The sequence below is a fragment of the Lycium barbarum genome, chromosome 2, assembly GCF_019175385.1.
Source record: "Lycium barbarum isolate Lr01 chromosome 2, ASM1917538v2, whole genome shotgun sequence".
In the NCBI taxonomy this organism is placed as follows: domain Eukaryota; kingdom Viridiplantae; phylum Streptophyta; class Magnoliopsida; order Solanales; family Solanaceae; genus Lycium; species Lycium barbarum.
In genome coordinates this window covers 47,655,297-47,727,385 of record NC_083338.1, presented here as the reverse complement: position 1 = coordinate 47,727,385, position 72,089 = coordinate 47,655,297, and the positions used below count along the sequence as shown (strand labels likewise).

General features: G+C 38.9%; 4 protein-coding genes across 5 annotated transcripts; 2 read left to right on the top strand and 2 right to left on the bottom strand.

The window, feature by feature from the left end:
* Window positions 1-8,564: 8,564 nt before the first annotated feature.
* On the bottom strand, window positions 8,565-10,983 carry LOC132628548 (uncharacterized). Its single transcript, XM_060344324.1, has 4 exons — window positions 10,262-10,983; window positions 10,118-10,197; window positions 9,501-10,021; window positions 8,565-9,164 (listed from the first exon to the last, which is right to left on the bottom strand). The coding sequence occupies exons 1-4, from the start codon at window positions 10,981-10,983 to the stop codon at window positions 8,565-8,567; spliced, it is 1,923 nt and encodes a 640-aa protein (XP_060200307.1).
* Window positions 10,984-18,151: 7,168 nt separating this feature from the next.
* On the bottom strand, window positions 18,152-18,535 carry LOC132628547 (uncharacterized). Its single transcript, XM_060344323.1, has one exon. It carries the CDS (start codon window positions 18,533-18,535, stop codon window positions 18,152-18,154), a length of 384 nt encoding a protein of 127 aa, XP_060200306.1.
* Window positions 18,536-51,538: 33,003 nt separating this feature from the next.
* LOC132626466 (homeobox-leucine zipper protein ANTHOCYANINLESS 2-like) lies at window positions 51,539-63,998 on the top strand. 2 transcript variants are annotated; one of them, XM_060341346.1, is made up of 9 exons: window positions 51,539-51,650; window positions 58,057-58,276; window positions 58,365-58,481; window positions 59,893-60,576; window positions 60,869-60,970; window positions 61,063-61,275; window positions 62,726-62,900; window positions 62,976-63,334; window positions 63,432-63,998. In XM_060341346.1, the coding sequence occupies exons 3-9, from the start codon at window positions 58,428-58,430 to the stop codon at window positions 63,747-63,749; spliced, it is 1,905 nt and encodes a 634-aa protein (XP_060197329.1). In that variant the 5' UTR covers window positions 51,539-51,650; window positions 58,057-58,276; window positions 58,365-58,427; the 3' UTR covers window positions 63,750-63,998. The 2 variants fall into 2 exon arrangements, with proteins under 2 accessions (XP_060197329.1, XP_060197330.1); XM_060341347.1 differs by lacking the exon at window positions 51,539-51,650 and adding an exon at window positions 51,709-51,989.
* On the top strand, window positions 54,631-55,740 carry LOC132628546 (uncharacterized). Its single transcript, XM_060344322.1, has one exon. It carries the CDS (start codon window positions 54,631-54,633, stop codon window positions 55,738-55,740), a length of 1,110 nt encoding a protein of 369 aa, XP_060200305.1.
* Window positions 63,999-72,089: the final 8,091 nt, after the last annotated feature.

Sequence of the window (72,089 nt, the reverse complement as noted above, 5' to 3'; positions counted from 1 at the left end):
TGCAGTTTTGGAGTTGGGGCGTGTCAGTCCTCATTCTAAATATTTTTATACATTATGTTTGGTTGGCAACATGGAAATCGAGCCTTCCTAACCTTTGGAGAAGTGTATAGATGAGGAACAAGACCCTTATATCCTAAAATTTGCCACACCGAAGAGACAAAACGATATTCCTCACTTACAGGCCAAGAAGTGCAAGATGCGACACCTGTTGCTTGATTCTTTTATTTTCATACAACCACCCTAGAAGCGTGATAGAAAATTTGATGCAAAATTGGGGGCACAATTCATATCCTCAAAGTGGAAGGAAAAATGGTGAAAGTGATGGCATCGTGCTGCGACGTTAAATCAAGCGCTTATTGGGAGACAACCCAATGTGTAATAGTTTTTTATTTTTATTTTTATAGTGTTACGTTTTAGTTTGTTTTTGTTTTGCAGATTAGGGGAAGTCTGAGTACCCGAAATTGAAGCTGAGGAGCATGTTTAGGCTTAAGTGTGGGGTCGTCCGGAACCATGATGTTGAGGATTATGTTGCTAGCTAGGCCCTAGAGGGTCTCAAGGAATATTTCTCACTCTTGTTTTAATTTTTTCTCTGCTACACATGCATTGAGGACAACTCATATCTTTAAGTGTGGGTTGCCTACTTCCATGAGGTCAAGGATGATTATGCCATAGGATTTTTTTTTTAAATTTCTTAGCCTTATATATTTTAAAAAAATGGAAAAAACAGAAAAAAATGAAAATTCAAAAAGATTTTATTTCGGTCTTTCTTTTATTTTTCGTTTATAGTTTTTTCTCATTAGTAGCATAGATCATCCACCCCTTGGGTTTTCTTTTCGCCTCAGTTCTTTCTTGAGGGGGGGGGGGGGGGCGCTTTGAACCTGGTAATTTTTAATTGTTTAGGAGTAGTAAAGGAGAGAGAACAAAGACCCTTTCTGACTTGTTTGATACTTGCATATTTGGGCCTAAGCTTGAGTAGTACTTTCCTGTGAGTGCTTGAGTAATGAAAAAGATAGCAGACTTTCTGACACCTAGCTCAAGGTTGTGACTCTATGTATAGCTTATTCTTATTTTGTAGTTCGTCATGATCCTATCTGTCTAGGAGTAGAATTGATCAATCTTGATTGAGACTTGTGCCATGTGTGGTGAGGATTTTTTGCATATACTCCATGTTTTGCATCTTAGTCTAGAACTTGCCCTGCATGTTATTGAAGCGAAATAAAAAATGTTGCTTTGTTTAGAAGATGATGATAGGCTTTCTTTGACATGTCTTATACATTTTTTAGCCTTTTCAGAAATTATACCACTAGTTAGCCCTTTGAGCCTGTAGCCTTTCGTTTGTTAGTTGCATTTTTGCCTTGATCCTTTTGTTTGAATCCCTAGTTTTTGCACCTTGCTTCCTTGATCACTGTAGCTTAGACTGTGATATAATTGATAAATCTAAAGAAAGGGATGGTCAAGTGAAAAATGGTAACTAATGATAGCTGCAAAGTGATGAAAAAACCCTTTTAGAAAGAATGTGAAAACAAAAGAAGAGAAAAGTTGCTTGAAAAAAAAATTGAAGCGTTCTTGATATGATGAGAATTACTAGTGAAAATAGTTGATGAATATAGTGCTGAAAAATAAAGTTAAGAAATGAAAATAATGGGTGACGAAGAATTGCAAAGTGCTTAGGGAAGTGTAAGTCACTATTATATAGTTTTCCTACCCGTCCCCTAGCCAACATTACAACTCGTTAAAGTCCTATTTGATTCTATTCGAGCACACTTAATTAGTAGAGATGTACATAATGGGCAAGCCTATAGTTCTTTGTGCATACATGTGAATTCGCTTGTGAGTGCAAAAGCTATTCTTTGATGCTAAGTCCTTAATTTACATTCATTCTTTGAAATGAGTGTGTGGAATATTTCTTCTTGTGAGGGCACTTGTTTCATGATAGATAGGTGATGTTATTAGATTTCTTTGATAGAGTAGGTGAGCGAGCTTAAATTTGATGAGTTAAAGTCCGTATCTGAGGTTAGGAGGTTAGAAGTTTGTTGTTCGATTGAGTTGACTTGTATATCTTGCATGATGATCAGGAAGTTTATATTTGATGTTGTGAGTTGCTATAGGGCCTAATTGTTGGTATCAACCGAAGTGGTGGTGTTCCTAGGCTTTATTTATTGAGAGTATTTTTAGTGCTTACTCGAGGACGGGCAAGAGTTTAAGTGTGGGGTGGTGATGTTCGGCCAAAAATGCATATAGTTAGTCATTGTTGCCTCACATTTTAGTACTTTTAATTGTCTTTTAAGTATTAATTATATTACTTTGTGTTAATATTATATTTTAACTATATATAAATAACGCTGTGTGAAGATAAAGAGATTTGGAGCAACATTTAATAAAATGTGGAAGAAAAAGAAAGGAAAAAAAGAATGGGAGACAAGGAAAGGGGACATAAAGATTACCTAATGATTGTTTAATGATTTGGGGAAAACATGCAAAAGAAGGAAAGAAAGAATTAAAGAAGTAAAGAGCAATGGAAAGAAAACGTAGCTGTTACCATTCAGTGGACACATCTGAATTTGTTTCGGACCAAAAAAAGTTCTCCTAACTCGTTTTGGACTTGGTTATTTATTTGGGCTTTTTCCTACACTTATAAGTAGTCCATTAGACAGGGTTTTTACAGAACTTTGGATAACTTGAAACTCGAAGTCCATAACTTTGGATCTAGAGAGAGCTTGGAGCCGCCATGAAGGCTGGAGTTACAGGGTTTTACCTTCTCTTCTTTGTAATACTCGTTTTTACGTTTTTATTCGGATGATTTGTTGTTTTTCCTCCATGTCTTTGTGGAGCTAAACTCTTTAGTTCTAGGGTTTTGGCTCAAACATGAAAGTTGACGTTTGATTATCGTTTATATCTATTGATTTTCCATCTTTGGGTTATTTATTTATTCTTGATCTTAATTGTTTGCTTATTTGACGAAATAGTTAGACACTATCTGTGGCGTGTGAATTGAACTAGGAATAGGAAATTTTCATGCCTAATAAGAATAAATAGAGCTTGTTCGATTAATCGTTTCGCTAATGAGGATAGGAATATACCCTTTAGCCTCGCTTGGTTGAATACGGAGATATAAATGTGTTCTTGTTACCTCTAGCGACCATAGGAATATAGGCGTTATAGTAGCATCTACAGGCTTGTGAGCAACTCGGAAGATACTCATAAAGTTAACATCAATCCGTCAACTAGTAACCCATAGGTAGAACGATTTAAAGACTCAACTGGATTGTTAGTGGTCATAGCACTATATCTATCTCTTCTCCAATAAAAATCCGCTCTTTCTTGGTTGAAGTTCATTATTTGCTTTCTTTTATATTTAGTTAGTTTATAAAAATAAATTTAGATTTATTTCTTGTTTAGATAATTAACATTAGTTTAATTTAGTTGACAGTTAATCATAAGTCCCTGTGGGCACGATATCTGGATTTTAATCCTATATTACTTGTACGACCAGTGGCGGATGTAGATAGAGCCGAGGGGGTTCATCCGAACCCCCTTCGGCGAAAAATTACACTGTATATATAAGGTGAAAATTATTTTTTATGTATATATAGTAGACGTTGAACCCCCTTAGCTTCTTCATTTATGACTTCTTTATATTTTTGAACCCCCTTGACATAAATCCTGGCTCCGCCACTGTGTACGACCGCGTATACTTGCATGTGCGTTTGGGAGAAACACATTTCTTTGGCCCTTATTTTTCAATATTCACCTTATAATGCATATAAACTTTGACTCCTCCTTTTCAATGGATGGAACACACAATTACGGAATTGAAGAAAAGTGAGGAACTGTTAGGTACAAAAAAGAAAAAAGAAAATAACTACTGATGTATTACTAGGAATATTGAAGCTAAGATTTAGAATTTAAGAGGAACGATGCCTAGAAATATCTTCATAGGGATAGGATGTACTTCATGCATCTTAAGAAATTATACCAAAAGCAAGCTTTATTTATTGACATATGCAGCACTAGAGTACTGCTTCTGGCTTACATTTTTAGAGCCAGTACACACAACAGAGAGGAAAAAAAAAAACTACCTTAACTCCTCTATTATCCATACAAAGTAGCAATCAAAAACTTTCATCCAGCTACCCAAAAACATTCTAATAACTTGAGAGGAGTTTAACAAAATTACATTACCTCCCCCATACTCAAATCGTACATTTCACAAAATGTAGGACTGGAGTTGGGGGGTTACTGCTTACCACTGCTTAGTAGTTATAATAGTTACTGTTAACCTCCCCACCATAGTTCTGGCAGGGGTCCTGAGATTCATCCTCCCAACTGTTAGCACCTGCATCTCCCCAAGCTGCTGAAAATTATTGACAGCATCCATAAGTGCAAGATTAGTAAATCCATGTTCAATATACTCCCCATAATCACCTTGCTGTGGTGCTACTTCAGACGAAGCTTCACCATAGTAAAATTGATTCTCCTGTTCCTAAAATATTCTTGTCCTATTGGAACATCAGCTCCCATGTTCTGTATATCAAACATTGGGACAGTAGGGATGTTAGTTATAGTAACTGCTCCTGCCACATTGTTAATAATTTTTTCAATGGATTGTAAAGTGGTGGCAGAATAAAAGAGAAGCTCCATTTGCGTAGCGCGGACAGTAGCAAGCTCGTCCCTCATTTGCTGCTGTTGAGTGGACACATTATCAATTTTTTTCTCCAGCCTGTCGAATCGTGCTTGAAGATCCGTAACCCATGCCGGTGGTTGGTGCCTCTGAGGTGGTGGATGTGTAGCCTATGCATTATTTGGTCCGACACATGGTCCTAGAGCACAAATAGTGCCCAGACCAATGTTCGAAGGCACAAAAGTTGCCATATCGTCATGCAGAGGATTTCCATAAATGGAGATCAGCTTGGTTATAGTGGAGCTATAATATAGACATCTAACAGATTTTTTTGTTCGACACTTCTTCATATTGGCGCAAATAACTCATCCAATGTTAATTTGTTTTTCATTTAGCAGAGCGTACAACCACGCGGCTCCCATAGGTTGGATTTCATTCGCATTTCTATTTGGTACCAACCTAGAGTTGAGAATCACTAGCCATACCTTTGCAACCACACTCAGATTTATTTGCTGAAACCAGGCCCTTCTGTCGTTCGTATCTACGTGCCATTCCACACCAAAGGGACATAGTTCTCGATATCGACATATTTCATCCATGTCCGGACGGTTCAGAAACTCATGGAACTCGGCATCGTCAGGGATTGGCAATCCATACAACCTTTTAAGGACAGCAAGACCAAAGTGGATAGTACGACCCCCAACCGTGGACGTATTTCTTTCAACATCCATATTCTCTTAAAATTTGCGAACAAGGAATGACACAACAGGTCCTGGATTTTGAGTGAACTCTACCCAGTTAATTCTTTCAATCATTTCAAGAACGCGTCGAATTTCTTCACCGTCCCCTTCAGTGAGTACAATTCTGTCTTTCTTCAATTACGGATACAATTCCTCTTTCTTCAATTACGGGACAGACTAGGGCCGTTTTCTCCCAAGCATCAGCTTCATAGGAGACAAACCTGTTAGTATCATACCTGACTGTAGTACTCCTTGGTGCCTGTAGACAATAAAATTCGCGTCGAGAAAATAATAATCAAGACAGGAAAATATCGCAACAATCTTTGTATTTGATTTCAGAATATGAGTGTTACAATCTCTATGATTCCTCTTATTCGTCTTTCAACAATAATTTCAAGGGCTTTTGAGCTTATTCTTGAACTTGATGGATTTGATCTTGACTTGTACTTGAATTCAAGGGCTTTTGAGCTTGATCTTGAATCTGGTGGTCTTGATCTTGAACTTGTACTTGGATTCAAGGGCTTGAAGCTTGATCTTGAATCTTCGTCGGGATCTCTAGAACTTCTAGAGAAATACTTGAATGCTTGAATGCTTTTAGCTTGTAGAGAAATCCGCAGTGTTTGATCCACGAGCTCTCTCTTGCCTCTTGTTAGAATTTCTGTCCCTTTTTCTGAATTATGAGACCCCTATTTATAGTTGTAGGATGGAGGAGTTGTGATAAGGACAAGCTTCTTTCGACCAATCAGAATTAAGCTGACATGTTGATATTTGATTGGCCAGAACATGTCACTTGTACACATGGCGCATCTTCATTGGCTTTTGATTTGACTAGGCATGCTGCATCATTTTGACACGTGGCATGACACTATAGGCTCCTTTATTTGACTTGGTGTGTCACGTCGTTTGACATGTGGCATCAATTTGGGCCTCTTGAATAAGATAACATCTTGGGCTTGACAAAGTGGACTCATCATTTGTAGCCCAATTAAATGGACTAATCCAATAAAATTGGACCATTACTTAAATCCATATTCATTGGACTTAAATAGTTAACTCAATTGTATTAGCCCACAATTTACTTATTCGGACCAATATATATTGAGTGTAATCTGAATTTCTGGTTGATTAAATTTAATAAAATATCATTGTCCACAAATGCCCCCTACTTCAAGACTTGTCGGACTATTAATTTCGAGGACAAGATTTGAAGTATTTGAGGAAATTATAAACATCTATATGTATTTTTCCTCTCAAAGTGCTCCCCGAGACATAGTCATTAAGCATCTCATTAAATACTATCAACGTCCATTTTTAATGTATCCAACCGACCAAGGCTATATGTCATTTGCCAAATATCTATGGAATTTCTTCCTCCATGAGTTGGGTAAGTATTTGACTTTAACTGATGGCAACATCATCTATTTCCGTGGGAAACAAAATTTAATACCATTTGTTCGGCAATAATTATTCCATGATAGAATTCTTGTCTCATTTGGCCTGTTCATTACATCAGTAATTTTCCCACTGAAGCCACGTGAATTACTAGTAGAACTTGGATGTTAGGTGAGAATATTTTTAGTAGGACTTGGATTTCAGGAAGAATAGGAGTTGAACTAGGATTCCACTACGTCGGTGCTCGCCAAATTCCTTTTGAAGATTAATACTCAGGCCATGTTGGTGTCAAATTGTTTTAGCGGCTTAAAACTTGTTCCCACATCGAAAATCATATCTTCCGTGCTATCTTTCACAGGCTATATAAACCCCTCCATTGTATCAATTGAGCAACAACGAGCGACGTGTTTATGAGCTAACACGAAGGTGATTTTCTTCCTCCTTTTCTTTCGTGTCTATTGTTTCTTTTCCCTTTTTTTTATTTTTTTTATTTTTTATGTAGGTCCAAATAACAATGATGAGTTCTTGTTCAAGGGGATGACCCATGCATGAAGAAGAAAAGGTAATCTTATGGCGCAAAGGGATGGATACTCGTCCCCGCCTTAAGAACGGTAAGGTAATCTTACGGCGCAAAGGGATGGATACTCGTCCCCGCCCTAAGAAAGGTAAGGTAATCTTACGGCGCAAAGGGATGGACACTCGTCCCCGCCTTAAGAACGGTAAGCTAATCTTACGACGCAAAGGGATGGACACTCGTCCCCGCCCTAAGAAAGGTAAGGTAATCTTGTGGCTCAAAGGGATGGACACTCGTCCCCGCCTTAAGAACGGTAAGGTAATCTTACGGCGCAAAGGGATGGATACTCGTCCCTGCCCTAAGAAAGGTAAGGTAATCTTACGGCGCAAAGGGATGGACACTCGTCCCCGCCTTAAGAACGGTAAGGTAATCTTACGGCGCAAAGGGATGGATACTCGTCCTCGCCCTAAGAACGGTAGGCTTGGGAAGCCTTGGAGGATTTGAAGACTTTAACTTGCAGTTATGGAAGATTTTAGACTTCATCTTGCGAACTTGGAGGATTTAAAGACTTCAATTTGAAAACATGGTAGATTTGAGGCTTCAACCTGCTGACTTCGTAGATCCGAGACTTCAACTTGCAAACTTGGCATATTTAAATACTTTGACTTGCAGATGTGGTAGATTTGAAACATCAACTTAAAGATTCAGAGGAATTGAAGACTTCAAATTGCATACTTGGTAGATTTGAGACTTTCAGCCCGCAGACTTGCTAAATTTTAAGATTTCAACTTGCAGACATGGTGGATTTGAAACTTCAACTTGAAGGCTTGCCGTATTTTTAGACTTCAACTTGAAAAGTGATTACAGTTATCCCGTTGGAGAAATCCATGGAAATGGAGATTTTCCCCCATTGAACCATTAAAATTTGGTGAAGGTTCGAATTTCAATGAAAGGATGCTTGTATATATGATCTACATGTGCATGGTCAGGCGGAGTTCACTTTATCATACTTCACTTGAACAACACATAGAATGATGTATTTTTTTAGCTCATGAGACTGAGCCTAGAATAAAACTCTAAGCGGCCTACGTACCTCGATGAAGAGGATCAAGTCATTCCGTAGTTCAGAAAAAATGAGTTTTTTTTTTTGTGTGTGTGTCCTAACTTTTGCCTAGGCCGTCTCTTGCGAGATTTTCAACCTAGCGGACATTTTCTTGGGCCGTGCACAGTTTATACTCTTGCGGGCCAGGAGTTGGCATGCAGTTTATGCTCGTGCCTTAAGGAGCGTCATCTTATTTTAAGGATAGTACTTCTTCAGGAACTTTGCGTTGATAGGACCGATCCTCAGGCCATCCGCATCAACAAGCTTGTAAGCGCCACTTGAATATGCTTCTTGTACGACATATGGTCCATCCCATTTTGAGGTGAATTTGCCCCCAGACTTATGGGAAACGATAATGGGTCTTCTTACTGCAAGGACTTGATCTCCTAATTGGAAGGAACTCAAGCGAACCTTTTTGTTGAAGGCACGAGATAGACGAGCTTGATAACATTCAAGATTTTGTTGAGCCTCTAACCTTTTCTCATCAAGTGCTTCTAACTCTGCAAGATGCAACCGAGCATTTTCCTCTTCGGTGAGCCCTTCTTGAATAGCAAGTCGTAAAGAAGGTATTTGGCGCTCAAGTGGTAGGACTGCTTCAACTCCATAAGCAAGCGAGTATGGGGTTGCTTGCGTTGGCGTGCGGTAAGTTGTCCTATATGCCCACAAGGCTTCTTCCATTCGTTCATGCCAATCCCTTTTGGACTTGGAGACAACCTTCTTCAACAAGTTACACAAAGTCTTATTGAAAGCTTCAGCTAAACCGTTGGCGGCAGCATGATACATAGAAGATTTACGCTGCTTGAAGCCGAAGAGATCACAAATCTTGTTCATCAATTTGTTATCAAATGGCTTGCCATTGTCCGTTATTATGTAACGAGGAATGCCGAAGCGGTAGATGATGTTTACTCGGATGAAGTTCGCAACATTCTCCTTCTTCACTTCTTTAAGAGCGACAGCTTCGGCCCATTTTGAGAAGTAATCAGTTGCAGCCAAGATGTACAAATGTCCACCAGAAGATTTCGGCAACGGACCAACGACATCCAACCCCGAAGCTTCAAATGGCCAAGATGCGATGGTCGGGCGTAATGCTTCGGGCGGCTGATGTATAAAATTCGCATGAAAATGACAAGCCTTGCATCTTCGAGCATAGTCCAAGCAATCTTTCACCATCGTTGGCCAATAATATCCCATCCTTTTTATGTGGAAGTGGAGCTTTGGTCCAGATTGATGCGATCCACATACTCCTGAATGTGCTTCTTGCAAAGCTTGGACTGCTTCATCCTCCCCCAAACATCGCAAGAGTATCCCCTCAAAAGATCTTCTATATAAGGTATCCTTGTAGTAAAGGAATCGAGGTGCACGACGACGAATCTCAGTTCTTCTTCTTGAGTCTTCTGGCAGTATCCTATAACTTAAGTAGTCAATGATGGGTTGTCGCCAGTCTTCCTTTGCAGCTTCAGAAACAGCTACGAGATGCTCAAGCTCACTTTCCGCGCCTTCATCCTCATTTGACGGAGGTACTACCCATTTTTGACAGATAGTCACTTGTGTTTGATCTGGCAGAGTAAGCGCTGAAGCTAGAGCAGCTAAATCATCGACTTTCTTATTTTCTCTCCTAGGAACATGCTGAAGAGTCACATCACCAAGCCATCCTATCAATTTCTGAGCATAACCATGATAGGGGAGTAATTCAGGCTTCTTGACTTAGTAGCTTCCCAAGAGTTGATTGATCACTAACTGAGAGTCACCAAAGACTTGCAACTGCAACTGCTTCATGTCGACGGCCATTTCAAGTCCAAGTATTAGTGCTTGATATTCAGCAACGTTGCTGGAGCAACGTTGTGTCAAAGTAAAGGAGTATGGTAGAACTTCTCCCTGCGGGAGTAACAAACACCATACCAGCACCAGCTCCATCACGTTGTGCAGCACCATCAAAGTACATTTTCCACAGAGACTGAATTTCAACGACCATTTCATCTTCATCGGGAAGTTCATCAGTTAGCTCCCAGTCATCAGGTATCGGGTGATCTGCTAGGAAGTCTGCCAATGCCTGTCCTTTTACAGCCTTTTGAGGGATGTATGTAATCTCAAATTGTTGAAACTGGAGGTACCACCTTGCCAGTCGATCACTGAGGACTGGTTTTGACATCACAAACTTGATGGGATTTGCTCTGGAAATGAGGTTAACACTATGAGCTTGAAAGTAGTGCTTCAGCTTTTGAATCCAGAAGACTAGAGCCAAACACAACTTTTCAATTGGTGCGTAATTCAGCTCATTAGGTGTCATCATTCTGCTCAAGTAGTAAAGAGAATTTTCTTTCCCTTCGCTATTCTCTTGGGCCAACAACGCTCCAACCGACCTTTCTTGTGCTGAAATGTACAGTATCAATGGTTTTCCAGGTACAGGGGCTACTAGAACTGGAGGCTTCATTAAATATGACTTGATATTCTCGAAGGCATTAGTATATGCTTCGTCCCACTTGAAAGGGGCGCCTTTCTTCATGAGACGACTGAATGGTTGACACCTCCCAGCTAAATTCGAAATGAATCTCCTAATATAAGCTAGCTTCCCTTGCAGTCTTTTTAACTCATGAATATTCCGAGGCTCGGGCATTTTCAGAATCGCATCAACTTTGGCTTGATCAATTTTGATTCCTCGATGTCGAACAATGAAACCAAGGAATTTTCCAGAAGTAACTCCAAAGGCAAATTTCAATGGATTCATTCGAAGTTGATATCTCCGGAGTCGCTCGAACACCATTCTCAGGTCTTGCAAGTGGTCGCTCCTCTTTCTTGATTTTACCACCAAGTCATCCACATAACATTCAACATTTTTGTGGAGCAAATCATCAAAGATATTCTGCATAGCCCTTTGATATGTTGCACCAGCATTTTTTAAACCAAAAGGCATCACTTTGTAACAATAAATACCCTTGGGTGTACGAAATGCAGTAAGCTCTTCATCTTTTGGTGCCATCCGAATTTGGTTATAGCCGGATGAACCATCCATGAAAGACATCGCCTCGTAACCAGTGGTAGAATCAATCATCAATTCTGGAATGGGAAGCGGGAAATCATCTTTAGGGCATGCGTTGTTAAGATCCCTGAAGTCAACACAAACTCGAATTTGGCCAGTCTTCTTTTTTACGGGAACGATACTCGAAATCCATGTAGGATATTTAACTTCACGAATAAAGCCAGCTTCAATGAGTTTGTTGACTTCATTTTCGATTGAAGGAACCAAATCTGGTCTGAAATGCCATTGGGCCTGCTTAACAGGACGGGCACCATTCTTGACCGCCAGATGATGAACTGCTACTTTGGGATCTAATCCAGGCATCTCTTTATAACTCCAAGCAAAAACATCCCTATATTCTTTGAGTATTTCCATGTAAGTGTCTTCTTCATCACCTGTTAGAAAAACACTTAGGTAGGTGGGCCTTGGGTCTTCATCAGTACCAAGATTAACTTCTTTCAAAGAGTCTACTGTGGTCTTCACCCCTTCTTCAAGTTCTGGAAGAGTATCTCTGGCATCTTCATCCTCTCGAGGATCTCCATCATTGAAAGATATGTGGTAACACGAGGAAATGTCCTCCAACTTCTCGGCAACCTCTATCTGAAATGAAGTATCTTGATCACTTTGTGCGGTAATATAATATGAAGAACCTATACTCTCCTCATCTTTGTCACGCTCCTTGGTATACACTACAGTGTGAGACTTTTCTTTTAGCACCTCCCCGCATGAAACCACAAGCTTTGTTTGTCGTCTCATTCTAGAAGGAATCAAACTTTGTATATCCCTCTAGGTTCCAGGCAAAGCAAGTGTTTTCACGCTTTGATAATCTCTGTGGAACTTGTTCTTCCTTTTCTTCTTCAGTTTTAACGGCCCTAATCTCTCAAATACAGAAGCTTTTGTGGCCGACTTTCCAAGACGATCAAACACTGAAGGCCTTTTGTTGGAAGCAACAGACTCATCTTCCACAGTGATGTAGTTGATACTTGCCCTTCTTATGGATATGCGAACTGGCGGAGGTTGTTTGTATCCCAGACCTTCACGTGATTTTATCATGCTAGCTTCTCATGGAAGTTTCCCTAACTTTGATGGCTCGTTGGGGTTGTACCCATCCTTGACAAATAACTTGTAAGCATTTGGTTCAAAGCCTTCATTTGTACGTTTTGTAGGGAGTGCCATATTTTGTGGCGGATTCTGAGCCACGAAGTCTCTAAGTAACTTTGAGGACAAATTTATCGCATCAATTCGTCTGATGGGAAGAGTTAGCCCTCCTAGCGTATTTTCTTGAGCTTCAGATGGTTGACCTTCCCTTTTCTTCAACTTTGGGACATAGCAGAGCACGGGAGTTGTCTTTTTTTTTTTTAAAGACACGGTGTTCCCTTTATTGGGACTGGATTGCGACACCTCAGCACCCACTTCAACTTTTCCAATAGTCTCATCAGCTCTTTCAGTTGCGATCTTATCACTATTGGTCGTTGCGATCTCATCGACTTTTACTTCTCTTACCATGTAGTTTTTCAAGTAGAACTTCGCATCGACGAAGTGTGACTCTGTTTCAATAAATGGCTTATCATCAACAACTATCTTCTTTTCAACACTGCCTTCAAGATACTTCAAACACTGATAGTAGGAGGATGGGACAACTTTGTTCTCGTGTATCCATGGCCTGCCAAGCAACATATTATACGAAGTCTTTGCGTCATTGACATGCATCCATGCACTTGATCGCAAATCTTCGATGGTGATATCTACTTTGATAGCACCTATGGCTCGTTGCCCCCCTTGATTGAATCCTTGTATCATCAAGCGGCTTTTAGAAAGTTCTTCAGTTGTGATGCCAAGTTCCTTCATTGTATGAATAGGAAGAATGTTAACTCCAGATCCATCATCTATCAATATTCTGTTTATCCTCTTCTCGAGGGCATAACCCACCATGTACAATGGGCGATTATGTAGTGTTTCACCAAGTAGAAGATCGTCATTTGTGAATGTGATTCTTGTATCACATGTGTGTACCTCTTTCGAAGAAGATTCAACAGGCTTTTCAGATGATGACAGAGACGATGTTGATAGATTTTCATCATTTGCTTCCTTTTTATCAGTATTGAAGCATGATGCCTCAATGTTGTCTCGAGCAGTCTTATTGTGGAACCAGCTTGGCAGGAATTCCCCCAAAGTCACAGGACATCGTGGTTCTTGGTGGTAGTTCTCCTCCACTTTTGCTTTCCTCGGACGCTCAACTGATTTCTGCTTCCTTGGTCTTCTAACCATCCTTTTCCTTGTTGGTTGTTTAGGTGATTCTTTTCGTGGACTTGTTTTACAGCGTCTCCGCCTAGTCACCAGAATCCAACCTTCATCATTGGCTTCATCAACTTGGGTTCTATCTTTCTTCAATGGTCCTCCCTCATGTTCTTCAAAGCTGTATATCTGGATCGGATTGAAAGAGCCAAAGGTGATAGAGACTTGATTCGAACTTTCCTTCTCATCATCAAGCGGAATCTTGTTTTCATTAGCCAACTGCATAACTTTGTCCTTGAAGACAAAACACTTCTCAAGAGGGTGACCCACAAGTCGATGATACTTGCAATAGTTCGGGTCGTTTGTTCTTCCATCTTCATTGGGCCGCTTCATCTCTGGTAACTCAATGAGCTTCAACTCAAGTAGTTCATCAAAAATTTCAGGGACATCAGAATCCAGGAAGGGGTATTCTCTTTCTTGCATCTCCTTCAAGGTAGACTTTCGACTTTTGTTGTCTTGGAAGGAAGTTGCTTTCATACTTTGCTTCTTGCTCACCTTCGTAGTAAACTTTATAGGCGAGGCGTTGACGTTCATGGATTCTTTATTATCACTCTTGGGGACGAACTTGCTCCATTTCTTGGGTTCCTGCTTGTCCTTTCCTTTGCGAGGGTCGTAGACAGGCATTACTTCATTCCCAGTGGAAGAGATGCCCAACTCCATGTCATGAGCACGAGTAGCTAGTTCTTCAAAAGACCTTGGCTTAATTCCTTGCAATATGTAGTGAAGCCCCCAATGCATTCCTTGGATACACATCTCTATCGCAGAAGCTTCGCTGAGCCTATCTTTACAGTTTAGACTCGCATTTCTCCATCGATTGATGAAATCGATAATTGGTACGCCTTGTGCTATAAAAGAGGTTGAGGAACTCCTGCTCGAGTTGCTACCAACTATCGATAGAATTAGGCTCAAGATCAGTGTACCAGTCGAAGGCATTTCCTTTGAGAGAGCGGACGAACTGTTTGACAAGATAGTCTCCATAAGTCCCAGCGTTGTTACATGTTTCAACAAAATGTGCAATATGTTGCTTTGGATTTCCCTTGCCTTCAAATTGTTGAAATTTGGGAGGTTGATAACCGGCGGGCATCTTGAAGCTATCAATTCTTGTAGTGTATGGCTTTCCGTAAGTAAACGAAGACTTGGCAGCAACTTTGTACTTATCCTTGATAGTCCCTTCGATGAACTCCTTTAGTCGGTCAAGCGGAATCATCCCTTCAGAAGATACAGGAATTTCCTTGGTAGGTGGTACTTGCTTTGCACGAGGTTCAGTCTCTTGTACTTCTGGACCCTTCCCAGGTGCGTGGCTGGATTCTCCTTCCAATAATCCATCCATCTTGTCCATCAATTTCTCAATCCGAGCGTCTTGATTTTGCACATGCTTGGCCAAGCCATCAATCACTTTTGCCAAATTTGCCAGTGTCTCCTCCATTGACGAAGTGTTAGTTATCATTGCTTGCATGATTGTTGGGGATGTTGGAGAATAGCATGGATTATCGCATAAGTTGATCTTTGACTGGCCTACTTCATGTGGTGTGAGTGGAGAGGATCCGTCACTTGAAGTATCATCATCTTCCTTCATAGCAGAGTTCTTGGATCCAGAGAGATCAAGTAGAGCTAGAGTCTTCTTAATCTTTTCAGCAATGCTTCTTCCTTTCTCCGATGCATCAGTAGAGGATCTCGCTCCTTTTGGAGATGAAGATCCAAAAACAGGAGTTGTTACGGATGAGACTTGGAGTGCTTGTTGTCCCAACATGCTTGCTTTGCTCCTCGTAACTGGTCCAATGCTACCAAAGGTAATGTCGAGGATGCTTTCCACATCAGCAGAGAACTTGGAGCTATCAACCTTGGAGGAAACTGATTTGGAGTTGATCTTCTCTGAAGTCATCTCGATGTTGTTAAACTTTGATGATTGAAAAGTTGAGATGAGAGGTAGAGATTGTCCCACTGGGCGTGCCAGAATTTGTAGACAATAAAATTCGCGTCGAGAAAATAATAATCAAGACAGGAAAATATTGCAACAATCTTTGTATTTGATTTCAGAATATAAGTGTTACAATCTCTATGATTCCTCTGATTCGTCTTTTCAACAATAATTTCAAGGGCTTTTGAGCTTATTCTTGAACTTGATGGATTTGATCTTGACTTGTACTTGAATTCAAGGGCTTTTGAGCTTGATCTTGAATCTGGTGGTCTTGTTCTTGAACTTGTACTTGGATTCAAGGGCTTGAAGCTTGATCTTGAATCTTCGTCTGGATCTCTAGAACTTCTAGAGAAATACTTGAATGCTTGAATGCTTTTAGCTTGTAGAGAAATCCGCAGCGTTTGATCCACGAGCTCTCTGTTGCCTCTTGTTAGAATTTCTGTCCTTTTTTCTGAATTATGAGACCCCTATTTATAGTTGTAGGATGGAGGAGTTGTGATAAGGACAGACTTCTTTCGACCAATCAGAATTAAGCTGACATGTTGATATTTGATTGGCCAGAACATGTCACTTGTACACATGGCGCATCTTCATTGGCTTTTGATTTGACTAGGCATGCTGCATCATTTTGACACGTGGCATGACACTATAGGCTCCTTTATTTGACTTGGTGTGCCACGTCATTTGACATGTGGCGTCAATTTGGGCCTCTTGAATAAGATGACATCTTGGGCTTGACAAAGTGGACTCATCATTTGTAGCCCAATAAAATTGGACCATTACTTAAATCCATATTCATTGGACTTAAATAGTTAACTCAATTGTATTAGCCCACAATTTACTTATTCGGACCAATATATATTGAGTGTAATCTGAATTTCTGGTTGATTAAATTTAATAAAATATCATTGTCCACAGTGCCATTTTCCGATTTTGAGAATTTTGGGTGAAGGAGAAAAAGAAACGAAAGATTTTTAGCAATAGTAAAACTACTTTTCCTTTTCTCTGGTCACTTGGTTTTCTTTGTGATTGTGAAATCTGTTTTATAGAGGTTTGCATTGTGTTTACAGTATTTGTATAGCAAAGTAATTTTGCAGTCGGTTGATTTCTTGATCAGAGTGACTTCAATTACCGTGTTTACCTTTCGTATTTTGACGGCACCAACACAATCATTCCCTATTTTCTTTGATAAGTATTACGTTAGTATGGGTATAGCAAATCTTCTGATTTGCTAACTTTAGTATTTAAGAGGTTTTGCCTAACTTTTTCCAAGTAAACCTCTCTATCGTGGCAGCGTTTCTCCGGAAATTTCATGACTGCTATTGTGAGGTGCTGTTATGCATGTATACTGACATTCGATATTTAGATCTCATTTAGTTGTTATAAACAAAAGTACGCAAAAAATTAACTTTTTGTACATTTTATATTATAAACGAAAATAATATACTTGTAAATTTTAAAATCTCAATTGATATTCATATCTCATAAATTAAAAATTGAAAAGACTTATAAATTACTACTAAATTCATAACTAGTTGTACCACACAGATAAAGAATTAAAATCTATGGAACATACACATTTTAAATTTATTGATAATTTAAATATTTCAAGTTTTACGTAAGAACTCTACAATTGTAGGCTGTTTCGTAAATTCTAGTCTCTTAGTGATAATATAACGCTTGAACTGACGAAGACTTTTCTCCAAACTTTCAGCAAAAGGAAATTCAATAGCTTTCCCCTGAAGGCTATCTAAGTGTTTAACAGTTGACTCTTCTATCTCCAAGTAGCAGTAGGTTGAGGCTCTTCATCGACACTTTTGTTGTCACATAATATATTTCTTACAAAATATTATTACACGCTATTTGAGTATGACTGTTATAGAGAGGTAATTTTACAAAGAGTGTACCGATATAATGGATGCCATTACTGTTATAGGCAGAATGCTGTTATAGAGAAGTAAACTATAACATGAAAAATTGGTTCCGGAGAAAATCAGGCCGTTATAGTGAAATGCCATTATACCGAATGGCAATTATAGAGAGGTTCGACTGTATAAGGAAACATAATATCATTATATATATACTCATACTATATGTAGTTGAGATAATATATATATAGGGTAGTTTTTTAAAAAAAATTTAATTATGAAAATAAGTGTAATCTCATGTCTATATCTGCAGTAAATTTAAAAAAATTACATAATGACTAAATTGAGCGTATATAAAAGAGTGAAGAAGAAAGTCGTTTTGAATTTAACGTCGTCAGCTCGACTTATTGGTATTTATATTTTTTTTAAGTAAAAAGAATTGTTGAAGCCTGTTTATCAAATATTCTGGTGATATAAGGCTTCAAACGGTGACCGTTTACTTTAAATTTTTCTCCCCTGTCAATATGTTGTATTTCAATGGCACCATAAGGGGTTACTTCTGTTACAATGTAAGGTCCTGTCCAATGTGACTTGAATTTTCCAGGAATAATCTCAATCAACTATTGTACAATAGAACGTGATCTCCTATTTTAAATTCCTTATGGCGGATGAGGTTATCATGCCATCATTTTGTCTTTTCTTTGTACAATTTAGCATTTTCATATGCTTCAAGTCTGAACTCTTCCAATTCATCAGGTTGTAATAAACAATTTTTTCCTGCATCTGATAAATTTAGATTTAACGATTTTATAGCCCAATATGCTTTATGTTCTAATTCCACAGGAAAATGACAAGTTTTTCCAAAAACTAGTCTATAAGGAGATGTTTCTACGGGAGTTTTGAAAGCAGTTCTGTATGCCCACAAAGCATCATCTAATTTTAGAGACCAATCCTTATGGGAGGAACCAACAGTTTTTTCTAATATTCTTTTCAATTCTCTGTTGGATACTTCTACTTGATCGCTTGTTTGAGAATTATATGGAGTTCCCGTTTTTATGAGTGACTCCATATTTTGACAACAAACTAGCGACTTATCTGTTTATAAAATGGGTTCCCTGGTCACTTATGATAACTCGTGGAGTTCCAAACATAGATTTTTTTTTTTTAAGAAAACCACAGACAACACGAGCATCATTTTTTTTAGTAGCCATTGCTTCTACCCATTTTGAAACATAGTCAACGACTACTAGAATGTATTCACATCCATTTGAAGGAGGAAAAGGACCCATAAAATCAATTCCCCAAACATCAAATATTTCACACTCAAGAATAGAGTTAAGAGGCATCTTATCCCTTTTTGAAATGTTACCATTTTTTTCACACCCCCGACGAGGAGTATGACAGGCTCCGACCCGTAGGCCGAAGTCACCTGACTTAACCGTTACTTGGACATCACATACCATAACTCAAAGAACATCTACTCACGGAAAAGGGCCCCTATAGAAATATTCAATAGTTTAACGCATATGTACACATGCGGACCGGCAAGGTCGCTAACATAAAGTATATCATCAAGCCGACGAGACTATCAGAAAAAAAATGTCAAGAAGCCAAAACAAGGCCGACAAGGACATACTTAATATTTACATATCCCACAATGTCCATGAGCCTCTAAGAGTATATATATGAACATATATTATACTAACAGAAAAATACCAAAAAATAGCAAGCCCGAAGTAGTGGTACTTGCTAACACCGCTGAAGCTGGAAAATCCTACTGCGGTTGCTCCTCGATAACTCTGTCAGAGCCTGCAGCACGAAATGCAGCGTCCCGGGCAATGGGACGTCAGTACGGATAAAAGTACTGAGTATGTAAGGCAGGAGGGCAACAACACAATTAAGATAAAATGTGACATTAATATAGGCAAAAGTAAGCCGAACATCTGGAAGTAGCACAAAATGCAATGCATGATAAAATCATTTGTATGCTTATATATATATATATATATATATATATATATATATATATATATATATATATATATATATATATATATATATATATATATATATATATATATAAGTAACTGATAGTATCCATGCCCGGCCGTAAGGATCGGTGTTATATATGTAAAATCATGCCCGGCCATTAAGGCTCGGTGTTATCATCATTAGCCCGCGTCCGGGGCAATATCATAACATGCCCACTGCAGTGGTGTGCGCATCTACGCGCCATGCCCGGCCGACTATAGCACGGCACGGTGTAGTAAAATAGTGCAATACATTTATATATATATGTATATACCATTATTGGTCTGGACCGGAAAAACTATGCAGGATTCCGCTTTCCTTCCGCATCTCGCAATGTTCTGAGGTTGATTTTTGAATGAGAAGTCAATAATCTGATCTTGGCCTTTCGGAGTGACATAAGGTCGAAAGCCTCCGAATAGCTTATGGAATTCGTATCGAGTCCAAAGGAGTAATCGATGATGATAAATCAAATAATACTTTAAGAATCATTAAAATAACAAGATATTAAGATTGAATTACAAGGAATGGGAATAAAGTGGATTTGTTATGGAACGCTCATATCTATGTTCTCGTTGGATTCGTGCCAAAGAAAAAGGGAAACGAACACCTTACATACCTTATCCGTCGAGCCACCACTTAAGAATTCCTTATATCGAAGCTTGCCCTTCACCCGAGCCTATATATCGAGAAATATATCATTAATCATACTTTCATCATATTTCCATCAACTTATAAGCACTAATTTATGGAAGTCTAATTTTCATATTTCCATCAACTTATAAGCACTAATTTATGGAAGTCTAATTTTCATATTTCCATCAACTTATAAGCACTAATTTATGGAAGTCTAATTTGGGTTTCGAAAATTTGGGCAGCATCTCCCCTATATCATCGACTTCCTCCAAATACCAAAACAACTCCCAAACAATACCAACAACATCAACAACAACATCCTCAACATCCTACAAGATAAATATATGTATTTTCATCCAAAATTCTCTTCAAACTTCATCCATAAGCCAACAACATCAACACAACAAACTATAAATTTTATTCTTATAACTATTCCTTAATCAAGGTTGATAAAGAGAGAGATTCAATGATTCATACCTTATGTTTACTAAAATAGCAAGATCTTCAATATTTACTTTGTTTCCAAGCCAACTCCAACACAGAATGAAATTACAATCGAGACTACGCGTTGTCCGGACCTTGATTAATATTCCGTAGCTCGAAATCTACTCAAAATCCTCACTTCTATGTGATATAAGAGCCCCTTTTGTTGGCTGAAATTTCTGGAACATTTTGGAGAGTTTTGATGATGAAAAATGGGGTTTTAACCCCTTTTATAGTGGCTGAGGCGGCAACACTGTAGCAGCACTGTAGCAATACTGTAGCAGCTCTGTTTCTGCTTTGTCAGCTCAGATGTCCTATCGATGAGCGGTTTGTTGCTTTAGAAACTAGACTCGACGAACTTCATTTTAGGATTTTGAAACACCTTAAAACTCCTAATATACATGGAGATATACCCCTCCAAAGTTGACTCAAAATTCTATTTTAAATTTGTCGACAAACTTATTTTCCTTGATTCACTTGGTCCTAGAGTCTTCCATAGCTTATTATATGAACTTAAACCCTCATCACCATGGGATAGATGTATACAATCTCCCATATCCTAGGAAATGCTCCACGTCTAGACTTAAGGCCTAATAGATTTCACGTACAAAACTATGAGGTGTAACAATTTTTTTGGCATTTGTTGCAAGTGGTGACATAATTTCTTGCGTCTCTGAAGAGAGTTGGCTAGAAAAAACCAGCTTCAAGTACTTTAGTGGATGTTCTTCTTCCTTCATAGTGCCCTCCTACAGCTCCATCAACAATGGCTTAGGATGTTATTCATTTTTGTTTCTGGTACGCATCGCCTTATCATGCCATCTGCACAAAATTTAAATAAGTAAGGGTCTTCCCAAAAATAATATCTTTTTTTTTTTTATCTTTTTTCTTTGTTCGTAAGAAAAATCTTTTGGGATCCATCCTCCAACTAAGTAGTTGGTGATGTCAGCAAACCAAGGAGGTTGATTCGTAATTGTCATGATTTTATAAATATGTTCATCAGGAATGTCCTCCTTATTATTTGATATTTCAGTAGGAGGATTTTCCAAGTGAGATAAATGATCAGCTACTTGATTATCAAAACCTTTTCTATCTTTTATTTTAAGATCGAATTCTTGCAAAAGGATTATCCATTTTAGCAATCTAGGTCTAGCATCTTTCTTTGCTAAGAGGTATTTTAAGGCCGCGTGATTAGTAGATACTGTAACCTTGGTTCCTATTAGATAGGAACGAAATTTATCAAATGCAAATACTACGGCTAGTAGTTCCTTCTCAGTTGTAGCATAATTCGTTTGAATTTCATTGAGTTTCTGCTAGCATAATAGATGGGTCTGAAAATCTTGTCTCTCTTTTGTCCCAATATAGCTCCAACAGGTGCATCGCTTGCATCACACATTGTTTCAAATGGCTGGCTCCAATCAGGTGTAACAACAATTGGTGCGTTAGTGAATTGTTCTTCAAGAATGTCAAATGCTTTCCTGCAATCATTTGAAGCCCTAGCTCTTCAATCACCTAATTCATGACTCTAATGGATCAATTCTTGATTAAGAGGAGTTAACCCAAGCCATTAGATGATAACTAAATGATAACAATCATAACCCATCAAGTATAGAAGGTTGGTTAGGTTCGAGGGTCACTATTACTAATTTCACCGGTGAAGACCCATAAAAGGGATGATAATCATGAAGATGATACGTGGTGATTGAAAGGGATGGATGAGACTTACTTCTCAAGAATATTCATGCCCTAGCTTTGAATTTCGCCCTAAGTTCTTGTGGGGGAACTGTGTTGGTGTTTTGTGAATAAAGAATTCAGAACTAAGTCTTTAAAACACGACTACTGTTTTTCTTCGACCGCTACAGCGGTCGCTACGCCGCTGTGGCGGTCTCGCTATAGCGGCCAACTACCCGCTATAGCGGACCACAGAGAAACTGACCACCGCCATGGCGGGCCATGTTCTGCTACAGTAACATCTCCATAGCGTCACATTTCCGGCCACAGCAGACACTCGAATAATAAACGACCGCTGGCGGCGAGGGACTCACTGCTACAGCGGTACTGCCGCAGCCGTACTACTAAGGCAGTAGCTCGTAATTTTTCACAGTTTTTCAACTCCACCACCTAACACTTCATCCGAGGCCTCACAAACATAAACAAACATGCACATAGACATAAAAACACCATACGAATCCACCTGTGGCCTCGCAATTCCCAACAGAGTTCTAATTTCCTACGTCACCCCGATGGACTCAACAAAATCAAACAACAATCACAACAAGTCAAGTTTCAGCTCTTAGGCTTACACAATCGAGTTTCTATTAGCTCTTTCTACCCTTGGAAAGTTTTTATTTGGTGGGGTGATCCTACATTTCCCATAATGACCGGAAGGGTTGTTACACCAGATACCAATTAAAACACCATTCGTCCTCGAATGGACAAAGATGAGGCATCTAGGAAAAGTTACCTGACTCGGCAAAAAGTTGAGAATACTTGCTGCACATATCAGATTCTGTTTCCAAGTAGCTTCCTCCACCGAATGATTCTTCCACTGTACTTTCACGGAGGCTATTTCCTTGGACCTCAACTTGCGAATATCCCTATCTAAGATAGAAACAGGCTCTTCCTCATATGTCAAATTCTCATCTAACAAAATCGAATCCCAACGGATTATGTACGAACCATCGCCGTGGTACCTCTTCAATATCAAAACGTTGAATACCTGATAGACGCCTGATAGACCCGGAGGTAAAGCCATCTTGTAAGCCACCTCCCCCATACACTTGAGGATCTCAAACGGCCCAATGTACCTCGGGCTAAGCTTGCCCTTCTTTTCAAATCTCATCACACCCTTCACGGGTGAGACTTTTAACAACATTTGCTCTCCCTCTCTAAACTCAAGATCTCGGACTTTGCGTTCCACATATTCTTTCTGCCTACTCTGTGCTGCCATAAGCTTAGCTTGAATCACCTTCACCTTCTTTAGGACTCCCTCAGAAGGTCAGTACCCCAAGGTCTGACCTCAAACGCATCAAACCACCCAATAGGAGACCTACATATCCTTTCATACAACACCTCAAATGGAGCCCTATCAATACTCGAGTGGTAGCTGTTATTATATGCAAATTCGGCCAAAGGCAAGAACTGATCCAAATGCCCACCAAAGTCTATCACACAAGCACGAAGCATATCTTCAAGAACCTGAATAGTCCGCTCAGACTGCCTATCAGTCTGTCGGTGGAATGTTGTACTAATGTCTAACTTTGTACCCAACTCCTCATGTAAATGCTCCCAAAATCTGGATGTGAACGTTGTGCCCCTGTCGGACACAATGGAGATAGGAACCCCATGAAGTCTAACCACCTCACGAATGTAGATTTTAGCCAATTTCTCTGCATCATAAGTTATCTTCATGGGAATAAAGTAGGCAGACTTAGTCAACCTGTCAATAATAACCCAGCTAGAATCAAACTTCCCTAGCATCTTTAGTAGACCAACCACAAAATCCATAGCTATTCTTTCCCACTTCCACTCAGGAATGGGCATCCTCTGAAACGTACCCCCAGGTTTCTGATGTTCATACTTCACCTATTGACAGTTCAGACATTGAGCAACAAACTCTTCTATATCACGCTTCATCCTAGTCCACCAGTAATGTTGTATCAAATCGCGATACATCTTAGTAGCGCCGGGATGAATAGAATACCTCAAACTATGAGCCTCTGTCAGAATGGTCTTGATCAAATCGCCCACATGCAGCATGCAAACTCGCCCTTTAATCCACAACACCCCCTCTTCATCAATCACGACCTTTTTGGCCTCACCACATAACACCTTGTCACGTATTTTGGATAATTTAGCATCCTCAAACTGCTTAGCCTTAATCTGCTCTAAAAATGATGACTGAGCCTCAACACAAGCTAACACCCTGCTTGTGTTAGAAATATCCAGCCTCATAGAACTGTTAGCCAGAGTCTGAACCTCTCTAGCTAACGGACGCTCTGAAGAAATCAAACGAAACCAGTCACACTTGGAGAATTTAGCATACAACTCCTTCTCCCGCAATACCCCAAGAGAAATCCTCAAATGTTTCTCATGCTCCTCCTTACTTCTAGAATACATTAGGATATTATCAATGAACACTATCACGAGAGTCTAAAAAGGGCTTAAACACACTATTCATCAAATCCATGAATGCAGTTGGGGCGTTAGTAAGCCCGAAAGACATAACCAAGAACTCATAGTGCCCATACCTGGTTCACAAAGCTGTCTTAGGAATATCCTCTACCCGAATCTTTAACTAGTGATACCCTGACCTTAAGTCAATTTTAGAGAACACAGAAGGTCCCTGTAACTGAACAAACAAATCATCAATATGGGGAATGAGATAGTTGTTTCGGACAGTTACCTTATTCAGCTGACGGTAATCAATACACATACGCATAGACCCATCCTTTTTCTTAACAAACAACACAGGAGAACCCAAAGGAGAGGCACTCGAGCGAATAAACCCCTTACTCAAAAGATCTTGCAGCTATTTTTTTAATTCACTGAGTTCTGCTGGCGCCATCTTATAAGGTGGAATAGAGATAGGACGAGTCCCTGGGTCTAAATCAATCCGAAAATCAATGTCACGATCAGGTGGCACACCTGGCAAGTCCGCGGGGATCACATCCGCAAAATCCCGTACCATTGGAACCGAATCAAGGATATGACTTTCTTAGGGAGGGGACTAAGGTTACCCTTCCACTCAAGTCTAGGTGCCCTGGGCATAGCTAAGGTAACTATTTTGGAATGACAATCAATAATGACATAATGCAGGGACAACCAACTCATGCCCAAAATAACATCGAAATCTACCATATCTAGGATCATCAAATCTGCCTAAGTACTATACCCCATAAAAGTAATCGCACAAGAAGGGTAGACGCTATCCACTACCACCGAATCCCCAATTGGAATAGAAACATAAATGGGGCATCAAGGGTATCATATATCATATCCAGACTCACAACAAAATATGTAGACACATAAGAAAAAGTAGAGCCCAGATCAAATAAAACAGAAGCCATCCCGTCATAAACTGAGATAGTACCTGTGATGATAGCATCGGAGGCCTCAACCTCGGGTCTGCCTGGGAAAGCATACAAATGACCGCACCCTCATGTAGCCTGTGAACTACCACGATTACCATGTCCAATCTGAGCCCCGCCTCTGCTGGGCTGCTGTCTGCCTCTACTGGGCTGCTGTCCGCCTCTGCCTGCTTGAGGACCCCCTCGGTTAGGCTGAGCGCCACTCCTACCTGCGGTGTGGCCGCCCTGCCCTGCCGGTGCACGATCCTTATCTCCTCTATCTAGTGCAAAATGGAGCTTGGAGAGCCTGATACTGAGTCCTCTGTCCACCCCTTCTGAGTCTGGGGCAATACCTCTTAATATGCCCTATCTCACCACACTTGTAACATGCACGGTCCAGCGTAGGTCGCTGAACAGAAACTGATGAAGCAGTATAACCTCCATGTTGACCTGAAGACTGATAATTGGCCCCCAGCAGACACCTACATAGTGGACTAAATCGGACGTCCTGAATACAGCTGTGAACTCTGACCCCTCGAGAAGGAGTTATTGAAGTTCCCACCCCTTTGGGCTTTCTTCTCTACCTGCTTTGCATGACCTTCCTGTTTAATCCCTTCAACAACACAGACATGCTCCACTACCTCCTGGAATGAAGCCCCAGTGGCTACAAGCTGAAGAGTTGAAGTCCAGTGTTCAAACCCTTTACGAAACACCTGATCCTCTCCCCCTCAGTAAGCAACAACTGAAGAGCATAGCAGGACAAGGAATGGAAATGGGACTCGTAAACAGCAATTGACGAGTTTCCCTAATCAATATTAGCAAACTCATCTTTCCTTCGGTCCTTCAAAGTACGTAGAACATACTTATCCAAGAGCACTGAATATAACTGAACCCAAGTCAACGGAGGAGACCCAGCTGGCCTGTACTCCACATATGCCCTCCACCATAACTTGGCATCAAGAACTGGAAGGTCACAAAATCCACACTGTACTTGTTCACAGCCCCCATCTTATGGAGCCTCTCGTGACAGTATATGATGAACTCGTAAGCATCTTCTGACTCAGTACCATAGAACACAAGAGGTTTCAATTTAGTGAACCTCCAAAATAAATCATGCTTCTCACCAGTCATTACCGGCCCTGCAACTGGCCTCGGAAGGCCTTAAAACCCAGAACTTCCTCCAAGCGTTGTGCCACTGCTGCGGCATGCAGAAACCCCGGAGCTTGTGCTCTATCCAGACCTGGGTCTACTATCCCTGCACCCCTACCTGCTGGAACGGCTAGTATAGGCTCGGCTTGTGCTAACCCATGCAACCAATTCAGCACCTGCTCCATAGCATCTGGTATACCCGGAGCAGCTGCAGCTCCTAGCGGAACTGGTACTGCCGCATCTCTCGCGGCCTTATTTGGAACCACTGGAGGCACGGGATCAACTACTGGACTCCGCCCCCAGCGGGGGCCGCCCCTCTACCAGCTCCTTCGCCTCCACCTCTGTCTCTGGCTCCTGCCGCGCGGGTTCTCACCATGTGCGAGAGAATGAAGGATAGTTAGATACCAATTTGAATCATCAGATACCAATTGGAATCAAGTAGTACGAAAGAAACAAAGAAAAGGGAATTTTCCTAGTGTCCGGTAGCCTCTAGAAGATAGGTATAGACGTCTCCGTACCGATCCGCAAGAATCTACTAGACATGTCCTTGTACGAAGACATCGATGAACCTAAGGCTCTGATACCAACTCTGTAACGACCCAACCGGTCATGACTGGCACCCATACTAACTCCTAGTGGACGAACCAACACATAAGTCATCTATTCATTCAAGTCCATTTTTATATTAGCAAATTCAATTAGTTATTACTTATCCAGGCATAAGAAAATCAAAATAAGTCATGCCATCAAAATAATGAAGTAAATGCGAAAGTCCTAACTATTACAAATCCTCAAAATCCGAAAGTCACCGTACAAGGACTCTAATCTAAAAACATGTATAAGGAATGAAATATGTCTAACAAATAACCACAATGTCTAGAGTAGAAATAGACATCATAAGAGAAGATCTTCGGGCGGCCTGACATGGATAGAAGCTCACCCTAAATCAGTCAGCAACGACCTCAACGCTAGATATGAGGACGAGTAGCAGTCTCTGGATCACAATCCTCACTCAGAAGAATGTAGCAAGGTAGTATCAGTACAAACACTATGTACCAGTAAGATTTTAGGCCGACTAAGATTAGTATCATGCATACATCATAAAAATCAATAAAATAAACAAGTCAGCCAATAACACGAAATTAATAATCCAACAATAAGAAAACTAAGGATATCACCAATCAAGTCACCCAAAGCTATCACGAATCAGATCAAACGGAAACAACAAACATGAACAAGTATACTAATAATAACCATAACCTCGCTGTACACATATGCTAATTGATGTCATTGCTCAGTAGTCATGACCTACACGAGACCCATAGTGTCCATGTACCACTCGTTCCGGATACTCATCAGACCCGAGCATAAAACCTCCACTTCGGAAAGACCTCGGACGCGGACCACATCAAGTACCACTCGTTTCCGGAACGAACCTCGGACCACGAGCCCATAATCTAGGCCACATCCTCATTTTGGTCAATTGTGCTTTCTCACAGTTCTATATATAATAGTATTTCTTGCCCTCTTGTTATCAATGCTCAAATTATCATTTTGTATCACAATTTCATCGAGAAGATCATATTAACTTCTCATCACAACAACACCAAAACTGTAGAATCAACACACATGAATAGTGTCACGAGGCCTACACAATCACTCAATCAATTGCATATAGGAGATCAACCACACACACATCATGTTTGAAGACTAGACATGCTTTCTCCTATTGAATTTATAACACATACAATCAACTAATCAAAGTATAACTCAAGTAGACCTAACCTACCTCAAACGTAGAGCTGGAACAACACGAATCACTCCACTACAACTTTTCCCTTCCTTAATGCCTCAGAACGCTCAAAGTCTAGAAATTAGAATGCTCAATGAGTCACAAATACTCTAGTCACAAAAACAATTGAAGAATACCCTTCCCTTTTACCCCATTCCAATGGGTGAATGACTTCTAGGTGCAAAACAAGCTAGCAATGGCCTTAGAAACCACTAACCATCAATTTATAATAATATTTAATCGACACATCAATTACAAGTAGTTTCCATGGTCAAGCTACCATTTTTATGAAGCCTTAGGTCTCCAATCACCTAATTCATGACTCTAATGGATCAATTCTTGATTAAGAGGTGTTAACCCAAGCCATTAGATGATAACTAAATGATAACAATCATAACCTATTAAGTATAGAAGGTTTGTTAGGTTTTAGGGTCACTATTACTAATTTCACCATTGAAGACCCATAAAAGGGATGATAATCATGAAGATGATACGTAGTGATTGAAAGGGATGAATGAGACTTACCTCTCAAGAATATTCTTGCCCTAGCTTGAAATTTTGGGCTAGGTGCTTGTGGGGAATTGTGTTGGTGCTTTGTGAATAAAGAATTCAGAACTAAGTCTTTAAAACACGGCTACTGTTTTTCGTCGACCGCTACAACGGTCGTTACGCCGCTATAGAGGTCTCGCTATAGCGGCCAACTGCTCGCTATAGCGGACCACGGAGAAACTGACCATCGCCATGGCGGGCCATGTTCCGCTATAGTGACATCTCCATATCGGCACATTTCCCGCCACAGTGGACACTCGAATAATAAACGACCGCTGGCGGTGAGGGACTCACTGCTACAGCGGTACCGCCGCAGCAGTACACCCTCCGCCACAACGGTACTACTGAGGCAGTAGCTTGCAATTTTTCAACTCCACCACCCAACATTTCATCTGAGGCCTCACAAACATAAATAAACATGCACATAGACATAAAAACACCATAGGAATCTACCTGTGGCCTCGAAATTCCCAACGGAGTTCTAATTTCGTACGTCACCCCCCGATGGACTTAACAAAATCAAAGAACAATCACAACAAGTCAAGTTTCAGCTCTTAGGATTACACAATCGAGTTTCTATTAGCTCGTTCTACCCTTGGAAAGGTTCTATTTGGTAGGATGATCCTACATTTCCCATAACGACTGGAAGGATCGTTACAAAAATGGCTAGATGACTCTGAATATCTGACATAACATAACTGACTAGTCTATGAAACCTCTATCATGAATCTGAACTGTAGAACGTACTTGTTGGGACAAGGCCCCCAGCATACCTTATCTGCATAACCGATATAAATGTAAATAATGACTAAACCCCGAAGAAGATGGGGCTCACTAAAAGCTGATACATGGATGATCCTACTAAGCAGATGCGTCGTCCTGTAAATCCGTACCTGTATCATGAAATGCAGACCCCCGGGCAATAGAAGGGGACGTCAACACATTGAATGTACTGGTATGTAAAGCAACTGAAGGAAATAAATATGGCACATGAAATAACATGATGAAAGCTAAAACTGAAATTGAAACCTGGTCATGAACATGAATACATACATATATATATATATATATATATATATATATATATATATATATATATATATATATATATATATATATATATATATATATATATATATATATAACATGAGTAAAAATATTTAAGTGGGGAACGCATAAGTATAACCGACAACATGAATCACCACGTGGGTCATGGAGTCTGATACCTGACCCGACCAGCAGAGCTCTCATACCTTGCCAGGGGTATAAGATATAAACATGGCATGAAAGGATCCAATCAATAAAGCATGAAGGAATCTTCCTAAACATGGGCGGAGTGATCCTTATCCTACGGTGGCTAGCGTAGTTTCAGGCTATTAAAGCCTTCTCGGTAATCTGTACAACTCCCAATAGCATGAACATAATATAGATGGCATATGAGCCCATGGTTTTTCATAAAACATGACTTGCATTATACATGGATGTAGTTACATAATATACTTCCATGAAAACGTGTACACATGTAGAGTGTTTCATGAAAATAAACATAATAATTACTAACTTGCATGTAAGAACCCATGGAATGCAAATGATGAGTTTTTCATGGATTACAGACAGATTCTCAATAAGAAAAATGGAATATCAAGAACACAATAATGAACTACATATAGAAACATGGTACATCATGGTATATAGACTTATGGTTATCATGAACATGACTAAAACCCTAGTTCGGTGAACTCTTGTATAATCATGGAGGGACGTGGTGTGGGGAAGAACAAAGATGTTCCTACACGTGGATAAAAACCCCACATACCTGGTACGCTCCAAACTTGTAGTAAAAATCTGAACTTTGAGGAAGAATCCCTAAGATTAATCTTGAACCCCCTTTAACTGGTTTGCTTGAAAACCCTAAGTTAAGAACAATGAATTCTTGCTTAATGTTCATAGATATATGTTAGAATCCATTTGGAATAGGTTAAGGTTGCTTAACTTAGTGTTCTTGGTAATGGAGAAGAAGAGCAGGTCATTCTAGGGTTCAAAATTCGAAAAATAATAAAATAAAGCTGAGTTTGCGTATTTATACTGTTCACTGAAGCGGACGGAGTACGGACGCCAAGTACGTCCCGTACTTTGAAGTACGGGCCACACTTCTAGCATGTAGTTGGATGTGAATTTTTCCAGTAAGCATCATTTTTTTTACGGTGAGGTGGGGGCTCAAATGCGTCCCGTACTTTGAAGTACGACCCGTACCTTGCTGCCCGTAAATGGATGCCAATTTCCAGTGGCTTCTGTAATTTCCCAATGAGGTACGCCCTACCATGTACGTCCCTTACCTTGAAGTGCGGGCCGTACTTGGGCCGTAAAATGTACTTTCAGTGTGATGGAGGAATTTTCGAATTTCAACACTTCCATCTTGGTTTCTAAGTCCCGAATCGTGAACGTAGCCTAGTTTAAGGTACGAGGTGTTACATCCCCCCCCCCCCCACCCCTGTACATATTTGAGATATAACTATCTAGTCTTATAAGTGTTGTGTGTTAGGTCTTTATGTGCTAAATGTGTTCTTTCGATCGTTGTCGGCCTATGATACCTACGGGATACTAGTGGTTGTAGTCATACTACACTTATGCACGTTTTGGTGCAGATACTGCTCCTTGTTCCAATTCAAGACCTCATGGCTGATCCCCAGACACAACATCTGAGAGTTTCAGGGTGAGGTACATGGCTGATTCATGGTCCCTGGACTTCTCCTCTTTATTTACTTTCTGTCGATTTCTCACAGATAGTGTTATTTATCTTTTGGGACTTGTATCAGATTTATTAGCGCCCTTATACCATTTAGACCAGGTTTTGAGATTGTGAAGACTAAATTTCATTTTCACATTTTCTTTTACTTTATATTAGACCATTGGATGATGTTTGTGTAGTATGTATTTTCCATCTTTCCTTACAAATAACTTAGCAAATTGGGGGTGGTCCGCCTATCGGTGGAACAGTGTAGGTGTCATCATGCAAATTGGATAGTGACAAATAGAAACATTCATTGGACTACTGGTACTTTTTTTTGTAAAAGTACCTCCCTATAATAATATAATTCACATTGACATGTATGGACCATCCATAACCACCAAATTCCCCTAAAACTGACTAAAAATAAGATGAATCCGAATGTTCAACTCTTAATTTCACGCTTGTTCCTTTCCAAAACCCAAATACAATTTCAAGCATAAACTTAGATCTCTTTGTTTACCAAGAAAGTTGAAGGCGGTGAATCAACTGCGAATAAACAGATGTTAGTCCTCTAAATTAAGAAGAGGAAAATTTAGAAGTTCCTTCATATTGTACCCATCTTTTTAATTTGATATAATACATAAACAAGCCCTCAAACTTGACCTCAGCTGGCAAGTATGCTCTCCAACTTTGGGTATGCACAATTAGGCACCTCAACTTGTCTCCAGTCTATCAGCCGAACACTCCAACTTACGAAATGATCATCTAGACACCGCCAAAATTTATGTGCTACATCAGTGCTGCGTCAATAGTTGTGTTTACGTGTTCAACTTGATACAAATTGAGGTGCCTACTTATGCACACCCAAAATTGGAGGACATATTTACCAGCTGAGGCGAAATGTGAAGGCCTGGTTATGTATTATACCTTCTGATTTTGACTCGCGATAATTGCACACACTTGATACCTCTACTATGCTACACGTGTTTACCCATAGACTCATGATATTGTTGGATAAATCCTATGAGTCAACCATACCATCATATCTTTGTCCATTTTATAGTCTCATCACTGCTTCATTGCCAAATGATATATATGTTTTGTAATATCTAGTTTTGCAGTCATTTTCATCGGTAAATCAAGCAAGACGTGTCTCGAGTCATATAGTCCAATTTCCAAATTACCTTTTAATGGGAATCTTTTTGTAATTTTACCGCGAAAACGATCAATTTGAAGTTTGTTTCTTGAGATACAACTGTGGATCAGAAGATCAATCTCTTCCGTCATGAATGTGACTATTGAGACTCGATTGTCAAATTTCAAAATGATATAAGTTGTCGGATCCACCACTCAGACAAGTGTGCGTGGTCGACTAGTAATCAAGTGATAACAAAGATATCGGTCCCATAAGGACTTTCTCAGTCAGATTAAACAGATTCCGAATCAATTTCTATTGTTAATACTTGACCTTTCAGAGTTTTATGTGGTGCGTGTCTAGGTAAAATTTTTGGCCTATAAATATAATTTCTTCAATATTATTTTGAATGAAAGATTTCTGTTTTTTCCCTTCTCTTTTTTATAGCATTCTAAAGCGTTAAAACAATTTAAAGTGACTATATCTCCATGAGTGAGATTTGAACTTCTGCAACTGCTCCGATTATTTCGTGACAATGAACATATGCACTTTTGCCCCTATTTTGTGCTGGTCTTTAAGTTTTTTCCCTCAAGGCAAACAATTTTTTCAAGGGGTATAAATTTATATTTTTGTATTATAATATTCCACAAGTTATTTCCAGCGCCTTTATAGAACTTATGCCTCGCTAGGCATAAGTTCGATTTTGAAGGACAAAAATTAAAGACTAGCCCATATGAAGGGCAAACCGTGCAATTTCTTCAATTGCAACTAAAGTAGATCTTATTATCACGAGTTAGATTTTAGGAAATTTTACGTGGTCTAGATAACATCTAAGAGGTATTTACCTACAGTAACTATATTTTAAATTAATTACCTATTGTAGTTATACTATATATTTAATTACCTACCGTAGCTATACTATATATTTAAAGAGACTACTACACCAGAGAAGAAAAAAACATTCAGAACAAAGTCTCCTTCTTCTCCCTCCATCACCGTCATCATCTCCCACCGAAAAACTCAAGTTCAAGCACCGTCGTCATTTCTCCCTCCACTACTGGCGTAATCCCCCGCCGGAAAACTAGGGAGTTCCAGCACTGTAGTCATCTACCTCCACCACCGGGAAACTTGAGTTCCAGTATCGTCGTCATCTTCTTCTTCCACCACCGTCATCTACTTTTCTCCCTCCACCGCCGTCATTATCTCTGGCCGGAATCCATGGCCAACCGACCATATTTTCTCACATCTGAATGTATTTTATTCTTTGTATTTCTCATATCTGGCGGGACATTTTTTAGTGTAAATACATTGTATCTTTTTATATTTCCGGCTATATTTCTGTATTTCGAAGGAGATTTTTTTTTTTTTTTTTTTTTTTTATATTTTCGCCTGTATTTTTTTGTTTTAAAAAAAATTGTTGTGTGAATACAATGTAAAAGTAGCTACAAATGAATACAGGGAATTGAATACAACCAAATATCCTTGTATATTTTATTTTTTAATTTTTGTTGTTTGAATACGACCGAATTAAATACAGTGTAAAAGTAGATATGACTGAATACAATCGAATTGGATGCAGTGACTTGAACACAACAAATTGAATACATCGGGATACATCCTATGGCAGGAAATAGTAGCTACTAGCTGTAATTAGCTAATTCATTGCGATGACTTGATGGAAGCATCCAAACTATAGTTGTTTCTGTAAGTTTCTCTAGATTTTAATTAAAACATGTGGTCCTTGAATCATAGTGTGATGAGTTGGTATGCCTTGAACCAAGTACTAGAATATACTGGAGGAAGAATCACTTGAGTGGATCCAAATTTCTAAATAAGATGGACATCTGTGATTTTAGGAACTTGGACTTTTACTTAATATTTATTTTATAACTCAAGCACATACTTTAATATTATTTAGCGATAACTTCAGAGACCTTTTTTTAGGTTCGACTTCACAACATTAACTTCTTTTGTAGTTTACGATATTACATTTATCTCCCTTATTTTAATTTAGGACAAAGGTGTAAATATACCCCTCAATTTTGCGATTTAGAGGAGATATACTCCACATTAAAAAAGTAGTGCATAAAAACCATTGCCATTACACAAATGGTGCACTATACCCCTACCGTTACACAAATAGTGCAAATATACCTTTTCATTGCAGATTTTTTTTCAAAGAATTCATAGCTTATTTTTTAGTTAAAATAATGTCATGTATGTCTACCCCATTTTTAGTAGACTTATTTTTCTAAAAACCACGAGGTAATTTTTTTCTAGTGGGTTGTCTGGATCGTTTAAAAAATTTTTACTTGGCTTTAAAAAAATAAGTGTACCTTTTTTTTTAAACGAACCAGACACACCCACTAGGAAAATAATTACCACATGACTTTAAAAAAATAAGCCTACTAAAAAATGCGTAGACTTTTTTTTTTTAAGCCACGTGGCATTTTTTCAATTAAAAACAAGCTAAGTGATTTCTTTTAAAAATTCCGTCAGCAAAATGAGTATATTTTACACCATTTGTATAATGACAGGGGTATATCTGCATCACTAATTAAACGCGGGGTATATCTGCTCTAAACTGCAAAGTTAAGGAGTATATATGCACCTTTTCCCTTTAATCTATTTTTGTATCAATAAATTTAACTTTTTATTATTAATGAAAAGTAATTATAATTTGATTTATTTTCCGTTCCTATTATTTCTTTTCTTATTAGTTAATTTTGTGAATACTTTTCATAAGAAATTAAAAGAATAATTAAATAAAAGAAAATGACCCATTAGACCAGAAACTGTTGTGAGCAAATAAATATTCGGTTACTTTTTCATTTTTCTTTCCCTAATTTTATTTATTACGCACTTAATCATGAGGAACTTAGAAAAATGCTTTTACAATGTCGAACTAACGGCTACCGCTGCCAATTATAAAAGTGGAATCAGTGAATGTGGTTAAAAAGGAGGACGGAGTTAATTGCGTGAATCGTGGTTTATTTTTGTTTTTTAAATATTTGTTATTTCATTAAAAGTTATATATAAAAATCAACTAATCAAAAGAGTATAACATTAAAGGAAAGGGTGAAAATTTACTATAAAAATCAAACTCCCCCTCAACTTTAAACAACTCTCCCCCTTTAGCTTAATTAATTAACTTTTTTAAATGCCTATTTTATCTTTACATTATCAACTTTTGTCTAACGACTCGCCTAGTCGTTTTGAGATTTTTCCTTTATGTTTCCCAAAATATTCTTCCCGTAGTTTCGTCTCGATATTTATGACTTGCAGGGATGAGTGACGCGGTTCCCGAGGCAATCGAGTGGATTTTGGATTGGTTTTAGTGAAATTGGAGTTTTCTAAGTTAAGGAAATGAAGATGTTTGACAAGTTCTCGGACGAGGTTTTTGAACAGAACTTCGATAGGCGAGGTACCTGTAATTGTGATCCGTTTGCCAGAACCGCCTCTTTCTAAAGGGAAAGAGCGTAACTCTGATTTTTGATGCAACAGTCAATGTTACGCCCCGTATCTTAGAGCTAAGGTTAGGCTCATATCATTAGAGTTTTAGTGGAAAAACTGAATGTTTGAATGTTTCGCGAAAATGGTTGATAGGCCTACTTTGGACAGCCATAACTCCTTTATTAGTTGCGAATTTGGAAAAGTACCCTTAATGAAAGTTGTAGTACCTTTCCAAACATATAAGGATCAGGCCAATCGGGGTCTGGATCAAGGAGATATGATCATCTCAAAATGGCTAATAGAGGGGTGCTCAGATTTCGATAGAATCGGCTAAGTTTTGATACGTCTGCCTTCCATCCAAATTCTGTGAAAATATGTTGGACATTTGAGAAAACGTAAAACATGAAAGTTGTATCCCTTTGAAATATCTTTCCAACGGTATATTATGGAGGCAAAACGGAGTTTTTCCCTAGGAGTTATGCCCATTCGACCGAACGCTGTCAGAATGGCCTAGGGCGCCGCCTTGGGCGACGCCCCAAGCCAAATTTGCAGAAAGCATAATTTTTATCAGGGCCTGTAATATAGGCCTAGTGCCCCGCCTTGGGCGACGCACCAGGCCAAATTATGCCTGAAACGTCCTTTTTCAAATTTTATATGTATCCAACTCTGAAAAACTTTTCCCACTTCTTTCTAAACCGTCTTTTTGGAGAGAAAACACTCTAGGGCTTCCACAAAGAATACAAGGTGAGTTCTTACTCAAACCCCATTGATTATTATATCAATCTAACAAAGATTAACACTAGAATCCTAATCTATTCCATAGATTATCGATTGAATCTTCGTCTTGGAAAAAGGAACCCTAGAATCCGAATTCAAGAGGATTGAACTTCAAAAGGTAATACTTCTACTCTCTACTCACTTATAGTTGTGAATTGATGAGTTCTTGGGAGAATCGTAAATGGGTTTGATAAAGAGTATCGTATGAGCTATGCTAGGGTTTTGGATTACTAACTTAGGATTGTCGTAGTCATATGAGTGATGAAGAATGATGTTACTTTCATCGAATTGAGATTGTAGAATCACCTAGAAGTAATAGAATGAGAATTGGGTGAAGAAAGACCATTAATGGAGATTGTAGAGCTTTATGCCCCCAAGTGTTTGATAAAATGCTTAGCTGACCAAAGCATGGATATTATTGCTAATATAGAATCCCTTTGACTTGTATTGGTATAGATCAAAGTTGAAAGGGTTGACGAACGTTGTATTACGCTCAACTGCTGGAATTAAGGTATGTGAGGCTAACTATCTACGTTAGGGAATATTCATGATTCTCCCTACGCCTCATTCTTCATACTTGTCAGTAATTTGACTCAGAATATAGTTTAGCCCTAGTTTCACGATATACTATAGAACTGTTATCTTCTAGGGTTGCAGTTACAAAATTCGTTCATGGTTGTCACTTTGAACATCATGAACTCAACACGTAATCTTTATAGACTTATGCATTGTTATCACATGAGTCTCAGTCAGTGTATAACCAGTTATTTGCATGAGTCCCATAGTCAGAAACAGTTATCATGCTATCAGCTATAGCCAATCTCAGTCTTGTAAATTGTTAATGTTGAACACATGTATCTGTATTTTTGGGCCCTAGGCCACAGTTTATGCATACGTATTGCTTGAGCCCGAGGCCACAGTTTTTGTGCACATTATTTGGGCCCTAGGCCACAGTTATATTTACAGTTTTACAGGTGATTCTTCATCCATAACAGGGAGTACTTCAGCTTCTTGCTTTCCTGTTTAGTTCAGTCTCAGTTTCAGTTCCAGTATTTTGTTGCTTCAGTCGCTTTACATACCAGTACAATTCAAATGTGCTGATGTCCCTTTTTATTGCTTGGGGGCCTGCATCTCGCGATGCAGGTAAGGACGTACAGGTTGACGATCCAGCTACTTAGGAGTGTTCGTATCAGCTACTGTGGTGAGCCCCAGTTTCTTTCGGGGCGATATGAGCCGTGCAGTTCTTACAACTTTCTAGACAATTACATTTTTGTATTCATTAGAGGCTTCATAGACACAGTCCAGATAGTCAGATATTTGTTATGTTAGCCTTGTAGACAATTATACTCAGTCGTTCAGTTGTTTTGGTTTAGCCATGTTGGCTACTTTCAGATACGTTCAGATTGTCTAAGTATTTCCGCATTATGATATTTCAGTCAGACTTTTAGTTAATCAACATGTGTTAGTTTTATTTTATAGATTAGTTGTGTTTTGGTATCACATGTTGATTCAGCCAGCCAGTTGGTTCGCTCGGTCACATGCAGTTAGGCACCGGGTGTCGTGTTACATCCAGGCCCAGGTTCAGAGCGTGACAAAGCTTGGTATTAGAGCCCTAGTTTCAAGTGTCTTAGGGAGTCTATGAAGCCGTGTCCAGTGGGGTCTCTTTTATATATGTGAGGGCCCCACACATATAAGCAGTTGACCACCAAGACATTCAGGATTTGTTTCATTTCTTTCATACTCTAGTTCGTGTAGATAGACCAATGCGTTTTGGAATTCTTCTGACTTGTGCGAATTACGTATTTCAGAAATGGCTCCGAAAAGGAAGTACAACAAGAGAAATACGGCTACTAGACAGAGGGCTACCGTTGATGCAGCAACAGAAGGGGGCACTCAGGCCCAGACAGCCGCCACGACTAATGTCGCAGCTACGCCTCCCAATAATTCGTATGCGGATGTTAGAGGACCTATTCAGCTGCTCACTCAAATGTTTCCAAATCAGGCCCAACGACAGGAAACGACCCTTAGCTTAGGTGCTTGTAGTGGGTCAAACAGTTCTAGGACTCAGGAGTTTATGCGGATGAAGCCACCAGTATTCACAGGGTCAAAGAAGGAGGAAGGCCCCCGGAGTTTCATTGATGGACTCCAGAAAATATTTCGTGTGATGCATGCTACTGATACAGAGGCAGCAGAACTCGGAGCTTTCCAGCTGCAAGATGTGACCCATATTTGGTATGAGACATGGGAACAGTCCCGAGGAGAGGAAGCACCTTCTGCTACTTGGGATGAATTTGCAGACGCTTTCATTGAGCATTTCATGCCAATTGAGGTCAGGGAAGCCAAGGCTACAAAGTTTGAAAATCTAAGGCAGAAGGACATGACTGTTCAGGACTATTACCTCAAGTTCGTGTCATTGTCCAGACATGCTCGTCACATGGTTCCTGATATGAGAGCCGTGGTTAGAAGATTTGTACTTGGGCTTAAACCCAAGTTGCACAGGGATGCCACCACAGCTGCTCAGAATGACAAGATGACTATTTCCAAGATATTGGCATTCGTGCAAGGTAACGAGATAAGGATGAAGGAAGAAGAAGCCCTGCAGAAGCAAAAAGATAGAGAGTTCAATAAGAGGGCTAAGTCTGCTGGTAATTTCAGTCAGGGAGGATCTCAGGGAGGTGGCAACCGTCAGTTCTTTAAGAATAGGTCATCAAGACCTGCTCCCTCTACAGCTAGTGCTCCATCTCAGAGGTCCAAGTTTAACTAGAAAGGCCAGAACTTTGGAACGGCAGGCTCACAGTCACAGGCCAGCGTGACCAACCGTCGTTTTCAACACCCTACTTGCAACACTTGTGGTAAGAGACATTCAGGAGTATGCCATTAGGGCATGGATGGTTGTTTTGGGCATGGTCAGCCAGGTCATTTTCTGCGGGATTGTCTGTCAGCAAGACAAAATACTGGAGGTAAAGTAATGTAGCTCAGTCCACAAATTCAGCAGCTCCCCAAAATTCCCAAGCCCAGCAGGGGCGCGGGGCAACAAAGTCCGGTAATACGGGCGGTGGTCAGAAATGTCTGTATGCACCGTCAGGTCGGCAGGTTACAGAGGCTCCTGAGATGTTGTCACAGGTATGCTAACAGTCTTCACCTTCGATATATTTGATCTTATGGACCCAGGATCCACTCTATCTTATGTAACCCCGTATATTACTAAGAAATTTGGGATAGAACCCGAAAAATTGCATGAACCTTTCGAAGTTCCACACCGGTTGGGGAATCAGTTATAGCTAGGCGTATCTATAGGGGTTGTCCAGTGTTAATCTACCACCGCCATAGCAGACTTAATAGAATTGGAGATGGTAGATTTTGATGTAATCATGAGTATGGATTGGTTAGAGTCCTATTATGCCTCTGTGGGTTGTAGAACCAAAACTGTGATATTTGATTTTCCCGATGAACTTATAGAATGGAAAGGTAATTTAGTAGCACCTAGGGGTGGATTTATTTCCTACCTTAGAGCCAGAAAAATGATCTCCAAGGGGTATATTTACCACTTAGTTCGAGTCAGGGATGCAGATGCCCAGACTCCAGCTCTTCAGCTAGTACCAGTTGTCAGTGAATTTCCAGGAGTCTTTCCAGATGACCTACCCGGATTCCCTCCCGATAGGGAAATTGACTTTGGGATCGACCTACTCCCCGGCACTAAGCCGATATCTATTCCCCCATATAGGATGGCCCCAGCAGAGTTAAAGGAGTTGAAAGTTCAGTTGAAGGATCTTCTTGATAAGGGATTTATAAGGCCAAGTGTCTCACTTTGGGGCGTACCGGTCTTGTTTTTTCGGAAGAAGGATGGATCCTTGCGTATGTGTATAGACTACCACCAGTTGAACAAGGTCACCATTAAAAACAAGTATCCTCTTCCCAGACTAGACGACCTATTTGATCAACTTCAGGGTGCTCAGTGTTATTCTAAGATTGACCTCAGATCAGGCTACCATCAGTTAAAGGTTAAGGAAGTTGATATTCCTAAAATCGCTTTCAGAACCCGCTATGGTCATTTTGAATTTCTTGTAATGTCGTTTGGGTTGACGAATGCACCAACAACTTTTATGGATCGTATGAACAGAGTCTTCAAGCCTTATCTCGATTTATTCGTCATTGTGTTTATTGATGACATATTGGTGTATTCCCGTAGTGAGGCTGATCATGCAGAGCATCTTAGAATAGTGTTGCAGACACTCAAGGATCGTGAGCTTTATGCAAAATTCTCAAAGTGCGAGTTTTGGCTAAAGTCAGTGGTATTCTTAAGTTATGTGATTTCAAGCGAAGGTGTTAAAGTGGACTTTCAGAAAATTGACGCTGTTAAGAATTGGCCCGGACCCACATCAGCATTAGATATCAGAAGTTTCCTGGGTCTGGCAGGTTATTACAGGCAATTCGTGGAGGGTTTTTCCACTATCTCAGCTCTGTTGATGAAACAGACTCAGAAAAAGGTTAAGTTTCAGTGGTTGGATGCATGTGAACAGAGTTTCGAAGAGTTGAAGAAGAGATTGACTTCTGCTCCAGTTTTGACACTACCAGAAGGAACCGAGGGGTTCGTTGTTTATTGCGATGCTTTGGGAGTTGGTCTCGGATGTGTTTTAATGCAGCATGGTAAGGTTGTTGCTTATGCGTCTATACAGCTTAAGACTCATGAGAAGAATTATCCGACTCATAACTTAGAGTTAGCAGTTGTGGTTTTTGCACTTAAGATATGGCGGCACTACTTGTATGGAGTGCATGTGGATATTTTCACCGATCATAAAAGCCTGCAGTATATTTTCAAGCAAAGAGAGTTGAATCTTAGGCAGAGAAGATGGCTCGAATTGCTTAAGGACTATGATGTGGACATTCTCTATCATCCAGGGAAGGCGAATATTGTAGCTGATGCTCTCAGTCGGCATTCTATGGGAAGTTTAGCTCACGTTGAGGCAGACACACGAACTATGACAAAGGAAGTCCACCGCTTAGCAAGCCTAGGAGTTCGATCACGTACTTCTGAGGAGGTCTGACTGACAGAGCTTGGTTTTTCTTCCTTGACTCGAGACCTCTTTCACTGAGCTTCAGTTGGATGTACAAGGGATGGGTGATCACCTTACAGTAGCTGCAAAAAGACAAACAAGGCTGGCTCTTATTGAGGATGAGAAACCTTTCGGGTAGAATTACTGAATGAATACGAGCTGTGGCTAATACCCGAGGCATAAAAGAAGCATTTTCTACGGGATCCCGAAACCACCAGCCACCCCGACCTAATACTGAAGATGGCGGAGTTGTTGTTCAGAACAGGGCTGAATCCTCCTTAGTAGCAGAAGTGAAAGAAAAACAGTTTAGTGATCCCTGCCTGTTACAGCTAAAGGAGGGAATTCACAAACACAAGACTACGACCTTTGAACAAGGGAGAGATGATGGTACTTTGAGGTATAGAGGCAGACTATGCGTTCCAGACATAGATAGGCTCAGAGATTGAATTATGTCTGAAGCCCACAATTCTAGGTATTCCCTTCACCCAGGTTCCACAAAGATGTATCATGATATTAAGGAGATTTATTGGTGGAATGACATGAAGATGAACGTAGCAGATTTTATGGCGAAGTGTCCAAATTGCCAGCAAGTGAAAGCCAAACACCAGAGGCTTGGTGGGTTGGCTCAGAACATAGATATTCCCGTCTGGAAATGGGAAATGATAAATATGGATTTCGTAGCAGGTTTACCTCGTTCAGCTAGGAAGCATGATTCAATCTGGGTGATTGTGGACAGACTTACGAAGTCAGCGCACTTCTTACAAGTTAAGAACATAGATGCAGCGGAGGATTATGCCAAGTTGTATCTTCGTGAAATTGTCAGACTTCATAGGACTCCAGTGTCCATTATTTCAGATCGTGGTGCTAAGTTCATAGCAAAATTTTGGAAATCTTTTCAGAAAGGATTAGGCTCAAAGGTTAACCTTAGTACAACTTTTCACCATTAGACAGATGGTCTGGCAGAGCGCACCATCCAGACCCTTAAGGATATGTTGAGAGCATGTGTCCTTGATTTTAAAGGTAATTGGGATGATCACCTACCTCTTATCAAGTTTTCTTACAATAACAGTTACCATGCTGGAATTGGGATGGCACCATTTGAAGCTCTTTATGGGCGGAGGTGTAGATCACTGATTGGTTGATTCGAAGTTGGTGAAGCAGAGTTGTTGAGACTAGATTTGGTCTATCAGGCTATGGAAAAGGTCAAGTTAATTCAAGAGTGTTTGAAGACGGCTCAAAGTCGCCAAAAGTCTTACACAGGTGTGAGACAGAGAGATTTAGAGTTTGAAGTTAATGATTGGGTATTTCTTAAAGTCTTGCCTATGAAGGGTGTCATGAGGTTTGGTAAGAAGGGAAAACTAATCCCCGCTATATTAGACCATACATAATTCTGCGAAAGATTGGTCTAGTAGCTTATGAGCTCGAATTGCCACAAGATTTAGTTGCCGTACACCCAGTGTTTCATGTGTCCATGTTGAAAAAGTGTGTGGGACTCGTTGGTTATCCCAACTAATTGCATAGCATTCAATGATAGTTTGACTTGTGAAGAATTCCCAGTGAAAATCCTTGATCGTCAGGTCCGTAAGTTAAGGACTAAAGAGGTAGCCTCAGTAAAGGTTTTGCGGAGAAGCCAGAAAGTTGAAGAGGCCACATGGGAAGCCGAAGAAGACATGAAGTCCAAATATCCCTATCTCTTCGAAGAATCAGCAAAAAACAGTGAAGGTATTATACTTCCCCTCTCAGATCTTTCCTTTTATAATTTCCAAATTATCAGTATTCAGCCTGCTAGACAGTCTGTTAATAGTTACTCAGTCCAACAGATAATTCAGTTCAGACCCTTTAAGTTCAGTTTTCATGTGCTCATGTCAGTAGTGTGCACATGTCGCATCAGTCCCTTTTAACCAAGACCATCATTTGAGGATGAATGATCCCAAGGGGGAGATAATGTTATACCCCGTATCTTAGAGCTAAGGTTAGGCTCGTATTATTAGAGTTTTAGTGGAAAAACTGAAGGATTGAACGTTTGGCGAAAATGGTTGATAGGCCTATTTCGGGCAGCCATAACTCCTTTGTTAGTTGGAAATTCGGGAAAGTACCCTTAATGAAAGTTGTAGTACGTATAAATACCTTTCCAAGCATATAAGGATCAGGCCAATCGGGGTATGGATCAAGGAGATATGATCATCTAAAAATGGCTAATAGAGGTGTGCTCAGATTTCGATAGAATCGGCTTAGTTTTGATACGTCTGCCTTCCAGCCCAATTTCGTGAAAATATGTTGGACATTTGAGAAAACGTAAAACATGAAAGTTGTATCCCTTTGAAATATCTTTCCAACGGTATATTAAGGAGGCAAAACGGAGTTTTTCCCTAGGAGTTATGCCCATTCGACCGAACGCTGTCAGAATGGCCTAGGGCGCCGCCTTGGGCGACGCCCCAAGCCAAATTTGCAGAAAGCATAATTTTTATCAGGGCTTGTAATATAGGCCTAGTGCCCCGCCTTGGGCGATGCACCAGGCCAAAATATGCCTGAAACGTCCTTTTTCGAATTTTATATGTATCCAACTCCGAAAAACTTTTCCCACTTCTTTCTAAACCGTCTTTTTGGAGAGAAAACACTCTACGGCTTCCACAAAGCATACAAGGTGAGTTCTTACTCAAACCCCATTGATTATTATATCAATCTAACAAAGATTAACGCTAGAATCCTAATCTATTCCATAGATTATCGATTGAATCTTCGTCTTGGAAAAAGGAACCCTAGAATCCGAATTCAAGAGGATTGAACTTCAAAAGGTAATACTTCTACACTCTACTCACTTATAGTTGTGAATTGATGAGTTCTTGGGAGAATCGTAAATGGGTTTGATAAAGAGTATCGTATGAGCTATGCTAGGGTTTTGGATTACTAACTTAGGATTGTTGTAGTCATATGAGTGATGAAGAATGATGTTACTTTCATCGAATTGAGATTGTAGAATCACCTAGAAGTAATAGAATGAGAATTGGGTGAAGAAAGACCATTAATGGAGATTGTAGAGCTTTATGCCCCCAAGTGTTTGATAAAATGCTTAGCTGACCAAAGCATGGATATTATTGCTAATATAGAATCCCTTTGACTTGTATTGGTATAGATCAAAGTTGAAAGGGTTGACGAACGTTGTATTACGCTCAACTGCTGGAATTAAGGTATGTGAGGCTAACTATCTACGTTAGGGAATATTCATGATTCTCCCTACGCCTCATTCTTCATACTTGTCAGTAATTTGACTCAGAATATAGTTTAGCCCTAGTTTCACGATATACTATAGAACTGTTATCTTCCAGGGTTGCAGTTACAGAATTCGTTCATGGTTGTCACTTTGAACATCATGAACTCAACACGTAAGCTTTATAGACTTATGCATTGTTATCACATGAGTCTCAGTCAGTGTATAACCAGTTATTTGCATGAGTCCCATAGTCAGAAACAATTATCATGCTATCAGCTATAGCCAATCTCAGTCTTGTAAATTGTTAATGTTGAACACATGTATCTGTATTTTTGGGCCCTAGGCCACAGTTTATGCATACGTATTGCTTGAGCCCGAGGCCACAGTTTTTGTGCACATTATTTGGGCCCTAGGCCACAGTTATATTTTCAATTTTACAGGTTATTCTTCATCCATAACAGGGAGTACTTCAGCTTCTTGCTTTCCTGTTTAGTTCAGTCTCAGTTTCAGTTCCAGTATTTTGTTGCTTCAGTCGCTTTACATACCAGTACAATTCAAATGTGCTGATGTCTCTTTTTATTGCTTGGGGGCCTGCATCTCGCGATGCAGGTAAGGACGTACAGGTTGACGATCCAGCTACTTAGGAGTGTTCGTATCAGCTACTGTGGTGAGCCCCAGTTTCTTTCGGGGCGATATGAGCCGTGCAGTTCTTATAGCTTTCTAGACAATTACATTTTTGTATTCATTAGAGGCTTCATAGACACAGTCCAGATAGTTAGATATTTGTTATGTTAGCCTTGTAGACAATTATACTCAGTCGTTCAGTTGTTTTGGTTTAGCCATGTTGGCTACTTTCAGATACGTTCAGATTGTCTAAGTATTTCCGTATTATGATATTTTAGTCAGACTTTTAGTTAATCAACATGTGTTAGTTTTATTTTATAAATTAGTTATGTTTTGGTATCACATGTTGATTCAGCTAGCCAGTTGGTTCGCTCGGTCACATGCAGTCAGGCACCGGGTCCCAAGCCTAGGTTCGGGGCGTGACAATCAACATTGAGGGTAAATGCGTCATTTTCAAAGTTTCATCGATTCCATTTGGTCCGGAATATGATTTTTGACTTATTCGGATCATTGGTTCGGGTTCTGAGGTGTTCGGATGTGATTTGGATCGTTAGTTGAGAATATAGGAGTTGACTGGTCAACACCGGGTCAAGACGACCTCTTTTGGAAATTTTGAGTGCACGAGCGAGTTTCTAGCATGTTTTATGACTGAAATGCATATTTGGTTTGTATCTGGGGTAGTTCGGATGAGTTTCGGGTGTTTGAACGGAATTCGAAAGAAATCAATTTTTTGCTAGTTTCCTCCTACGCGATCGCGTTGGAGGTCTCGTGTTTATGAGGTCGTGGGTTCAGGAGAGTCATGATCGCGACTTCTTTTTCGTGTTCGCGCATAAGGGAGAGGGGTCTGGATCGGGTCACGTTGGTCTATCGCGATCGTGATGGGCACGTCGCGTTCGCGATGGGCTGGGCTGGGTAGGTCCGCATTTGTGAAGAAGGAATCATGCCTGGATAGTTTTAAAACCCCTTTTTCGAATTTCATCTTTCTAAACACATTTTGAGAGCTGGAGAGCTCGGATTTTAGTGATTCCAAGTGCTATCTTTAAGATTCTACATTAAGGTATGTTCTTAACCATAATCTAAGCCTTTTCCTATGATGTCATCATCTATTTAGTTAGTTCCTTCATGATTTGGATTGTAGAATAAAAAGTTATCTATGAAAATGGGTTTAATATTCTTGATCAAATTAAAGGTCCATTTGGGGTAAGATTTTCATGATTTTAGGATTCTGACTATTTAGACTATGGGCAAAGCGAATTTAAGTCGAAATTACAGTTTTGGCTTTCGGGGCTCAAGATGGGGGTTTGGGTTGACCTTTTGCACCCGAATCCTTTATATGACAATATAGGTGTCAATAGATTCATATTCTTATGTAGATACCATATTTGAACATATTGGGTTCGTTCGAAAGCTCAAAAGAAAGGAAAGGAAAGGCCACATAATGACTCTTCGGCTTCGGATTCAGGCAAGTCGAGACTTACTAGACACTTTATGTAGTGTTATGTGTTACAAAAACAACAACAACCCAGTGTAATCCCACAAAGTGGAGTCTGGGGAGGGTAGGATGTACGCAGACCTTACCTCAACCTTTTTAGGATAGAGAGGCTGTTTCCAATAGACCCTCGGCTTAAAAAAAAACTGTAGTGTTATGTGTTGATTAATGTAATTAAGGGGAGTAACGAGAAATTAGGGGTCCAGTACTCGTGAGGTGCCGAGCACTTGTGCGGGTACCGGTGTATCTGTATGGGTAACTAAAACATGAAAGAATTGTTCTTTGTGACGAAGAATGTATGTTTAGCCTTCGGGCCTTGGAGGTAGTGGATAAATCTACTAGGTTGGTATGATTGTTGCTTATTTGGGCTATGATAGCCGTGAATTGACTGATACTTGTGAATATCGATTTGTCTTGCATTCGTCACTCCACATCTCGTCTAAATTATGAAAGAGAAATTGACCTTGATAAATTGAATTGATATTATGCATTTGCATGGTGTACGTATATCCATTACATTAATTCATGATATTATTGGCATATGATTGATGAGATACGGGAAAGGGGCCTTAGAGGCTGGATATGGGATATGATACAGGGACGAAATGAGGACGAAATTATAGCCTATATGCTGTTAATCAATGTAATCTGGGACATCTGATACTCCAGACGGGTATATAGACCTCACGAATCCTCGATGGGTCACGTGAAATCTACTGCAGGAGCGTGTGTATACTAGTGCATATGACCATTGCATTGCATACATTTCACTTGCATTTCATACCATCTTTACTTGATTGAATTGTTTTCATGCCATACTTGTCCACGTTGTTGAAAAGGTTGAATCATTATTACTTTAGCTAGAAAGGGGTAAACTTATGATTTGGTTGAGTTGCGGACTCCTTACTTTAATTGTTGAAATGCATAGAAACTGCAAATCTTAATACTAACAAAGCAAAGAGGTGAGTATCGGAAGTATCAACCCTCGTCATCGCTATAGTTTAGGGTCGGTCAACGATGCTTCTAGGTACACGTGCCTCCCGGTCACTCTACACTTGCTGCACCTTTTGTGTGCAGGTTCGGATCCGAGCACGAGTGAAGTTCGAGGTTCGGGCGATCATTGAGTCATACCACTTTTGGAGTCTACGGTGAGTTGATGATGGTATCATTGAGTCATACCACTTTTGGAGTCTACGGTGAGTTGATGATGGTATCATTGAGTCATACCACTTTTGGAGTCGAGGGTGAGTTGATGATGGTGCCACAACACTAGACTTCTTCCTGTCTTTACTTTCTCCCTTTCTTTATTTCAGATAGTATTATGTAGTACTCCAAAATTGTATTCCGATTAGTAGCTCTTGTACTTGTGACTTTCAGATTTTGGGGAGTAGTTTGACTTAGACTTATTTCTATTTAAGTTATTTAAGACTATTTAAGTATTGTGGGTTGTTTTTCTTTACTTTCCGCATTTAGTTTATGTTTTGAAACTTGTTTTGATATGAGGATTTGCCTATAGGCTTGGGGTAGGTGCCCTCACGGTACAAAAGGAATTTTGTGTCGTGACACTTTGCCTTTTTTTTTTTTACTTCTCCAAAATCATGATTTTTTTTAATCTATGTAACAAAATCCATAAAAAATAAATTATTATTTTTGAGATAAAGAAGAAAATGAGAAATACTAATTGAGTTTACAAGTTAATGAAGTTTTATAATGAAATAAACGAGCAGAATAAAAAATTAATTGTATTAATAATAATCAAACTTATTCAAGTGATAATACAACAGGTAATAATAACTTTATAAACATGCTTTAGTGAAGGTATTACGAAAATAATTAATTAAAATAGAGGTATATATTATAACAAATCCTAAAGATTCTCTATTTAAATTGCAAACAAATTTTGAATTATAATTGTTTTTTAAAGTTCCATCAATGACAATCAAAACTCGTTAACTATATATACAACAAAGAATAGGAGAGAAATGAATCTTAAATTCATACATGCATGTGCATATATATACATACTTTTTTTTTTTACATATAAATACTTAATGTGTGTAATATTAAAATAAAAATCATATAAATATATTATAAAATTTTGTGAAAATTTTATAAAAAAAGATTATTCTACTTATAATGTTGGTGAACTTAAAAAAAACTCTATAAATACTTAGGTTACAAAAGATAAGTATTATATATATTACATAGATATAGAGGATTGAAGATGTCAAGGATAAAATAGACATTGCATAGGATGAGGGGAGTGTCTATTGTTCAAAGTTGAGAGGGTAAATGATTTTAAAGGGAAAATTGATAAGATAGTAATTAATTTGCGCTAATGATAAATACGTTAAAATAATTGTTACGAAACATTTAAAATAAGAAAAGTAAGCGTTATATTGCAAACTACGTGGCAGGTCAGTGTTACGAAGATAACCGTGGAGGAAGGTCTCTGAAATAATCCCTATTATTTATGTTATTTAAAAAAATAAATTTGTGCTCATTAATATTGAATACACGCGCTGACGCACGTACCATGAATCTAGTCAACGTATGTGTATCTAATTATAGATAATATATTTCCTTTTTCACTTATGTTACATTATTAGTAATATCTTTATATTTTGAACATAATTTCAGAATTTCTTGAAAAGGTATTTTTTCTCTCTTTTATTTGAATACATTCTTGAAACTAAAACCAATTGCATATTTTCCTTTTATTTACTTAGGTTTTCGAAATTGAAGATAATTCGATTTTGGATTATATGCAAGCTTACGTCATGAAATCCTACCTTATATTGTTTGGGGTTGTTTGGTTGGAAACAAGTTATCCACTTATCCCAAGATGACTTCTCCTAGGATTAGTTATCCGGGGATTAGTTATTCCACCCTCCCACAGAGATAAAATAACACTACAATCCCGGGATTAGTTATACCACCATTTTATCCCAACCAAATGTGGGATAAATTCATCTCAAATATAATCCCGGGATTATTTATCCTTATCCCTTGTATCAAACGAGCCCAAAGAGTTGGAGGATTAAAACCTCGTCATGAGTACCTATCCTCATCTCCATCTCCTTATCTCCCCGCCCTCCCCACCCCCCACCACACACACACAATCCCCATCCTTTCTATCCCTGATGTAAGTAAAAAAATTCTTTCTTAACAAAGGTATTTTCTTCTTTTATTTGCATTTAGGAATTTTGGAAATGTATTTTTAGTTTTTTAGTTTTCTATTTACGTTATGTATTTTATATATTCTTTCTCTTTGCACATAAATTAAATCTGTCTTGTAAAACAAAAAAATTAATTTTATTCCATATAAGAAACGAATCATTTTCAATCCCCACATGGATACGTACAATAGCAAAGATAATAATTATGTTTCACTTTCAAATAAGATAAGTAAACTACCTATTATAAGCGATCGAGAAGATATCATATTACATTTTCAATTCCAAATACGCACGTACAACAGAAAAAATAAGTATCATATTTTATTTCTGAATAACATAAATAAAATACTAATTATAAACAATCGAAAAGATATCAGATTTACATTTCAGTTCCAAATGGACACATATAAGCAACTTTTGCCATAAGATTTTCATTGTCATACCAAAAAAGACAATGCTAGTCAAAATTTGAATTTAAAAACTTGACGGTACAAAACCTTATTAATATCTACTAATAAAACAATTGTTTGTTTTGTCGTCTAAAACATAAAATTATTTTCACTCAAATATCTTTAATTTCAAAAAATTCACATTTCTTCTTGGCATCTTGAACACTTTTTTTTTGGTAACCAAGTAGGAGACCACTTAAAGTAGGCCCATTTCTCCCTCCGGTCTATGCAAAAGCTATAGTATATATATTGCTACCACTAATCACATTTTTATTACCATTTTAAAGTTTCTTCACTAATTAATCTATTTGTTGTATTCTTGAGTTTGCTTTTCGATTTCTCCAACTATTGAGCAAGACGTGGTGTCGTGTTATTGGAAGTAATCTATATTAATCTGCTAATTAATCCCCATTTCTTTTTTCTTTGTTCCTATTTTTTTTCATGGTATTTATGAACTCATAAAATTAATTACTCTTTGTATACCTTTTTAAGGATCTCAAACATCAACATCTGGTGAGGGAAAGGGGGTATGTATGTCTGGATTTTGCAGGTCTAGAAAGTCTGAGACTTGTTATTCATGTTCAAAAATTAAAGTCCTTTTTCAACTCTAGCTATGGGAATTATCAAATGGAAAAGGTGATGTCTTTTTTGAGTGTACATAATTTTTTAGGGTCTCAATATAGCAGCGGGGAAAAGGAGAAAAAGATTGGTTAAAAGGGTTGGTTTCTCTAGTTTTTTGTGAGTTTGTGAATTTCTGCTATAATTATAGATCCCGCAAAGTTATCATTGAAGCTTTTGCGAGATCGTTGATTTTTGTTTTTTTGAATTTTTAATTAGAGATATATATCAAGTCTCTTTGGGGGATATCCGATAAAATAATACAGCATATAGCAATTCACGAGCTTAAGACTCGAGAATATAGAACATTTCAATAAAAGAACGTTTTATCTCTTCATAAACTTATTCGGCGTGAATCTAAATTACATAAGTCAATGAGTTGGAATATAAAAAACAAAGCCCATGTGTTCAGTGTTTTTCACCTTATTGGTTGTTAATATTAATTTTCTTTTCCATCACGCTTATTTTCCTTCTCCCTGTTTTACACCTTTTGGCTTTTCTCCCTTTTTGGATTGTTTCTTCCGGTGGCAGGGGCGGATCTACGTATATCCCAGGGTGTTCATTCGAACCCCCTCAGTCGAAAAATTACACTGTTTATATAAGGCCAAATTTTTATTTTATGTGTATATATTTAATATTGAACCCCCTCAAAACAAACGAAAGGCGCAGCTCAGTGGCGCAGGGGGTTCAGAGTTGCCCGTTACACGCGGGTTCAAACCCCAGCAGCCCCGCTTGCAATATTTTCCTGAACATTTTATTTCAGCTGTTTCATTAAACAAAACGACGTAGTTTAGTAACGTTATATTTACTTAAAATAAATGGACAAAACGACGTAGTTTTGTAGGGGACAAATCTAATTGGATAGTCAAATATTGAACAAACCAAATGTTTTCATTCTCTTCTCTTCTGTCACTGTCACCTCACCTAACACCTTTCTTTTTTTTTCTTTTTTTTTTGCTCAGTTTTTTTTTGCTGATTTGTTTGCCTCCGCCAGCCACTGCTCTCTGGTCTCCGTTCATGGCTTCTTCGGTAAGTTCTTAGATCCCTCCTTTCTCCATTGTTTTTTTATCTTTTCTAAAATTCTATATATTTGCTTTATTGCGAGAATAAAATACTGGGTATGTTGTTGTTGTTATTTTGTATATTTGCTATAAATTTTAGCTCGATTGCTTCAAATTTGCCCGGAGTGACTGAGAATTGGTCAGTTGCAAAATTTTCTCTTGCTTTTTAGATTATACCCATGGAATCTTGGAGATATGATAGTCAACTTTCAGATGCAATTTTTCAGTTGTAATTTTAATATAAATGAATATATAATTTTCAGATGCAATTACTTATTTTAGGAAGAACAATTTATTCTAGGAAGAAGGAACTAAATAAGTAAAATTGTCTACATAATTGTTTATTTCTTTTAAGTTCTAACAAAATTCTTATTTTTTACGATTCAGTCTCAACGTTCAGTGAAGAACTATTTTACGAAAGTACCGAAATCAAGTGTAGCTTCTTCTAGTCAACCTAACCAGGAAGCAAATGCCAACCATTCAGAAGTACCATTACCTTCTTCTCAAGTATTTGATTTGAGTACTTTAAATTATGATCCGGGTGAAAGAACCCCAATCTTGGACTATCATTCAAATCATCGTGATGTTATTAGAAGAGCATACCTTATTAATGGTCCTTGTCAACCTCGGTTGCTTCAGCATGAGTATCCTCAAACGAATATTTCTGGATCAATGCGCCGTTTTAATTCTGAATGGTTTGATGATGTATATCATGATTGGTTGGAGTATAGTGTTAGTAAAGATGCAATCTATTGTTTATATTGTTATCTATTTAAAGGCTACAACGCCAATCAAGGTGGGGGTGAAATATTTTCAACTGTTGGGTTTAAGAGTTGGCAGAAAAAAAAGAATCTTGGAAAACATATTGGTCTACCGAATAGCCCACATAACCAGTCAAAAAAGAAATGTCAAGATTTATTGCGGGTACAACAGTCTATTCATTTTGCACTTGAGATGCAATTTAGTCAATTTAAGCATGCGTATTTGGTCCGCTTAAGTGCTTCCGTTGATGTAGTAAGACTTCTTATAACTCAAGGATTGGCATTTCGAGGTCATGATGAATCTAAATCATCACTTAGTAGGGGTAATTTTCTTCAAATTCTCTCATGGTATGCGAAAAAGTGTGATAATATTCGTGATTATGTACTGGAACATGCTCCTCAAAATTATCAAATGACTTCTCCAATGATTCAAAAAGATATTGTGAGTGCTTGTAAGATAGAAACAATTAAAGCTATTCTTGAGGAATTAAATGGTGACTACTTTTCTTTACTAGTTGATGAGTCTTTTGATGTGTCACGCAAGGAGCAAATGGCTATTGTCATACGATATATTGATAGAAATGGATTTGTGATGGAGCGGCTTCTTGACATTGTTCATGTTCAAGATACTAGTGCTTTATTTCTAAAGAGGGCAATTGTTAATTTACTTGCTCAACATTCCTAAAGTCTATCATATGTGCGTGGACAATGTTACGATGGGGCAAGCAATATGCAAGGTGAGATCAATGGCCTTAAAATGTTGATTAGGCAAGAAAGTAGATCAGCCCATTTCATTCATTGTTTTGCTCATCAACTTCAACTAACTCTTGTTGCGGTCTCGAAAAAATGTATTGAAGTGGGAAAACATGTAGTGTTGGTTTCAAATATTTTGAATGTATTGGGATCTTCTTTTAAGCGTATGGATGAATTTCGAGATTCTCAAAAAGAAAGAATTCAAGAGGCATTAGATTTGGGTGAGCTTACAACCGGTAGTGGCTTGAATCAAGAACTTGGTCTTTCAAGAGCTTGTGATACGCGTTGGGGATCTCATTTTAAATCTTTCAACAATTTTATTCTTATGTTTGGCTCTATTCTTAATGTTCTTGAATCACTTGTTCTTGATGCACGATTAATGGATGAAAGAGCCAAGGCAATGGGATATCTTGAAGCTTGTCGAACATATGAGGTTGCGTTCATGTTGCATTTGATGAGTGATGTTTTAGCAATCACAAATGAGCTTAATAAATGCTTACAAAAAAAGGAGCAAGATTTGGCAAATGCCATGTTACTTGTTGAAGTAGCAAAAATAAGGTTGCAAGCATATAGGGATGAAGAATGGGATTCTCTTATTGCTAGGGTGTCTTTGTTTTGTATCAAGCATGAAATTTTGGTACCTAACTTTGAGGAGCCATATGTTAGCTCTTTAAGATCACGAAGGAGACTTGGTGACAATAAAGTCTCTCATCATTATCGTGTTGAGGTATTTTGCAATATTATTGATTGGCAACTTCAAGAACTTAAAGATCGTTTTGGCGAAGCGACGACTGATTTGCTTCATGGAATTTCTTGTTTGAATCCAATTGACTTGTTTTCAAGTTTTGATATCAGGAAAATAATGAAAATGGCTAAATTATATCCTGATGACTTTAATGAATTCAATATGGGTTCTCTTGAGAATCAACTTGCAAGTTACATTATTGATGTTCGTGATGTTGATGAAAGGTTCTACAATCTAAAAGGGCTTTGTGATCTTTCAAAAAAATTAGTTCAGACAAAGAAGCATTCAAATTATCCTCTTGTATTCCGCTTAGTGAAACTTGCTTTGCTTCTGCCAGTTGCCACTGCATCCGTTGAAAGAGCTTTTTCAGCAATGAAGTTTATCAAGAATGACTTGCGGAGTCAAATGAGTGATGATTTTTTTAGCGGTTGTTTGGTGCCTTATCTAGAAAAAGATGTATTTGATAATGTTTCTAATGATGCTATTATTAAGACATTTCAAGATATGAAACCTCGTAGAGTACAATTGTAGAACTCCATGGTCTTGCTTGTGTAGTCTAACTTAGTTTCTTTGTTTTTGCTTCAAAAGCTCCCAAGCTTTTACTTTTGTAATATGGCATCTTCAAGTTGCCTTTCTTAATGGAAACTTCTTACTTTATTAGCTTTTGCTTAGTTTATTACCTATATTGTGGGATTTTATTGTGATAGTTTTCTTCATCATGAGCGGAGGTGTCTTCACCCAGCTTCGAGGTTTATGTACGCCTCAAGCAGACCTTTGACAACACTATTCTTGCTTCGAGCATGATTTTTAGTATTGTCTGTGCAAGAGTGATGCTTGATTTATTATATAGGAATTAGTTCCTATGTGTAGTTCTACTTTGATTTCTAACAATTTGCTACATTGATGACATTGTCTCAGATATAGAAGCTCTTCCGAACCATTTACGGAGGAAGTATGTCTTACTGCGTGATTTAGATAAAAGTCTGCAAGGTATTACTTATATTCCAAATTTTATATATTATTGGACTATTAAGGTTCTCTCATGCAAGTTAGTTGTTTTTTGACTTTCCATTGCTATGTGCTTCGTTAAGCATACTTTATGTATTTAAGTTATTCCTGATCCGACCCGCTCATTTGCCAACACAAGCGTGCTTATTTTATTTTTTGAACCCCCTGAACTGAAATCCTGCCTCCGCCACTGTCCGGTGGAAGAAAGGCAGGGTTTTCTCCAAATATTCATCATTTACTATATATATTAAAAAAGTTAACCGTATATATTCAGATTTTTTGAACCCCTTCTATCGTTCTAGCTCCGCCCTGACTTCACCCATAGCATTTGACAGCTATGAGAAAACAATCAAAACCTACACTGACTGAATGTAATATACTACGGAGGCAGGGAAAACTAATCACCATTTTGTTATACAAATGCCAGCTAGGTTTTCTTTTGTACCCTCCTACGGATTTTAGCCCAAGTCAATGGGACTTAAGTCTGCGCAAAATCTCCCTTTTTCTTTTGTCCTTTCCCTCGTCTCCCCAGCCTCGATTGAATTTGTGTCTTGTGACACCAACAACAATGATAATTACTGAAAACCCATACAAATGTCACTATAAGAATCTTTATTATTTTGTTCGTTTAGTTTCATCTTAGATCAATAATAATAATAATAATAAAAAACTCTAGAAGTTCCCTGTATTTTATTCCGCATATAATTTTAAGATATTACTAAAATAACTCTTGGAAAGCATAAGACGTGAACTAAATTTGTTGATAATAACGGCCTTGGGTTGGTGAACTGAGTTCGTCCTTTTCTTAATTGTGACAAAAGAAGGGCTTTGGTTTCTATATTGATGATTTTTGGAGGCTTTAATGGTAGTAATAGTAGTGGAAATGGAGTGGTTCTATAGATTCAAGATTATTGACGGACAGTCCATACTACAAAAGGATAACTACTACCACTTCTCAGTTACAAGTGATCACTCCATCTATGGCTCAGGCCATATTTAACTCTTCTCAATCTCTCTTGCTCTAGTAGGCCTCTACCGAGGCGGACCTACATGGAACGTTGGAGTGCTCCACTCCCAACCTTAGAAAAAAATTTATATATATATATATACCTTGAGAAATTAGTATATATTTAATTATGCACTTTAACAAACGAAAGTATCTTTGGGGCACATTGATTGCAATTGTTGCTTTCCTTACATGTCACTCTGGATCGAACCCGAATGTCACTTTTTTTTTTAGCCTATTTTTAGGAAAACAATAAGCATTAAATGAGCTCACCCAGATTCGAACCTGCACTGTCACCACATGTTGCACAACGTTAGCCACTGAGGTATCTCTTTCATTTGCTTCACTGTGTTAAATTTTATTTATTACACAGATTTAACCTTCATACTTGTATTTTCGCCACTGCTATGCTATTAGTGACCGGTCCGACACAGTATTATCTCACAGTCATCATTAAATTTTTTGTTGGCGTTTATGTTAAGATAATAGTGCTCCCGCCGTCTTAAAATCCTGGATCCGCTTCTGCCTTTACCGGAATAAATTTTCTCCACCTTATGCTAGAATATGGGACTCAACAATACCATATCATTCTCTCTTTACTCTCTGGATATATATATATATATATATATATATACTGATTAGGTGTAATTTAGTGGTTAATGAAATTGGTAAAAGTAATGAAAAGTCAAGGTTATCATATCAATATAAATAAAACACCATATGCAATTTCTTTTCATCTGCTTAACAATTACAACAAAAATACTTTTGAATCTTAGTGTTTCTATGGTCACATGTGACATTAAATTGAATTTATACATGCCGAATTCTTACAGAAATCAAAGATGGAAGGCCACAGTGACATGGATGAGAAAAGAGAAAGTTTGATTAATGTCGTAATAGGGAGGCCCGGAGAGGATGAAAATGAGAGCAGGTCTGTTGGTGATAACATAGATGATGGTGCATCTAGAGATGAACGGGATCCTCCACATGCTGAATCGTCAAAGAGGCGGAAATACATAGGCATAATGCCAACCAAGTTCAAGAGCTCGAAGCGTGTGTATCATTCCAATTTCTTTTGCACCTGTTAACTTATTTATGTTAATTCCAACTTTTGCTCATTTGTTTGTCCCTTTGGTAGCAGTTTTTCAAAGAGAATCCACATCCGGAGGAAAAAGCAAGAATAGAACTTGGAACGAAATTGTCCATGGACAGCAAGCAAGTTAAGTTTTGGTTCCAAAATAGAAGAACCCAAATGAAGGTAACACATCACATGCCTTTTTTTCCTTGATTCATTTTAGGTGTGTTCGGAGAAAGATGTTTTTCTAGAAAATGTGTTATTGAAAAATAAGTGAATTTTTACTTATTTTTTTATGTTCATTTGGGTAGCGAAAAATAAGTGCATTTCTTAGTTATTTTCTCATGTTCGTTTGGTTGGTAGAAAACATTTTCAGGAAAATACTCACTCAAGCCCCACAACTCCATTCCAACCCCCACCATCAATTTCTTTTCTTTTTTTAAAGTTTTTAATTTTTTTCTGAATTTTCTAAGCCCCCACATCCCCTCCCCCAGCGTGGACCCATACAACACCAACCCCCTACCCCCATCCCAATTTTTTTTTTTAAAATTTTCTAAGCCGCCACATCCCTCTCCCCCGCCCCCTCCCCTCGCGTGGACCCATACCCACACCAACCCCCCCTCATTTTTTTTTTGAAGTTTTAACTTTTTTTTGTTGGTTTTCTACCCCCCTCCCCCCCCCCCCCCCCCCCCCCCCCCAACCAAAAAAAAAATTCTTTTTTTTAAAGTTACTGTTTTCGGATTTTACACCACCCACCCCCACGACCCCCTCCAATAACCATGCAAACTTTCATTTTTTATAATTTTTTAATAAAGGTAAAATTAAATAGGAAGTAGAAAATTCGGGAGGGGGTAGGGGGTGCGTGTAGAGAATCAAAAAAGAAAACTTAAAAACAAAAAAATTTTTGGAGGGGGTCGTGGGCTGTCGGGAGGGGGGATGGTCGTGGGGGTGGGTGGGGTAAAAAAATACAAAAAAAAGAAACTTTTAAAACTTTTTTAAAGAAAAAAGAAAAACAACTTGGGGTTGGGGTGCGGGGGGGAGTGGTTTGGGGGGTGGGTTGAGTGGGGGTGGTGGGGGGTGGGGGAGGGATGTGGTGGTGTAGAAACCCAAAAGAAAAATTAAAAAAAAAAATTGGGGGGTGGGGGGTGGGGGTAGGGTGCGGCGTGGGGGGAGTGATGCATGGGTTGAGTGAGTGGTTGGGGGGTGGGGTGGTGCATGGTTGTGGAAGTGTTTGGGGTTTGGTAATTGGGCGTGGGGGTGGGGCGTGGGTGATCAAAACATTTTTTTTCAAAACAAAATTAATTTTTTTTTTTGGGAGGGGGCAGGTTGGGGGTGGGGGTGGGGTGGTGGGAGTGGTTGGGAGTGGGTTGGGTGGTTGGTGGAATGCACTTGTGGACTTGTTTTTCCTACTTTTATTAGGGAAGTCATTTTCCCTATTTTTGAGGAACTTGTTTTCCTAAAGAAAATGTTTTCCAAACTTTTTGACTAAACGAACATGAGAAAATTGGAAAATGTTTTCCTCCGTACCGAACACACCCTTTATCTTCGTGTGAAATTTGTGTAGTTAATTAAAGTGAAAGTTTTGTTTAATTAGTCGCTATCAGAACGCTGTGAAAAAGGAACGTTGAAACAAGAAAATGTTAAGCTTCGCACAGAGCAGAATGCATTGAAAGAAGCCATGAGAAACCCAATTTGCGACCATTGTGGTTATCGATGTACTATTGTTGACATAAATATTGATGAATATCAAGCGAAAATTGAGCATGACCGACTTCAAGATGAAGTCAAGAGGATCAAGGTCCTGGCAGACAAACTTTTGGGATCTTCTGCTTACTTAGAAGGATCAACGACTTCCATGATGGAAAATTCTGATTTGGGATTTGATGCGGGAAGAAATGCCATTGGTGGTATAAATGTTGTGGACACGGCATCTCCAATGGGGCTTAATTTTGGGAATGATCTGTCAAGTTGTCTGCCAGTAATTTCTCCACGGCTCACCACAAGCTTGGTTAATGAAGATGTAATATATGATAAGTCAATGTTAATGGATCTTGCTTTTGCTGCTAAGAATGAGTTGCTTAAGCTGGCTGAGAATGGTGAACCTCTTTGGCTCAAAAGTTTGGATGGAGGTGGAGAAACATTGAACCTAGAGGCATATGCTAGATCATGTACCCGATTTACTTTAATGAAACCTGGACATTTCACAACAGAAGCCACAAGGGCATTTGGTACAGTATTTAGCAACAGTCAGACGTTGGTGGAGACATTGATGAACGAGGTATGTTCTTCATCCTTGATTCAGTGCTTCCCCCTCTTTTAAGAACTTTCATTTGTTTACCACTTACCCGGGTTGGCATGCATAATTGTTGTTTCATTTTTGCTTTAATATTTTGTTCTACTCTTACTTTTACTATGTTTGACATATTACTTTCCTTTTTGCTTTAGTGGTGCTCCAATTAGTTGCTGCATGTTTTTGAATCCATGAAGTTTAAGTTTTAAGTCAAGAAAACAAGTTTCTGTTGGCCAGTTATTTCTGTTTCTTTCTATGTACCGTGCTTTTTTATATGCAGAGCCAATGGGTGGAAACTTTTTCATGTATTGTGGGAAAAACCTCTACAATTGATGTGATTTCCGGTGACATAGGTGGAAGCAGGAGTGGTACTCTTCAATTGGTATTTCTTCTTACTCATTATTTTTTTGGAGTCACATATCCTGTTTATTCTATTATTTCCTGCACTAAGAGCTTGAAAATATTGATTTGCAGATTCAAACTGAATTTCAAATTATTTCTAATCTCGTCCCTGTCCGTAAAATAAAATTTCTCCGCTTCTGCCAGCAAGTTGGCGAAGGTACTTGGATTGTCATGGATGTGTCTGTTGACACAATGCAAGAAGGTTCACATCAATGTGAAATTGAGAATTGCAGGAGGCTCCCTTCTAGTTGTATTGTGCAAGATATGCTTAATGGTTACTGCAAGGTAATTCAACTTTAATTTCCTTCCATCTTGTGTCCCATGCAGGCCTCCACAATTTTCTGAAATTAATGAGCTAGGTTGCTCATTTTGCATTAATTTTCTTCTTGTAGATTTGCTTTTAATTAATTATTCCCACTGGGCCAATTTATGTGGCACCATTTGACTTGGAATGGAGTTTAAGAAAGAAAAGAAGACTTTTGAAATTTGTGATCCAGAACAATCCATAAATATTTCTGTTGTTGTAAATCATCTCATAAAGTTATAAATTGTTTCTAAATATAGAAAGGAGACACTCTCTTTGGGACTGACTAAAAAGGAAAATGTGCCATGCACAAACAGGGTATTTTAAGTACAGTCTATCTAGTCATTGTAGTGTTTTCCTCTTATATTTGGGTAGATACTGTCGATTCATCATATATTTAGGCTTTTGTAGTGTTGATTCTCTTGACATTTGCTTTTAATTTTCGGTTTTCCTTGGCGGTTTCTGAGATGTAGTCAATAGAGTACTTTGAAAGTTGTATCCTAATCCTCTGAACCTTCTAATGACATTTTATCTGTGAATATGCTTCTACAATTCATAATATTATACTAACAATTTCAGAGCTACATTTTTTGTGTTTGCTTGATTAGTCTACTTTCAGAAATGAGTTCATCGAGTGCATTTCGTATCTTGAATTTCTAAATTTATGATCATTTTATGAAGGTAAAGCCTATGTGTTTTCATCTTAGATGTATAAGCTACACATATGATGTATCTGTCTCAGACCTCTATGCAGATGGTTATGATCCCACGCCTTGCTTGGGTTACCTTATCGATGCAGTGTTCTCTTGCTTGGGTTACGTTATCGATGCAGTGTTCTTCATGATCAAGATATACTTATTCTTTTATTGATAACCACATCTGTCTTATACTTTATTTTTTCAAAAATAAGAAAGATAAGTTTTTTTTTTTTTTTTTTTTTCTGGCTTTTATGAATGTATCTATTTAGTAATTGTATGAAATATGCTCTATCCTCTGTTGAAAAGGGAAATATTTTTATGTTTGTCCTTCTAACATTGCAATGAAGGCCTTATTGTCCAATTTTTCTTTTTATGCTCGCTTCTAAGTTCGTTTAAATTAATACATTTAGATAGGCCAATATGTTGCTTGCTTTTGCAAAGAATTGCATGCAGTCTTCCTCTACATGCTTGCACTTGTGTCATGCCAACATGTAAGGATTCAAATACTGTGCACAGTCCCTCCTCCCGTATTAATTGCCAAGATCACAGGAATGTTTTTGGAGGTTAACTCTTAAAATTTAGTCCTTGATTTGGTGGTTGAGTTTTCTAAGTTGTCTCCAACAACGGCCATTTTACTTCAATTGATAATTAAGTCAATATTTCGTCCATGCTCAAATTTTTCTATCTAGTGATTTTATAAAATTTATATACAAAATTGATGTAATATTTTCAGGTTACTTGGATCGAGCACATGGAGTATAATGAAAACTTTATCCACCATTTGTACCACCCTTTGGTCAGGATTGGCCTGGGGTTTGGCGCACAAAGGTGGATGGCCAATCTGCAGAGGAAATCTGAGTTCTTGGCAGTGATGATGTCTTCTGTTAACACCACAAGTGATCATGCAGGTCACATTTTATGCCATTTTTGGATTTAGCTGGTAAAAAAGATTCTGTATTCTGATGAAATTTCATGTGTGCCAGTTTGTTCAAGCGGTCAAAAGAGCATAGGGAAGTTGGTTCAACGCATGACTCGCAGCTTTTGCGCTGGGGTTTGTGCAACCATTCACAAGTGGGAAACAATCCAAAGAGCAAATGGAGAAGATGCAAAGTTGATGATGAGAAAGAACATTGGTGATCCTGGTGAGCCTATTGGTGTGGTATTGAGTGCTACAAAGACCATCTGGTTGCCAATGAAACAACATCTCTTGTTTGAATTCTTCATGAATGAACAAACAAGGAGCCAATGGGATGTCGTGCCCAGTAGTGGTCCCATGCAACAAATGGTCCACGTTTTTAAGGGTCAAAATCTTGACAGTAGCATCTCTCTTTTCCATGTAAATGTGAGTGATTAATTATTGTATTTTCCGAAAACATGACAGCGTTAGTTTTTGTAGCTAATCATTGATTTCTAAATAAGGTTTCTTTTCGGAATCGTAGGGGGATGACATTAGTGCTAATCAAAACAGTAGGTTGATTTTGCAAGATGCTTGCACGGACGCAACGGGATCCCTTTTAGTATATGCAACAATTAATTCTTTAGCAGTGAATATGGTGATGAATGGTGGGGATTCTTCTTGTGTGGCTCTCTTGCCATCTGGAATTGCAATAGTTCCTGATTGTTATCATGATTTTTCTGGGGCTCATAGCTGCAACGGAGTTTCTGGGAAGAAAGATAATGGCTTTAGCTGTAGTGGATCTCTTGTGACTATTGGGTTCCAATTATTGGTGAACAGCTCGCCTGCTGCAAAGTATTAGATGGAATCAGCCAAGACAGTAAAAGACCTCATCTCGCGTACAATTCATGATATCAAATCTGCTTTCAAATGCAAATGATTCTCCAAGACTAATTGTTATCCGTTGGTTCATTACTGATAGATTATGTAAATATTAGTTAGAATATTTTGTAGTCTACTATTTTAGGTTAGAATATTTTGTATATTTTGTAATTTCCTATTTTAGGTCAGAATATTTTGTATATTAATCAATTCAAGGAAGGAAAGGAGACACGGAAAATATTTCCTACATGGTATCAGATTAGGATTTCTTTCTTCTTCCTCCTTCCGCTACGCCCTAGTCCCTCTTTCTTCTTCCTATTTTCGTCGCCCTTTTTTATTTTTTTCCGCCATGGCCGACGCAACTACCACTCCAGCTAAGCCCTCATTCCACCTGACCCTTGCCGGTCTCCAATATCAAGAATCATATCTCTGTTACTCTTGAGATGGAGAACTCACAATACGGAACATGGGCCGAGCTTTTCAAAATTCATGCTCGTTCTCACAAGGTCCTTCATCACATCATTCCTCCACCCAAAGGTAAGGAGAAGCCGGCTCCCAAAACTGATGAGGAAGTCGAATTATGGACGACCATTGACGCCACCGTGCTTCAATGGATATATTCGACAATTTCGAATGATTTGTTAAACACCACCATCGAACCAGACGCTACTGCCATGGACGCTTGGGTTCACTTGCGGGATATATTCCAAGATCATCAAACCTCTCGTGCGGTGACTCTCGAAGAAGAATTCACGACGACTCGTATGGAGGATTTTCCCAATGCCTCCGCCTATTGTCAACGTCTAAAGAGCCTTGCGGATCAACTGAAAAACGTCGGGGCTCCCGTGACGAATAGCCACCTTGTCCTTCAACTGGTTTCGGGTCTCACTGAAGCGTACAAAGGGGTTGGGACACAAATTCGCCATGCAAAGCCGCTCCCCTCATTCACAGAGGCTCGGTCTTCCCTTGTTTGGAAGAACGCGAACTTGCGGCAATGGGGTCTCACGGGTCTGGTTCGGCTATGGTAGCCACGGTCGACGACGCGCCACTGCCCTCGGACAACACAAGCTCACGCCGAGGGAAACCCAAAAATTCCTGCGGCCAAAATTCTGGAACTGGCCGTAAGGGAGGCTCTGGCCGCGGCTCAGGCGGCAGAAAATTCACCGGTGGCCGCAGTGGTTCAGCCCGTAGCAGCGGCGATCAGCAGCCAGCCGGCTCCCCTTCGCAGCAGTGGACTGCCGACCAGTTTGGTCACTGGCAGTGGGTCCCGCAGCCTTGTTGGGTTGCTCCTCCCCCCTGCCCGTACCCGACGACTTCTTGGGCTCGTCCCCCGCCAGTCCCGCCACGACAGCAGGGTATATTGGGCCCTCATCTAGCCCAGCAACTCTACACAGCAGCAGTGGCCCCTCATGGGTTGTATGTTCCAACCGACATTGAGTCCGCAATGCACACCATGACCTTGAACCCGCCCGATCAAAATTGATACATGGATACCGGGGCCACTTCTCATATGACATCCTCGGACGGTAATCTCTCGTCTTATTTTAATTTGAGCAATCAAAATAATGGTATTGTTGTGGGAAATGGTCATTCGATTCCAATTCGTGGTTGTGGTCATACTAGTTTGCCTCCCCCAAACCCCCCTTTATCCTTGCGGAATGTCTTACATGCTCTTAAACTCATTAAGAATTTAATTTCAGTACGAAAGTTTACTACTGATAATTCTGTGGCTGTTGAATTTGATCCATATGGGTTGTCTGTGAAGAAGGATTTTCAGACGGGGATGGCACTAATGCGGTGTGATAGTCGGGGAGATCTTTATCCAGTCACCACCATCAAATATCCAACCACCACTCCATCAACCTTTGCGGCGTTGTCCTCTCCTTTTTGGCATGATCGTTTGGGTCATCCTGGAAATTCTATCTTAGATTGTCTTAGGCTTAATAAAAGCATTGAATGTAATAAATCTAGTCATTCTAGTATTTGTCGTTCTTGCGTTCTTGGTAAACACATTCAGTTGCCGTTTGATTCTTCTATTTCCGAAACTTTGATGCCATTTGATATTATTTATAGTGATTTGTGGACCTCTCCCGTGTTAAGTTCATTAGGTCATCGATTTTATGTTCTTTTTTTGGATGATTTTTCAAAGTTTTTATGGACTTTTCCTTTGGCTATGAAATCTGACGTCTATGCGAAATTCTTAGCTTTAAAAACCCATATTCATACCCAATTTGAACGTCATATTAAAAATGTCCAATGTGATAATGGGAGGGAATATGATAATGGTCAATTCGGGAAATTTTGTGAGTCTAATGGGATGTCATTTCGTCTTTCTTGTCCACATACGTCATCGTCATCACAAAATGGGAAAGCCGAAAGAAAAATCCGTTCTATCAATAATATTACTCGGACTCTCCTTGCTCATACTTCTCTTCCCCCTTCGTTTTGGCGTCACGCCTTACAAATGGGCAACATATCTTCTTAATATTTTACCAAGTAAATTATTAGGTCACGTTTCTCCTCTTCAAGTGCTGTACCAAAGAAAGCCATCTTACTCTCATCTTCGGATTTTTGAGTGTTTATGCTATCCCCTTTTTCCTTCTCTGACTATCCACAAATTGCAAGCCCGGTCTACATCGTGTGTATTTTTAGGGTATCCTACGAATCATAGAGGGTATAAGTGTTATGATTTATCGTCCCACAAAATCATTATTTCTCGTCACGTGATTTTTGATGAGAATGTTTTCCCATTTTCCAATTTACATTCTCCCACTTCAACTACTTATGATTTTTTAGATGATGGGATTTCCCCATTTTGGTTGCATCATATGACTTCTACTCCGGATAGTCGGCTCAGCCTCCACCCCCCCCCCACGCTGCTCCCGTGACACAGCCGACTACCCCTCCTCCCACCGTGGCTCCTACTGCCACCTCCCCTCCGTCGGCAGCGCCTCCGCTAGCCGCTTCCTCTGCCGTACCTACCCTTCTCCCCTCTGCCTTGGGCCAACAGCCCTCGGCTCCATCTCCCCCTCAAACATCACCCCAGCCACCCCAATCTACCAATCCTCCCCGAATGGTGACCCGGATTCAAAATGGTATTTTTAAGCCAAAACGTACGTTTAACTTGAATACCATGGTTACGAAATCCCCTCTCCCTCGTAACCCTGTGACCGCCCTTCGTGACTCGAATTGGAAAATGGCTATAGATGATGAATTTGATGCTCTTATTAAAAATAAGACGTGGGAGTTGGTACCCCGTCCGCCTAATGTGAATGTTATTCGTTCTATGTGGATTTTCACTCATAAAGAAAAGTCTAATGGTGATTTTGAGAGGCATAAAGCCCGTCTTGTAGGTGATGGAAAGACTCAACAGGTTGGCATTGATTGTGGTGAGACCTTCAGTCCGGTGGTCAAGCTGGCTACGATCCGTATCGTTCTCAGTCTTTCATTATCAAAGAAGTGGCCTATTCATCAGCTAGATGTCAAGAATGCTTTCTTACACGGTGAGCTCAAGGAAACAGTATATATGCATCAACCTCTGGGTTTCAGAGATCCCACTCATCCGGATTATGTATGTTTACTCCGTAAGTCCGTATATGGACTTAAGTAGGCCCCGAGGGCATGGTACAAGCGTTTTGTAGATTATGTCTCTTCTCTTGTTTTTTCAAACAACAGATCTGACAATTCCTTGTTCATCTACAAAAAGGGGTTCGATATGACATACATTTTACTTTATGTTGATGATATTATTCTTACTGCTTCCTCAGATTCTCTCCGATGCTCCATTATGGCTCTCCTTGCCTCGGAATTTGCTATGACGGATCTGGGTCCTTTGAATTATTTCCTTGGCATTCATGTCACTCGCCATAAGGATGGCCTGTTTCTGTCGCAACAAAAGTATGCCGAAGAAATCATTGATCGAGCTGGGATGTCTTCTTGTAAGGATACTTCTACTCCGGTTGATACCAAACCGAAGGTGAGCAGCACATTGGGTGCTCCATATGATGACCCGACTCACTATCGCAGTCTCGCAGGTGCACTTAGTTATCTTACTTTCACGAGGCCGGATATCACTTATGTTGTTCAACAGGTATGCTTACACATGCATGCACCGCGAGAGGTTCATATACATGCTCTTAAGCGTATCATCCGTTACATTCAGGATTCACTTGACTATGGTTTGTATCTTTATCCATCCTCAGTTATTGACCTCCTTTCCTACACTGATGCGGATTGGGGGGGGGGGGGGGGTTGCCCTAACACACGTTGGTCAACGTCTGGTTATTGTGTCTTCCTTGGAGATAACTTGATATCGTGGTCTTCGAAACGCCAACCTACCCTCTCTCGTTCGAGTGCTGAGGCGGAATATAGGGGGGTTGCTAATGTTGTCTCCGAGTCATGCTGGCTTCGCAATCTTCTGTTGGAATTACATTGTCCTATTCATAAGGCTACTATGGTGTATTGTGACAATGTGAGTGCCATTTATCTTTCGGGAAATCCAGTGCAACATCAGCGCACCAAACACATTGAAATGGACATTCACTTTGTTCGTGAGAAGGTTGCACGAGGACAGGTTCGTGTCCTTCATGTTCCATCCCGTTATCAGATTGCCGATATTTTCACCAAGAGACTACCACAAGTCTTATTTGAAGATTTTCGGGACAGTTTCAGCGTTCGTAAACCTCCCGTTTCGACTGCGGGGGTGTGATAGATTATGTAAATATTAGTTAGAATATTTTGTAGTCTACTATATTAGGTTAGAATATTTTGTATATTTTGTAATCTCCTATTTTAGGTCAGAATATTTTGTATATTAACCAATTCAAGGAAGGAAAGGAGACACGGAAAATATTTCCTACAATTACTTCTTCGAGTCTTTTCTTCTTTTCCTTATTTTAGGCCGGGGTGTGGGGGGTGGGGGGTGGGGGTTTAAATATCAAATTTATGTGTGAAAAGTGCATCAAAATAAATCTGGGAACGTTAAGAATTATGTATAAGATTAAGGGATTGGAGTCAAGAACAAACCAAAGGGGAGATAATGGTTCGGTATTGACTCAGATGTCTCTGAAGATTAAGAGTTAGCTTTCTGGAGTTGTGTATGGATGAGCTACTACATGGATTGTTGTTAACTTTTCTATTTTTTTATTTTTCATATACAGTGATCAAACACTGAAGAATTTTATGATGAAAAAGGGATACATTTCTGTAATTGGTGTTGCTCCCAAACGCACACGCAAGTATACACGATCGTACAAGTAATATAAGATTGTTAAGTCCAGATATCGTACCCACAGAGACTTATGATTAACTATTTACTAGATCAAACTAATGCTAATTATCTAAAGAAGAAATAAAATCTCAAGATATAATTATTAACTAACTAAAATAAAATAAAACAAATAATGAACTTCAACCAAGAAAGAATAGATTTTTATCGGAGAAGAGATAGATCTAGGGCTATGACCACTAACAATATAGTAGAGTCTTCAAATCGTTATACCTATGGGTTGCTAGTTGACAGGTTGATTTTAACTTTATGATATTCTCTCGAACTACTCACAAGCCTGTAAATGCTACTATAACACCTATATATCTATGGGCACCAGAGGTAACAAGAACGCATTTATTTCTCCGTAACCAACTAAGTAGGGCTAAAGGGTATATCTCTATCCTCAGTAGCGAAACGATTAAATCAAACAAACTTTATTTATTCTTATTATGTACGTGAATTCCCTTTCTCAAGTTCAATTCACGCACCACAGGTAGTGTTCAACTAGACATCAAGTAATTAAACAATTAAGCATAAGAATAAATAAGCAACCCAAAGATGGAAAATCAATAGATAGAAACGATAATCACACGTCAACTTTCATGTTTGTGTCGAAACCCTAGAACTAAAGAGTTTAGCTCCACATAGATATGGAGGAAAAACAACAAATCATCCGAATAAAAAATGTCAAAATAAGTATTACAGAGAAGAGAAGATAAAACTCAGTAATTATGGCCTCCACGGCGGCTCCAAGCTCTCTCTAGATCCAAAGTTCTGAACTAAGGTTTCAAGTTATCTAAAGTTGTGTAAAAATTGTATAGAATATGTATTTATAGAGTAATCAAAGGTTTGAGCTTTAAAAAATAAAATCCAACTCGAATCGGGAAACAACCGAAAATAAGTCTGGTGCACTGCCCTGGGTGTCGCCCCATGAGGAAATTCCAGGGACCATTTTTCGCTGCCAGGTACGACTTCCTCTTCAAAATTCAATTGCATTCTCTTTTGCTTGATTTAACTCTTCAATCATTGCACCATCATGATGTCCCCTTATGCTTTATTTTGTCTTCATTTTTAGTTTGCAATTTCAATTCAACGTAAGCTTTGTCCCATTTTTGTGCAACTTCCCGATTTATTCTAGTCTGCTTCAAATCTCGTCATTTTCACACCACTTTATTTATACATAGTAAAATATAATATTAAGCACAAACCGCAATAATTAATACTCAAAAGACAATTAAAAGTACTAAAATGTGAGGCAACAATGACTAAATATATGCATTTTTAGGCCGAACATCACCACCCCACACTTAAACTCTTGCTCGTCCTCGAGAAAGCATTAAAACCACTCTCAACAACTCAAGCTTAGGAACACCACTACTTTGGTTGATACAAACAATTAGGCCCTCTAGTAACTCAAACCATCAAATATATGTTGGGTTTAATTGATAGGTTGACTGGGAAATGGAGGGAAAAGAAGTGGAAGGAAAATGAGTTGCTCCCTCTTGCTTTATGAAATAAGCATTTGTACCTCATAGGTGGTGGAAAGAAAAGTTCTCCTACTTAAAAGTAGAAGCACTCCTTCTTGTTGCTAAAGGGTCAAGAAGAGGGTCTCCCCTTGCGCCGTTGTCGTCGCTCGGCTCAGCTTCAGATTTGGATTTGATCAAATGATTTGATTGATAATCTTTTTGGACCAAATTTCCTTTAATTTTAATTATTTAATTAATTTTTATTTATTTATTTAATTAATTAAAATTTCTAGATCCTGACCCGTTAGTGACCCGGATCCACGTGTCTGACCCGCGACCCCGTTTCTTATGCTTGCCTCCTTCATGGAGAGACTTCAAGAACTATTTGAAACACAAGCGTAAGGAAATGTCGCTGGAAGATCTTGTGATTCGCTTGAAGATTGAGGAAGATAATAAAGTTGCTGAAAAGAAGTCGCGTGGAAATTCAACGATTATGGGAGTGAACATAGTTGAAGAAGCTGCTCCAAAGAATAAGAAAAGGAAGAAACCTTTTGAAAAGAGTAAGGAGCAGAACAAGAAAAAATTCAGGGGCAACTGCTATAATTATGGGAAAGCTGGCCACAAAGCTCCAAATTGTCGTCTCCCAAAAAAGGACAAGAAAAAGGGACAAGCCAACATGGTGGAGAAGAATGATGACATTGAAGATCTGTGCGCAATGCTCTCGGAATGTAACTTAGTTGAAAATCCGAAGGAGTAGTGGATTGAATCTGGAGCCACTCGACATGTTTGGGCTGTCAAAGAAGTATTTGCTACTTACTCCACTGCTGGTCCCGAAGAAGAGCTTTCCATGGGAAATACTACAACAGCCAAGATTGAGGGTTATGGGAAGATATTCCTGAAGATGACTTCCGACAAGGTGGTGATGCTCAACAACGTTCTTCATGTTCCTACTACTAGGAAGAATTTAGTTTCTACTCCCCTACTTGTTAAGAATGGGTTCAAATGTGTTTATGTATCTGAGAAAGTAGTTATTAGCGAAAACGAAATGTACGTTGGAAAGGGCTACCTCACAGAGGGTCTTTTCAAACTAAATGTAATGGTTGTTGACAATATTAATAAAGTTCTAGCTTCTTCTTATTTATTGGAGTCAAATGACTTATGACATGTTCGTTTAGGACATGTCAATTACAAAATCTTGCGAAAATTGATTAATTTAGAAGTATTGCCTAAATTCGAGTGTAATAAATCAAAATGTGAAATATGTGTTGAATCTAAATTTGTTAAACATCCATATAAGTCTATTGATAGGAGTTCAAATCCTTTAGACTTAATCCATACAGATATATGTGATTTGAAGTCAATACCATCTCGCATTGGAAAAAGTATTTTATAACTTTTATTGACGATTGCACTCAATATTGTTATGTGTATTTGCTTAATAGTAAGGATGAAGCAATTGGTGCATTTAAGCAATACAAGAACGAAGTGGAAAATCAATTGAATAAAAATATAAAAATGATTAGAAGTGATAGGGGTGGAGAATACGAATCTCCTTTTGCAGAGATATGTTTAGAATATGGAATTA

What these genes read in the sequence shown, in the direction of transcription:
- LOC132626466 (XM_060341346.1), top strand. Translation starts at nt 58,428, where the DNA reads ATGGACAGCAAGCAAGTTAAGTTTTGGTTCCAAAATAGAAGAACCCAA. An exon ending in GGAGTGGTACTCTTCAATTG is followed by an intron (nt 60,971 to 61,062) that starts GTATTTCTTCTT and finishes ATTGATTTGCAG; the next exon opens with ATTCAAACTGAATTTCAAAT. An exon ending in TGCTTAATGGTTACTGCAAG is followed by an intron (nt 61,276 to 62,725) that starts GTAATTCAACTT and finishes TAATATTTTCAG; the next exon opens with GTTACTTGGATCGAGCACAT.
- LOC132628546 (XM_060344322.1), top strand. Translation starts at nt 54,631, where the DNA reads ATGGATGAATTTCGAGATTCTCAAAAAGAAAGAATTCAAGAGGCATTA.
- LOC132628548 (XM_060344324.1), bottom strand. Translation starts at nt 10,983, where the DNA reads ATGCCCGAGCCTCGGAATATTCATGAGTTAAAAAGACTGCAAGGGAAG. An exon ending in GTTGCAGTTGCAAGTCTTTG is followed by an intron (nt 10,022 to 10,117) that starts GTGACTCTCAGT and finishes AGAAATTGATAG; the next exon opens with GATGGCTTGGTGATGTGACT. An exon ending in ACTATGCTCGAAGATGCAAG is followed by an intron (nt 9,165 to 9,500) that starts GCTTGTCATTTT and finishes GGCTTCAAGCAG; the next exon opens with CGTAAATCTTCTATGTATCA.
- LOC132628547 (XM_060344323.1), bottom strand. Translation starts at nt 18,535, where the DNA reads ATGGAGTCACTCATAAAAACGGGAACTCCATATAATTCTCAAACAAGC.